We start from the raw sequence: 72,089 nt of genomic DNA, 5'->3' as shown, positions 1-72,089 counted from the left end.
GTCCGCAACCTCTCGTTTAATAAGTCAACAGTGAATGTTATTCCTCTGCCCATCCAGTATCTTATCTGCAAGTATTTATTCTTAGATAATACGTGTGGATTATTCCACATGATACTGCTATGCGGACAGAAATTAATCTTGGAAGCAGTCTTCTATGCATTTGTTTATGAAGATTTGAAAGCTTGACAGATAATGCATTTAACTGTAATTGCATAACAGTAGAAAACAAAGACTACCACATTGTTTAAATATTAGATTGGGGATCTAAATACAAGGGGCATTGTTCTTTGATACACATATTTTAATCCAGTTAACTTAAAAGATTTTAGTATTGCTTGTCTGAAAATCCAGTGCATTTAAACTGCGCTCAGAATAGCTTCTAGTTACAGTACTTTGTTTTCTTTATGTTTTCTATTTCCATATGAATTTAAACAAGAGTCGGTTGACTTCCTTGTTTTCTGTTCAATAAAGAGGCAGAGCAGAGTCAGCTAACCCAGAGATACCCATGGGAGTAGCACCCTCGCATGAACAGTTACATCTCTTTGTGACCAACAGATAAGAATAACTTGTACATTTTATATAGTGTTATAATTATTAGCAATTCTTTCTGAGGATGATTTATAAATATCTGATAAATGATGCACTGGTAAAATCTAAAAAATGTTTTAGTTAATAGTTAGTCCAGAGGCTTTAGATACCTTATTTCTTAAATAACGAGTTGTGTCATCTGCCAACTGACTGATAGCTGGCATGTTATCTCCAATTCTAATGCCCTTGATGTCTGTACAATGTGTCATATACAGTATAATGGCAACAATTCTGCAGCCAGAAGAAATTTGAACGGAGATGTAGATCAGCCTTGTCAAGTGCCTCTAGGTATATCAAGCCTACATTTAGGGGAAATCCCAGCTGGCAGAGAAACACGACTATTAATTCCATTATATACAATATTGATAACAGGTATGCATTTCTCTCCAAAGCCAAAATGAACCAGCACCTTTTAAATAAATAGGCTCTTGACAGTGTGTAAAGCATTGTAGAAGTGGAGAAAGAGTTTCTGCTGCTTCTTCAGTTAGTTCAGAATAATCCAAAATAGCCAACACTAATCTAATGTTGTTGGTAATCTCTCTGCCCTATAGAAATCATAATTGGGTAATGGAAATTACCTAGTTTAAACTGGGGTTTAATCTATTAGAATAAACCAAAGCCATTCATTTATAGTGAGTGAGGTTACAGGGCGATGGTTTTCTAAGTAATGACGTGTTTTTTGAGGTTTTAGAATGAATTAGCCCTTGCTTCATTGTGTCAGACAGGCGGAAAGAGACGGTAGTATCACCTACACATAATTTGAGAAAGAGTTGCAGTTGAACGGTCCCATTGCCACAAGGTCTGTGCTGGGATTGTCCAGACAAGCTCAAGGGCAGGTTGTGGCAGAGTGTCCCACCCCTTTGATTATTTTGTTATTATTATTATTATTATTATTATTATTATTATTATTATTATTATTATTATTATTATATTGTGTTTATGTGCGGGCGGTCGAGCACTGTCTGTCTTATTTACTGTTTGAGACCGGTGAAAAAAACGGTCTTTCTAATGTGTAGTCGGTAGGGATCGGGTTAAAACCCCTTCCCTAATACCCTTATGGGAATGTGGCTGGAGCTTTAAGCGAATTATTGTATCAAATTAGGTAATTAAGGCTCCAGCCACAAACTATAAAAAGCCGCAGTTCAGGCTCATTAGGTAGAGTGTCAGTGGAGAGACGTGAGTTTAAAGTAAAAGGAATATAACAATTGCTAGCGTGCTAGTTTATACACCAGCACAATACTTGTTTTGCTGCTGTTTATTATTTGTTTGGCCAACGCGCCTTTTGTTTTGTGTCTTTTGTTTGTTTACTAATAAATATACCCACTGGCGGGTGGGTATATTTATTAATAATCACCCGCCAGTCCTGGTTGTGGAGTGTGTTTCTGGTCTGATGTCACCCCTGCAAAGCCATCCTGTTTTGATGGCCAGGTGTTAAACCTGGACAAAGAAAATAAAACCGAATCAATATGGGTCAGAATAACAGACAAAAATTCAAAAGGCATAATAATAGGAGCATGCTATAGACCGCCAGATTCAGACGGTGAGCACAATAATCTGTTATACAATGACATTAGAAATGTGTGTAGCAAAGGAGAAGCCATACTAATGGGGGATTTCAACTTCCCCCAAATAAAATGGGAAAACCCGGTGGGTAGCGCGAAGGATGAAATAGAAATGGTGGAAATGACAAATGACTGCTTCCTAACACAATTTGTGAAGGCACCCACTAGAGGGGAGGCATGCCTTGATTTAGTCTTTTCAAATAACGAAGATAGAATAACTAAAACAGAGGTCAGAGAACCACTGGCAAACTCAGACCACAACATGGTCTCATTTGAAGTGTTTTTTAAATCCCCAAAAGTAAAGACTAAAGTTAAGGTTTACAATTTTAGAAAAGCAAACTATGAAGGCATGAAGCAGAGACTAACAGAAGTAGATTGGAGTAAAATAGAGAAAACACCCACAGAAGAAGGATGGTTGTTCTTCAAAAATGTAGTACTAGAGGCGTAAAACAATTACATCCCTAAAGTAGACAAATCTAAATGTAAAACTAAATTGCCAAAATGGTTTAATAGATCAATTAAAAAAAAATATTCAGCGAAAAAAGGCACTTTACAGAGCATTAAAAAAGGACCAAAAAGAAAGTACGCAGAAAGAGTACACGGAACTGCAAACGCAAGTCAAAAAGGAAGTTAGAAAGGCCAAGAGAGAAATAGAAATGAACATTGCTAAGGGAGCTAAAACCAACTCCAAAATGTTTTTCCAATATTACAACAGCAAGAGAACATTCAAAGAGGAGATTAAATGTTTAAGAGATACAAATGGCAAAATCGTAGAGGAAGAAAAAAAAATAGCAAATATGTTAAATGATTACTTTTCACAAGTTTTTACAAAGGAAGATACTGACAACATGCCCCACATGTCATCCAGTTCCTATCCAGTTTTAAATAACTTTAGCATAACTGAGGCAGAAGTGTTAAAGGGACTAGGAGCTCTTAAAATAAACAAATCCCCTGGGCCGGATGAGATCCTCCCAGTAGTACTCAAAGAAATGAAAGAAGTAATTTACAAACCGCTAACCAAGATCATGCAGCAGTCTCTTGACACAGGGGTGGTACCGACAGACTGGAAAATTGCAAACGTAATACCGATCCACAAAAAGGGAAACAAAACTGAACCAGGTAACTACAGACCAGTAAGCCTGACTTCTATTATATGCAAACTTATGGAAACTATAATAAGATCCAAAATGGAAAATTACCTATATGGTAACAGGGTACTGGGAGACAGTCAACATGGTTTTAGGAAAGGGAGATCGTGTCTAACTAACTTGCTTGATTTTTTTGAGGATGCAACATCGATAATGGATAATTGCAAAGCATATGACATGGTTTATTTAGATTTCCAGAAAGCTTTTGACAAAGTCCCGCACAAAAGATTAATTCTCAAACTGAACGCAGTTGGGATTCAAGGAAACACATGTACATGGATTAGGGAGTGGTTAACATGTAGAAAACAGAAAGTACTGATTAGAGGAAAAACCTCAGAATGGAGTGTGGTAACCAGCGGTGTACCACAGGGATCAGTATTAGGTCCTCTGCTATTCCTAATCTACATTAATGATTTAGATTCTGGTATAGTAAGCAAACTTGTTAAATTTGCAGACGACACAAAAGTAGGAGGAGTGGCAAACACTGTTGCAGCAGCAAAGGTCATTCAAAATGATCTAGACAAGATTCAGAACTGGGCAGACACATGGCAAATGACATTTAATAGAGAAAAGTGTAAGGTACTGCACGCAGGAAATAAAAATGTACATTATAAATATCATATGGGAGATATTGAAATTGGAGAAGGAATCTATGAAAAAGACCTAGGAGTTTTTGTTGACTCAGAAATGTCTTCATCTAGGCAATGTGGGGAAGCTATAAAAAAGGCTAACAAGATGCTCGGATACATTGTGAAAAGTGTTGAATTTAAATCAAGGGAAGTAATGTTAAAACTGTACAATGCACTTGTAAGACCTCATCTTGAATATTGTGTGCAGTTCTGGTCACCTCGCTATAAAAAAGATATTGCTGCTCTAGAAAGAGTGCAAAGAAGAGCGACCAGAATTATTCCGGGCTTAAAAGGCATGTCATATGCAGACAGGCTAAAAGAATTGAATCTGTTCAGTCTTGAACAAAGAAGACTACGTGGCGACCTAATTCAAGCATTCAAAATTCTAAAAGGTATTGACAGTGTCGACCCAAGGGACTTTTTCAGCCTGAAAAAAGAAACAAGGACCAGGGGTCACAAATGGAGTTTAGAAAAAGGGGCATTCAGAACAGAAAATAGGAGACACTTTTTTACACAGAGAATTGTGAGGGTCTGGAATCAACTCCCCAGTAATGTTGTTGAAGCTGACACCCTGGGATCCTTCAAGAAGCTGCTTGATGAGATTTTGGGATCAATAAGCTACTAACAACCAAACGAGCAAGATGGGCCGAATGGCCTCCTCTCGTTTGTAAACTTTCTTATGTTCTTATGTTCTGATGTTCTCACAGGTAAAGTCAGATATAGAGAAACATGATGATAACTTATACTGGAGACCAATGGAGATCTTCCTCCATAGAAGTCTCGTGAATATATGGTATGGCTTTCGCACTTGTTGCCATGTATTGAGAAGGCAATTTACCCACCCTTTTTAGCCATACCATATTTTGGCTGTGCATTTCCTATAGCGAGAGGACTATTCTCACACCAATGGGGAGAGAATAAACTGCCTGTAAACCAAGCCACAAAGAAATTGCATTTTTTCATTCTACCACCTTCAGAGGGCGCCAAATACCAACAAATCTACTCTGATGAGACATAACCTCTCCCTGTCCCTCTCCCTAGGTCACTCACAGAATACATTATTAACTTGGTTCATGTGCATTGTCCTTCCCTTATGAATGTCCTGGTAGCCATAGTACTGGACTGCTCTCAGTGTGCCTCTAATAGAATTTGGTACACGTCTTTTGCATGTGTGATGAGACAAAAGGGTTTCGGTTTTCAATTCAGCCTCCCGACAGTAAAATGCATTGGGTCAACCCAAGGCGCCCCTCACCAAGATCACGTGACAGTAAACTAAGTCACCTTTAGGAGAGGCGCCATCTTGGTGAGGGGCGGAAGCTTGAGTATATCAATTCCTGCCACACGAGTCCTGTAAAGATTTAAGAACAGCTGTCAGACAGGAATTGTGCTCCACTGGCTAAAGGGGACACGCTGCTGTGCTCAGGTAAAATTGACTAAACAGTGCAGAAAAGAAAGTATAAACAATGACACCTAACTCCCGCTGGTTGATCAGCAATCCAGTGCAATCTGTGGGAGATTCCTTTAAAGGTTACAACTGCATTCCTGACAGCTATTTAAGACAAAGGTTAGTCTTAACAGGGGTATCATTAGTAACACAAATATTTACTTTCGTTAATATTTGATAATCAAATTAAGTCAGCTGATCCATGTCTTCAACAATACAGGCACTCGAAGGTTCTCCTGCTGGCAAGGACAGATCCAGGTTCCGGGGTCTGCCTTTCTCACGTTCAGTGTACAAAACAAATGTCTTTGCAAAGAACAAAAGTCATTAACTATTTAGGTATTCCACTGAAACAGCAATTCCTCCAACAATATGTGCACTCTTCGTCCGGTTTTGTCTGGGATATTTCACCGCAAACTCCGCCACTGTTAGCTCAATAAATTGAATATATTTCAATTTATGTCAACTTCAAATTTCTTTCTCTGGTGATCAGTTGGGGCTAAGTTAGAGATTTGATTACAAGTACTTTAGGATTTTAGACGTCTTACACAGTGGACTCTAGCAAACACTAGAATAGTTATCTCATATTTGTCTGAAAATGGTATCTCTGTTCCAGCTGGTCACAGGCTGGATCTCCAGATTGTCACAGTTCAAAGACTGGTTTGTGTTTCAGAACCTTGGATTTTGTGTTTGGATCCCTGTTTGAGTGTCATGCTCATACTTTTGTAATTTTCTCTTTAACCCTGTGGTTGGTTAGTTTGTTTATTTTGGGCGGTGCCTGAGTCCACGTGGGGTGTTTCTCATTAGTTGTTCTCGTTCAGAGACGGCACCTTGTTCTCAATTGGTCTGCTGTTTCGCTCCCTGTCGGCTGGATTTATGAGATGGACTGTTTTCTCTCCTAGGTGTCAAAGATCTATTAAAAGGGCTGTGTTACTCAAACAATCAGTTGTAGACTGAACTGAAGAGAAGCTCCTGAACTCTAGTGAAAGCACTTTGACATAGATACATAAAAACAGTCACTGACTAACTGCAGTAAGAGCCCCTGTGTAAAATGTTAATAGGACAGTATAAAACATGACATACTCTAAAGCCTTTCCAGAAACCACTGATTCTGGCGCCAGGGCTGCTGCAATGACAGGTTCCTTCCACAAGAGGCCTCTACAGCCTAAATCATTGTTTTTCTTGGACAACTGGGGCAATCGATGCTTTCTTTTAACCTGTGCTAAGTCAAAGCCTGCTTCAGCTTATTAGTTTGTTTTGCTCAATACAGTCAAATGGACATCTACAGCTTATATACTTAACTCTCCCATTGTGCTGAGAATTTGGCTGCTGTTCTATTCAAAGACTTTATTCTAAGTTTTTACACATCTGTACCAGAAAAAGTCCCAGATTTTGCAAAAACTGTAAGCAGATCTATCAATTTTAATACAAAATCACACCTCCCATCGAGATGTATGTCAAAAAATCCAAGGCTTTAAATTTTGTATATACATGTATTTAAATAATGCCCTGATTATTAATCTCTGTTAAAAACTCATAACATAATAGTCCCTTTAAAAAAGAAGGTAGGTTTTATATATATGGTTTTATAGGTTTTATATTGATGTGTTGATGATTATATTATCACCACTGCAATCCCCCCGGTGATTCGGGAAACGGCGGCTGACACACGCATACCCCTGAAATTTGTCCCTGCCTAGCCATCTTTTTTCTCACTGTGGATCCACAGCAAAGTCATCAAACCTATAGTGCCGGAGGACAACACAGATCTGAATGGCTCCACTGCAGACCCGCAGGTGGCCTATCAGCCACAGGGGTCGCTGGTGAGCGGTGAAACATGGATTACCCTGCCCACCTAAGCTCGGCCAATTGTGCACCGCTCCCTGGGAACTCCTAGTCACGATCGGCAATGACATGGATGCTTGGATTCAAACCTGCTATCTCCAAGCTATAGGGTGCATCCTGCACTACATGCAGAGTGCTTTTACTGGATGCACCTCTCGGGAGCCTCCGCTTGTCCTGTGGTTGAAATAGAAACTCCAGTCCCACTTACAGCTAACTCACTCTGAATGTCTTCAGCAGTCAATCTCGGATTGTTATAAACCTTCCTCACAATTCTTCTACTTGTTCTTGGTGAAAGAACCATCCTTTTTCCAGAACGATGGAGCTTTGTGACAGTACCACAAGTCTTGTACTTCTTCATAATAGAAACAATACTTAAAATTGGGACTCACATGTATGGAAATCTTCTTGTATCCTTCTCCAGCTTTATGATAATAAATAATTGTTTGCCTAAGGTCTTCAAACAGCTCTTTACTTTTTCCCGTATTGACTTATTGGTAAATGACACCAATCATCCTATGCCTAACCCTTTTATAATTTCTAAGAATGTTACCTACAATCCAGCAATTTCTAGACTTTTCTAGAATTATGTTCTGCATTATCATATTGAAATTTCTAGCACCTTGCAGACAATATTATCATAGCATCAAAAGGTGTGAACACTTTTGAATTAACATTTTTGGAGTTTTGCAAAAAAATTAATGCAATAAATATCTATTTCTTGTAACTTTTTTTCCTCATACACAGAAGCAAAACTTTTGCTACCAAAGATTTCAGGAACAGTTTTTTATAAAATCCGGGTTGCCTCGTCCTGGGATACAGATAAATATAAATCTCCTTCAGTGAGAAATCCCATCGAAGGAGAAATTTGAACATTTCAATTAAGTCCAAAGCCCCAAGGAATTCTCAGTAAAAGCAATAGTCTTTATTTAAACATATTTAAAACCACAGCAAACATAATAATGGCTTATACGTTTCGACCTCAGGGTCTGTTGGTTTTTGTTTTACCCGAGTCTCTTAATGATTTAATTGACTCAATGATTGGGCTTAATTGGTCAGAATTACCATTTGCTCCAGGTATTCAGTAACTGATGATTAAGAGATATGTACATAACCTGCAGGATTGTGGCTCTCCAGGACCAGGGTTGCCTGCCCTTGACCTAGGCTATACCGTATAACGGGTGGATACTTTATTTGGGCTGTATTGGATGTTTTGATTGGATCGCCAATAATACTTCCACCAATCAAAGGGTTGCATACAGTAATCGTAGCGATCCCGCCCTCTATACAGAACAGATTAAAGAAGTGCTGGACAAGAGAAATAATGTGTCAGATATCAAAGTGGATAGAAGAATGGCAGTGATGAAGCCAGTTTGCTTGAAAACATTAAATGTAGCTGGACATTTCCATCAATGGATTTAAAAAATCTGTAATTGACGATGCGATTAGAAACCCAGAGGGTTTTTATATTTCCCAAATTAAATTGTCTAACAATAAACAGACAAAATTGTTTGTGTCAGACTTGTTGAAAGTCTGTAACAAAATGGTTGATTGTTATTCTCAATACGTTGTAGATGCAATTACTAATGCAGGCATCGTGCAGGTATCCAGAAACAAAACAAAACGTTAAACATTTTGCACCGTATAAAACTGAGCTGATTTTGCCAGTGCTTACTAGTCTATTAACCAGTTTGAAATGATTTTGACGCAAATAAAAGCATTTTCGTTTTGGCGTTATTGTTAAAGATTTCACACGTGGCACTACTGCCCTACAATTACTGTGTGGCAGTACTGTGATCGTTCCACTGTGTTATGTTGTGAACCATAGTTTTAAAACTGAGTGACAGCAAATGCTTATCATAACGGTTTACTGATTCTTAAAATTAAGGGCCATATAAGAATGATAAATATTTAACTGATTAGACGGCCGCCTTTGTTATCCAAGTTGCTGCAATTACATTGTAGATGCTATAACGAGTTACTTCTAAATAATGAGACATATTTAATTAAGTAAACAATAAAACTTTTCGGGGTGAGGCCCAAAACGTTTGAGTAGGTGACGATTCGAATAGAACAGCAGCAGTCGACCTCAGAAATGGATAGTCAACTGATCACCAGTCAGAACTGACAGGACGGTGAACCCATGAGATGTGAGAGCAAGGCAGCATCATTTTAGTTTCAGCATCTTCTCATTTAGGTTTATTTTAGAAAAGAAAAAAAAAAACTAAGCAAACAGCTGGGATGTGGCAACAGCACTGTAAGTTTCAAAGCAGCAGCATCTAAGAGTCTGTGTGTTCTCAGTTTAAATTAGTAGAGAACTAGCATTGCCCGTATTTCAATTGTATACAGTTGTTTGAACTGAAACAAAGTAATTGTGAAGCGTGCGATTTCAGATGGAGGGAAGTGAAGTTAATGTACATATAAATTACTTCTTACAATATGATTAATGAGGAAAAAAATGAATCAAAATGATAAACAGCAAAGTGTTACAAAACACAACATACAAAAACAGAGCACCAGGCATTCTGAAATACTGCATGAATTTCTAGTACATGCTTCTTTAAAGTTTCAACTAGTTGACAATTTTCCCCTTAACTATTAAACTATGTCGAATCACTAGCCATTCTATCCCTAGTTGACACAATCCAGGCTGCTTCCTCAGTGCTGGTAAATGCTGGAGTCCTGTAGTGGTAAATAGGTATGTATTTATATGTTCCAGTACAGTCATTTCTATAATCACTGCACCGTGACATTATACACCTCCAGCTGAGAATCAATAGCAAAGCGAGTACTTCTTAATGCACTCCATTGCAATTTCATATTGATCGCAGCCAGCTCTTGATGGAGCTGTGTAAGTGGTCGACCTAAAACGACTGTGACTTTTAAATACCCTTTAACGGTGCTGCAGCGAGCTGCAAGGCTGGCCCCACTCTTCCATGTGGAGCTGTCGGCAGCAACCAGCAGTATTGCTGTCTCATCACGCTGCACTTACAGACAGCAGAGAACAGTGTGCCCTGAGGCAATAAGAACCCTCAGCTATTATAATGCATAGTGTTTGAAATATGATATACTGGAGAACAAAAATGTTGCATGAACGTACTGCACTGAACACTGTGTAGTGTGCTTTACATTACAAGCTAATACCCACTCCATAAGATTCTTATAAATGAATACATTTGCACAGTCATTTTGCATTTTAGTTATAGTCATAGTTATAATATGCAATTACCATAGTTACTAATAATATATATATATATATATATATATATATATATATATATATATATATATATATATATATATATATATATATATATATATATATATATAATGTATTTTACTTGTGTAACAAACACAGGTTCATATCTTAACCCTTTCAACAGACTAGGCTACCGTTTACATTTACCCTATCCAAACAGCAATACATTGGCTCAATATAGATTGAACAATTTTGCTATTCCCGTAATGTGTGTGTTTGTTATAAAGCAAAAACAAAAAAAGAAGTGATATCTGAAACAAAAACACATTGAAAATGTGAAAAAACGCCAAGGTATCAAAAGTGCTCAGACATTTAAAGTGGAAATATCAAAAACACAAGCCAAGTGTCAAGAAACCACTGGGACAACCGTGCCCAGCACCAAGCAAATAGGCACAACTGTAAAACCGATAGGGACCAAGGTTGCCCCAGTTGTTTCTACTAACTTGGCTTGTGTTTTTCCGGCACAATAAAAGTGGATTGGATCGCTTGTTATTTTTTTGTCTGAGGTTAAGAATATATTTTTTTAAAATGTATTCAGGTTTTGGGGAGGTCTTTCTTTATCTTAGGAGGTTTTATTTATTTATTTGTAAGTTTAGTTGTCCATTATTCATATATTTATTTCGACATTAACTAATAAAAGTTTTCAATCGATTTATGTTTGCTTAGTAAAAATATTAATAGCCTAATAAAGGAGGGCATATTAAAATAACATTAATGTGTTCTCTGTACATATAAAAAATATCGATATGTACAATAGGCTTAAAGAGTACAGTAGTAAAATTAACTGAATACCTAGCAGGCTTTTTTGGGGTCTATCCTACATGTAAAACAAACCATGCTGATGCGTTGTAGGCTTCATATTGTTGTAGGAGGCATAGATAATAAAATTATTATTTTAAATTGAAACTAAATTATTTCAGCATATTCAATTTTTATCTTAGTCTATTTACAATTAGCCCAAAATAAATCATAGTGTCGCATTAACACTTTCGGCTATACGGGACCTTAAATATCTGCCATTTCAAATCGCTACACGGCTTGCAATGCCTGTATTTTAATTTAGATTTTTAAATTGTCAGATTTTTTTTTTTATTGTTGTCGGTTTTTCGTTAAATAAATGGAAAACTACAGCGCGGCATATAATTCGATAGGTTACGTAACATTATTTAGCAGGTTTCATTGAAGCATAAATGTATTAGTTATATAGAGTTATGCAAAACATTTGTCCTTAGCTGTGCAGTAAAATGCTTTGTCAATTAAATATATATATTATCTATATATATATAATATATATATATCTATATATATAGATATATATTATATATATATTATAGATATATAATATATATAATAAGTATATGATTATGTATTATCCCGATTGTATTGAAAGTTTTTATCTGATTTTGCAAACTATCATAATAAGCTTGATCTGTTCATTTAGTATATTGTAACGTTTTCATGTTTAGGTAATAGTACTCAGGGAGATGGTGTAGAATTCTCTAAATGTTTGTTTTATTTGAAACTTCAGAGAATTCCTGTCAGGGGCCAGAATTCACGGCACCAAAGTAATAACCATCTGTTTTAGTCTTGGCACTTTCATTGCATATTCTCTCCGGTCACAGCTCACACTTTCGCTCAGTCGCACCCGCAGTTTGCACCCCCTTATTATATAACCTCCCGTCGTTTCCCACTGCTGTCTGGCTCATCAGCCAGTCTCATCCATGCTCTGCAACCCCCGAAAACAACAACACACATTCTCCCCACTCATTCACTCACTCCCCCTTCCCATGCTAAGTAGCGGCGTGACCTGTTACCCTTACAATACATGTAACATGTAAAAGACAGGGAAGACAAACTTAACAGACATCAAGTCATGCAACAAACCAATTGTCCGGGTCGTTGCAATATATATTTTTTTAATTTGAAAGTAAAAATATTTGAAAGCATGATGACCTTTATGTACAAAAATATTCACTAATGTACAACTGAACAAGAACTGCTGAGTATTTATTTTCAAGGAGGAGGAGGAGGAGAAGATGAAGATAAAGATGAAGACGAAGACGAAGTAGAAGAAGAATAACTACTTTGTTGAAGTATTGATTTGGGAACTACACATTAAAAGTTAAATGGTGCTTTTGGCTGATTTACTTTTGCTGCACCAATACCCTGAAAACAAGTAAACTATCTTTGCTGTAAAGAGAGTCTGGCAGTTCTTGTGCTTCACTAATAACTTGTCACGAGGAGCTACTGTTCCTCTCAATTTTTATCCTTGCTGTCACCAGTAAGTAAGCTCCTTTACCTGTTGTCAATAGAATAAATACCGTGCGCAACTTCAGACCTGTTGCCATCCACAATGCGTATGCTAATTACAATTTTCCGATCGGTATTTTATCTCCTAATTAGTTCTAATTGATAGGGCGATATACTTTGGGAAATACAATGTGCCGTCATTTCAATTTTCCTCCTGCAATTCTGGCCAAAATACCAGCGCTTAGTAAATGAGGCCCTATACGTTGTAAATAAATGTAAATTAACTATGCATTTTCTGCTTAGGGACTGGTCATTTTATAGTAGTACCTATGTAGGGACTGGTCGTTTTACAGTTGTACAACTTAATTACAAGAGTAGCCAATCAATCAATTTCAGACATGTAATTAGCTTTAAAAAAAATCAAGAATAAGGAACATTGCAAATCATGACGGTGAGAGATTTTCTTCTATAGTGTAAATATAGATATGCTGAGTGCTGCCGACTTCTTGAGGCAGACAATACTGACCATGACACCATTCAGTTTGTATTAGCAATGTACACAATTGTTTTTTTTTTATTTTCTAATTATATTTATTTCAGTTTTACACTAAAATACTGAGTTACTATAGCTAATATTAGATTAAATGTCAGATATTTTAACATTACAATAACATATTAGGTACAGTAGGGTTACCACTGAATTAAAGCAATTTCTAAGGCTCTGAAACTGCTGTTTGATGCTCGTCTCAGAGGGTCTGGGTTTATCCATCTTTCATTAGACTTTACCCATTGCCAAGTCCATATACCACCATAAATTTGGCAGGAATGGCAGATGTAAGGTGACTTTTAACTGATAATTTATTACATATACTATTTTCTTTAATTTCATTGGTTCACATTTAATTTACAGCTATCTGATTGGCCAAATTAGTATGCTTAAGAATTAGAATTTCAATACATACTAAAGTCAAATGAGAACATGTGGTAAATGGTGCATTTTTGACCCGGATGGCCTTCTATAGCTGTACGCGTTACTTACTGCGTGTCAGACTCCACTAAGTGTAAACACACACTCATAATGCATTGCCTCCATTAAGAATTGGGGTTAGACATCAGTCTCCAAAAAGCCTAAACCTTAAAGGTGCAGAGCTAGGATATAGAGCTATAACCCTTAAAATCACCCCACCCCACCCTATCCCACCCCTCCCCATTCCAGGGTCTGTGGATCACGTTGAACTACTAGTTCAGTAAATTTGCCCGTGCTTTAAAACCTTTCACCATAAAGAGCAAGTGGCTTCAAATGTCACTGATTTTCAGCATTACTTTTTCATGATGTTTGCAATCATTCTGAGTGGTTTTGTGGTCAGTTTACTCAATATTTAGTTATCATCCAGATCTGCCTTTACCTACATTTGAGTTTGTCGGGAGAATCCTAAATGCCAGCACTGAACAGCCTTCTTCATTCAAAACACACGAATCAGCTAACTCTTTCAATCCCATCTACTCTACATTTACATAACAAGTCACATTGAATAAAGGCCTTTTACACAGGAATGTAAAAGGCCTTTTATTCCCAGCACTTAGGTTCTCCAGGAAAGCTGAAAGTACACTCAAAGCCTGGTAAAGGCAGAGCTAGTGAAAAATGATAACTCGAAGTAGGAGTAAGTTGTAACTTTTGAGTTAGTAAATGAAATATCTCTGTACAGAACCACTGTTTCCTAGAGAAGACATATTACAGCTGCACACCCCAAACGGTCTTTATATATATATATATATATATATATATATATATATATATATATATATATATATATATATATATATATCTATATTATCATCTCACTTATTCACATCGTTTAGGAGTCTTTCCAGAAGCAGACCAAGTGTCTAAAAAATTACATTTGCGCTAAAGAGAAAGAGAAACAACAATATACAATTATACAGAATTGTTATATAGCATATTAAATAACAGGTAAGAAATTAAATAATATTGAACAACAGATGCTATAAAGTATCCCTTTATTACAAGCAGAGGTAGTTCTGCCTTATATCAGTGCTCCGTTTTCAATTTACTAGAGGCAGGAAGGATGCCAATATTAAAATGATACGATTACAATAAGAATGATTTTTATCCTGCTCTGCTCCTGACAGAACAGATCCTGTTAGTGATTTGGTTGTTCATTTGTTACATCTGTGCACTGCACTCACTGGAGAGAAGATGCAGTAGTTTAATAGAGCAATGAATATGTTTAACAATTATAAAGCCTCAAATCATTGCTAAAAAGTTATTTTTATACTGTATCATTTTTGTTGCCTCTTGTAAACGTTAGCTTTTTGTTCAGCTGGAGATTTATGCTTCCTATTTTCAGGGTATGTACGTTCTTAATATTTAATATCGGGCCACCATTTACTGTGATCACAGCCTTAACACTATGTGGCACAGATGGGATGAGCACACTTAGTGTGCTAGAAGGGATGAGCCCTGATGGGCGGCGGCCTCTTCATGTTCCAAAGCTTTTCCTATGCTCTTATTCTGCCACATTACTGAAATTGCAATCCAGGTGATTGATTGTTTGCATTCCAGACTTCATTTTGTCTCCACCCTCTGTTGTTTCTCTCTTTTTTTTTTTTTTTTTTGGCTGATTGTGCAATTTACGAGCTGGGCATTAGGATTATTTATGTAGGTTAACACACACACACACACACACACACACACACACACACACACACACACACACACACACACACACACACACACACACTCACACTCATACACTGGAAACATTAAGGGAAAAACATTTCCATGCAGTTCTTGCTTTGGGTTTTGAGCCCAGGATAGCTCCCCTGCTTCTTAAAGCTTCTTAAATGGAAGTTTAAGAAATTTTAAAGTGATCTTTCCTAATAATCTCATACACTACCAACGCAGCTACTTCTTGAATTCCACAGTTCAAGCTGGGCAGGTTTGGTCTGACAATGGATTTTTTACAGTTATTTCTATCAGTTCACTTTCCTGTTTGTAATATTTTCAGTCGAGGTGGTCCCATATTTCCATATGGACTATTTGTAAAACTCAATCTCATCACGTTCCAAATTGTGCATGTTTACCACCTATTCTATTTCCAGCTGAAAAAGAAAAAGAAAACGCTTGGATGATAGGAACTCTGTAGCATTGGCATATGTAATAACTGCATGTGGCCACTGGGGACTGTGGAACATCTGGATCCAAAGTTTGAGCAAATATTTTGCAAACTTGGCCCCCACATTTTTAATTGATGTTGCTATTAGTTCCTACTGCAAAAAAAAAATCCCAAAAAACAGTGGGCCAAGTTTTCCCCAATTGTGTCTTGTTTAACTTCTAGAGTTTCACAGGGCTGATCCTTATTGAAAAACCGGGGGCCGTTATAGACCGACCGTGACTCCCGTCTGTCACACTATTGGGTGAACAAGATAACTGCCTTGATCTTCCCCAGACTTGTGTCACGCTGTCCTAGCCTCCTATAGACGCTGGGATAAACACAGACCCTTTTGTATATATCTCATCCATATGACTGGTCCCTTTACTTCCTAGAACACGTGAAATGTTTTTGGAAAGACAGCCGTTTATAAAGTTGAGCTAATGAAAGGTTAAAAAGCAAGTACTGTAGTTTCAAATTACATTTGTACCTTTTTTCAATCACTCAGGGCAGTTATGAGTACTCACAGTTGTATTGATTTTATTTTATTTTTGCATGACCTGGGATAGTGCTTTGAACATCAATTTATCACAGTTTCCAGAACGATAAAAACCCAACAGATTCTGACAGTTATTCCTGTTTTTGATCTAATAAGTGCAATTTGAACTGCACAGTAAATTAGATTCTATAGACATTACTTGAACAAGCCCCCAGTAAACATTGCAGAGGCTCCACATTTGAAATACAAAGCAGGTTCAGTGGGGGGTCAAACTAAAGAGACTCTACATTCAGGTAGCAGTAGAAATTCACGAACTGGAATACGGAAGTCCAAAAGAAGTGAAAAGCTCTTGAAACGTTTCTAAACAGCTGTAATCAGCCCATGGTTAAATGTGTAGGCAATTAAAAGTCAGTGTGCGTCCTCCGATCCCACGACCAAGGCAAGTGCCTCATGAGAGTGAATGTCGGTGAGCTAATGGCCACTAGAGGACATAGGCCACCCTGCAAGTGTCTGTTTGAGCTCACCAGCTTCCTGACCAGTAGGCCCCACTGTAGCACGATGAGGCAAAATAGTCCTTGCTGATTTTGTCTCCCTAACCCATGGGAGCGCCAACGCCAGTGCAACATTCATGTAGAATCCCCATCTTAGACTTTGCACAGCCAGGACCCTGACAGAATGATCCTTCTGCACACCACGTGGCCATGCCTTTACCTGGCGTGCTTCCCTGCAGCCCTTTTTCATAGTTAATAATTGGCTTGTTATAATTGAAGTAAGAAAGATAAAGGTAACAAATAAAGTGTCCCAAGTAACCAGTAAAAACAAGTGCTATTTATTAGGGACCGCTTACTATTTCTACAGCAATGGTACATAAAAAGTCTAAATTCCCTTGCTATTTTCTCACTTGGTGTAGAAATACACAACACCTTTCATAGGATATATGTGATTCGACAGCAAGACTTTAATCAGTAGGGTACAGTATCTAATTTGTAGTCCAATATGTTTTGGCTCCAAAAACCGTTGCCTTCTTTACTTGCTTTGATCTGAAAGCTGAATACAAGCTTAATACAAGTTTCATTAAAGCCTTCCATTTTGAAATGAAAATGTCATATCCCTCCCTTTCCTCATCTCAAACTTTTAAATTTGGACTGTATTCTGCATGCTAATTCTCAGCCAAATGTTATTGTTGGCGGCAGGTAGCCGAGAGACTGGCTGAGGTTTCATTGAACATGTGGCCTCTTTGAAGCTGGAAGGAGAGAGAGAGAGATCAAGGTCTGGGATTAGCGAAAGCTGCAGTGCCCAGGGATGGCTCATTAATCCCTAATGGATCTCATCTTTACGTTTAATTTTCTTCTCCATTTGCAGAATGAAAACACTACTCTCTAGGGTTCTCCACAGATATTTTCTCACAACCGGGGAAGACAGAGGGGGGTTAGGGAGGGAAGTTAACCATTCATTGTGTCCTGTCTTGGCATCTCAGCCCATTGAACTGAATGGAAAGTGTCACAGTTCAAAGACGAGCATCTTACCATTCAACTGGTAAGCTCTGTAGGGGTGTGCTGATACTCATATTTGGAATTGCCTTTACAAAGTATTTATCGGCAGGTATTAAATAAATCCATTTGTTAATGTGTTGATTTCAAAACAAGAAAAGCTGTCCTTCCTTCATCTTTACAACTGAGTGACAATCAATGGTAATTAACTTCTGCATAGTGTTTTAACACTAGAACTGCCGTGGTTATAGTCACACCTAAAACCTTCGACGGCAGTCATTATGACAGTTACATTTTATACAACATCAATATTAAAATGAAAGACACTATAGGGGGCAACTCAAAATATTTATTCAAGCACTTCATATCAAACATCTGCACAGCCGAAATGCCGTATTTAAAAGAACAATTAAACATAAAAGGGTTTGTTTTCTAACTTACCACATATAAAGCACCACTTCAAAAAATGAAAAGCAATAATAAAATAAACATTTAAAAAGAAACTAGTGTGTAAACAGGTATTTGTACATACAAAACTAAAAACAAAAGTAATTTTATATTTAAAACAAAAGTAGCATATATGTTTTCTCTTACATGTGCCACTCGGTGCAGCCTGCTGCTTTGAAGCGCTGTGGCTAGCTTCAAATGAAATCTCTTCTGCTGATATTTTCCCCGGTCATTCCTTGTACAAAACAAAATAATTGATGGCTGCAGGTCCAGTAGAGAGAACAGGTTTGTATATAAAAATAAAATAGAATATATTCAAAATAAAAACATGTATTATAAAAGGCAGTGAAAATGACTGCACTGGCAGTTAGGTAGAGGGGATTATAACTTTTTTATTTTTGCAATCCTGCCTTTCAGACGCCGTCAGGGTACTTAATACAGGTATTTAGGAAAAGTCAAGAACGGCAACTGCATATCATTCACAAACGCAGAGTAATTTACATTTTAAAAGTGAAAACCTTCAAAATGACTGTCGTGCCGGTTCTAATATTAAAAGCCAATTGGAAGCTAGTTTTCCTCTTTTTTTTCTGTGTGAAGCGCTTTTGGATCTTTGTGATGTGAATTGTTATTGTTGTTGAATTGGCATCTCAGCCTATTGAATTGAATGGAAAGGGAAAGGCTGGACGCGAACCAATAACCTCACAGTTACAAACTAACGTCTTAGCATTCAATAAAGAGCAGGATCAGCAGTCACGAGGTAAGAGGTAAGTACTTTTGATGTCAGTACTACTAACTCATAAGCAGTTTGGATGAGAGAGCAAATGTAATACAAACTCTCCCACCACATTGGAACTTTCATTTCTGGCAAAAACTCACAATCTAGATGAAGAAATAAGTAGGGTAAACAAACCACCTGAAATGCATGCTTGCTGATGCAGCCGTTACTGTTGACGTGACAAACAAAGAAAGGAAATGAGGAAATGAAACGCATGTTTTTTTTCCAAATGTATAATAGAAGACAGTAGGCATGATCCAATTCAGGACCTCTCTTTAAGGGAGTAGCACTTTAACAATCTCAACTGTTTATTTCCAGCTTCTAGATATCATCAGATTTCATTTAATAATAAAGCCTTAAGCTTCAGTAAACTATTTCAAGTTTCAGAGCCCATGTGTTTTTCGTCATCCTCCTCACACTGTAACAATATTCATATCCAAGATGGCTTAAAACCGTTTTATGGGAAGCGTATTTGTGTCTCAGCTGTTTGCACAACTGAGCACTCTTCATGGTGGTGGTTTTACCTTTATGCAGTTTTAAAGGTAGACAAAAGGGTGTACAAAATTAAACATTTCTGACCCATCATTCATGTTATTTGTTTTCCAATTCTTATATTGCTTCCATTTTTTATTACAAACTTGAAACTTATTTTTTCTTTGATCTCAGCATTTTGGAAGAAAGAACAATTTATAATATGTTGAAATATAAAAAGTTCTTCCTAATTTACCTATGCAAAGTTAGAATAGATTATTCTCCAACCAGAATGTGTAAAACAATCTTGTCAACCATTTCAAGTGACAAACTGCTTGTAGCCTATGGGGGTGATGTAAGGATACGTACAAAGTGATTTGCGGGCGCAAAACCCCCATAATGCTGCTGTAAATTATGTTTAGCAGCCATAAAGTCTGATTTTTACCAGTCGCAACACAGTGAGGCATATGTGAAGAATGGTGTTCTGCAACTGCTATCAAGTTTGCACTTTGCCATCATTAATCCATTAAAATTATATTGAAATGCAAATGAAGAAAAGAGCATGGAATTGGGCAAGATCTGGATACTAAGCGGGCTCAATTGCTGGCTCCAATAACTTTACACCTCTTATTACAAGGTGCAAAAGAAGCAAGTAACTAAGAGCTGTATAAAAGCAAACACCTGCAGAGACCTGTCATTGGCTTCAGGGTGGCTGCTTGGTACACTTCCTGATGCAGCGATACTTGACTCTCATTGAGGAGAGGCAGGAACATGTTCAGAGGAGAAGGACAATCCGTATAGATTGCAGTTAGGGTCCCAGTGGACGCTTGTTTGCGATAAGTCACGATTCAGTGCAAAGTGTTAGGTGTTCACTCCACAGGTGATTATAGACTTAATAGCTGACTTGAGGGGTCGCAGTAGACCCCAGCGTCAATAGGAGGGACGCTATCCCTGCACCTCAGTGCTAAAGCGTTATCGTTTCACTCCACAGGTCATCCTAGACCTAATAGCTGAATTGAGGGATGAACTAGACCCCAGCGTCAATCTAGGGACCGCTATCCCTGCATATGTGAAAGTGCTGTGTTCACTGCACGACTCCAGAGTGCTAGGCACATTTCTGGATGTCAAGCTCAAAAGGGCAGGCCAATACATAACATTTCCTAAGGATACTCACATAACTGATGTTGCCTGAGGCTTTTACAAACAACTTGTTTCATGGCGAGCAACCACAGCCATAAGAACTCTTAGCTTCTTCTCAGAAAACATTTCTTTTTTTCTCTGTGCTCCAAGAGGACTTTGTTTGCTTTGTATTTTTGAGCTCCACAAATGTCACACAGCGACTACTGTTCTTACTCCTAACTCTGCAGGTGCAGCAGCTAAATAGACCGATGTGCTCATTGAGATTATCATAACTGCAGAGCATTATTTGTTGAGTAATGTGCATTGCTCTTAAGCTTACATAGGGCGCTGTGCAAAATAATTGCCTGGCCGCAATGCAATTTGAATTTTGCATCTGCAATTATTTGCACTGCGCCTATACTTACATCACCTTATAACTCCCCACAGCTGTACTGTTTATTACCAAGCAAATGTTATGTCCCTTTGGAAGTTAATTCTTTTTATTTAGAAAGGTGATTTTGTCATTGAGAGGCTGGGCAAAAAGACAACTGAATTGCCAGGCCTGCCTTTTTTAAGATTAACCAATCATATGAGGATGTGGTAATAAGCCTGCCATAAAGGTCTGGTAGACTACGCCCTGTAATGCCTATCATAAGTGACATGGCTGTGGCTGTTCATTGGATGTGTGATTGGCTGTATTGAATTACCTTCCCATTTTCTCCTTGAGATTTAAACCTGTAATTCTAATTTTCTCTCACACTCTCTCCTGAGCAATTCACCATCCTGTCAGTATTATCACTTCAAGAAGGCATCGTGATACATGCAACTTCTAATTGAAAGCAAATTGGAGCTTACCTTTCCAAGGAAAAATAACTTTTCTACTACTAAACCAAGGACTTGTTATTGAAACTTGTGACAATGTCAGCTGCGTCTAATAGCAAGTCTGATGTAATTGTTTTGGTAAATGTAAAACTTAATGTTAGTAAAAATTGCATTTTAAAACTGTACTCACTGGAAACGGAAAAGGAATCCTGTATGTGCTTAAAAACAACACACTTTGAACTAAAAAGGTATATTTAATGTATTATTAAGTGAAAATGTCATATTTTAATTACATTTATTTATATTGAATTGGGATCCTTCAATACCACTTTATTAAGATACAATAAATAATTGAAATATTTATGCCTGTATTTGACTTAATTTTAAGTTGAATCTTAAAATATATCTCGTAGCATGGTTCATAGCAGTAATTTCTAAAGCCAATTTAAGCATGTGCCAACACTTTACATTAAGCGTCTCTAATTACTGTGGAAAAATAAAAAAAATATGTATTGAATATGTACAGGCAAATGCTTTTTTTAAACAAAAAGTAAAAAAAAAAAAAAAAACTATTCTGCTGTTTATAAAAATGATGCTTTAGATTAGTCAGCCTTCATATGTGCAAAACAAACAAACCTCTTACCGTACTTTTTTTTTACTGTGGTTTATTGAAGTCACTTATTTCAGACTGTGTCAAGCCTTTTTCAGGTTAAACAAATTGACCCATTCCATCAAGGTAAGCTATTTGTTTTTATCCATACAATGTCATCCATTACAATGTCCGGCCAGCAACGTCTGGCCTTAAGCTGCCGGCGACCCAGCGTGTGTGTGTGCTGGCAGTCACCATCCGCAGGCAGAATCTGGTGGATGCCCAGGATAGTGGGTCCAGTTCATTGATAGACTGGATCTGGCGAAGAGGGGAGTTGCTGAGCAGAAGATCAAAGAGATGGCAGCGACGGGGATCATTGAACCCTGGGACAGTCCATGGTCCACCCTGGCTGTCCTGGTCAAAAAGAAGGATGGTTCATGGAGGTTGTGCATCGATTACAGGGAGCTGAATGATGTAACCTGCAAGGACTCATACCCTTTTGCCATGCATTGACGATGCCCTGGAATACATTGTGGGTTCAGCTCATTGGATCTCCTTAGTGGCTACTGGCAAGTGGGGCTCGCTCCGGAGGCCAGTCCCGAAGACAGCCTTTTCCATTGGGCAAGGACTGTGGCAGTTCGTGGTCATGCCTTTTGGTCTCTGCAACGCGCCTCATGGAGCAAATGTTAGCTGCTGTACCCCATTCCGAGTGTGTGCTGTACCTAGATGACCTGTTAGTCCATGTTCAGAGTTTCAACGGTGCCCTGACAAACTTGCGCCAGGTCATGGACTGTGTACATAGTGCTGGGTTGAAACTGAATCCGAAGAAATGCTACCTACTGCGACATGAAGGCAAGTTCTTAGGGCACGTGGTGTAACCTAATGGCATGGCCACTGACCCAAGCAAGGTGGCGACAGTGCAGCAGTGGCCAGTTTCCTTGGCCTGGTCTCCTATTACCGTTGCTTTGTTCATGACATCGCCAGCATTGCCAGTATTAATAATTAATTTAAATTGGTGTGAAATGATGGAAAGGGTGTTTGAAATTGGGGTAGGACTGCAGAACAGGTTAATGGATTTAAAGGTTTTAGAAAAAACAGTGTAGCTTGTTATCCTTACTGTTTTTCTAATTTGCTTAAATAGGCATAACATGTTTTAAAGTACAAGCTAGTGCTGTGTTAAACTTAATTTATTTGGGTGCCTTATGTTGGAAAAAAAGCAATGTCAAATATATATGTAGCATCCCTGAGTGGTTTCGAGGTCTTTTTTGCGCTATACATTATTATACAGTACAAGTTCTCAAAAAAACGCAGAGGATGAATACAATTTACTGCTTTTATGTGTGTCCATCAGTCCGACTATTTTTCAAACTCAACACAGTAAATTAAACTTAGTATTCAGACTCACTAGTAACAGAGTATTAAAAAAAAAATGCAAGTCTGCTCCATAAACAATTTATGGTTATCGTTATCATTCCAGGTGTGACCGGTGACGTTTATGAAGCTGTCACTCCATAACGAAAAATCGTGATCATTTACAGACAGTAATCGATAGCTGAAAATGTCATTATCGTTCAACCCTACAAAATGTTTGTACAGCTCCTAATAAGCTCCTGCTTGCTGCCATGTATTAGAGCCCTGATCTTCTCCTTTCCAGTCTCCAGCTGATAAAGGACGTTGCAGTGTGGTTGAGAGTTCACCTATATAAATGTGCTGAATCCAATCTGTGCTCCTGGTGTTGAAAACAAAGGTTTCACCCTGTAGTATAATAGCTCATTGAAAAGATCCATGCGTAGATATAGATCGATTTTAAACCTGCTTTGGGACATGAAACAAGTTGGTTTGGTCAAGCATTCATTCAAGTGTACAAGCGTATAAAAAGAAAGGTAGTGTATAACCTTTTATATGTGTGAAAAACTGTGTGTTTTTGATTATTTGTTTTTGTTTAACAGGTAAACAGTTTAGCTGTCCTGTTTTATAGTTTAGGTTCCAGTGTGTGTCAATTAGTGCTCGTAAGAGAGAGGATTTTGTTTTGTTTATTTTGTATTATTAAAAAATAGCACATAAACGTTTTAAAACTCAAATGTTGTGTCCTGGGTCTGCATTTAAAGGGACAAATGAACGGCGGAGAGTGAGCCCGGTTTACACTAGCTACAGTAATTCATTACAAAATTGACCTAGTCATAGGTTACAAATAGTTACTTCTCAGGCACAGTTTGCATTTACAGTTTGGTCAGGCTGCCGATTTAAATATTCTTTGAAGATCCCTTTGCAGTGTTGTGCATTTATATTAATCTTACAAATCTCCACTGAGACTTTCCCTTTAACACAGATCAGGATGTATTAATTTGCTGACCTGTGAATCGGGACTCTGCAAGCATTACTGTATATGTGTTGTACTGGATTTCTCTGTCTGTTGTCATATGGGGCCCTCTTTAAAACAGAATGTAATTCAAAAACAGCACTTCACTGCTGCAAGCAGAATGCAGAACAACTCAACTGCAAGCAAGCAAGCTTCAGTCCAGGGGCCCTCGGGAATGGCATGAGTCAACATCCAGGGGTTTGCATAGTAAAATATTCGAATTAATACATTTTAACGACATGCTTTTTGTGTTCTCTCTGATTAGAAGGTTGTGAGTCTGCATATCAGCTAATGTTTCTGTACCATCTTAATATTGTATTAGCTTTCATTATCATAACAACATGCTGCACTCTGATGAAGACTTTAACTGAAACACTTGCCTACTTTGTTTTTCCACTTGAGCAGTTTGCAATACATGATGTTCTTTTCATTAAATATTTTCAGAGTGGGGTTTTCCAGTTCTCAATCCAGTCGAGCATTGCTGCTGGCTTGAATTGAAGAGGTGGTGAAAAGAATACATTGTTCAAGTATTGAAGAGCTGAAACTCATCTGACTGGCAAAAGATAAGATCTCATCCCGAATTGTGCTAACAAACTGGTGCATGCTGTGGCAAGTCGACTAGAAGTTGTGATTAACCCAAGAGAGGAAATCAACCAAATTTTAATAAAGATACATTGGTTATGATCATTATAAATCACATATGAGAAATCAACCAATCACCGTTAAGTGTTTATCAGTATAGCTTATTCTGTTTGTGGATGCCATTCCATGCAGAGAACACACGTCATAGTTCTAAATGGATTTCTTTTTTTTCTTCTCTTTTTTTTTATTTAATAGTAGCAACAGGATTTATAACAAGTTAATTTGTTGTGTGTACAGTAGGGTCTCTTTTTATAATAGAAATAATTTCACACAGTTTGAGCAGCATATGTATTAGAAAACCTTAAGATTTGTCATATATACCTTTTATATACCTACTTGCATGAGAATTTCAATTTTTGGTCGGTAATATAGAAACAATAGGCATGTGTGAAAATGTTAGACCACTTCAAGTAGGAAACAACAAGTCTTAAACAACTTTTAAACAGTTGCATGCATTTGACCATTTGTGGCTATGTGTTCCTTTTCTCTTACTATTTTAAATTAATTGTATGTTTGCCTGTTTTGACAATTTTTCTGGAATTTAAATTACTGTGGTTTGATTTCATATGCACAACAACTCAAAACAGCAGGAGCAATGTGACGTTCTAATAAATATTCAGTTACATACCCGAGCAGTACTGTATAGGGCAACTTACATTTTCTCTGTAAATTATGTAGATTTTACTATTCATTTCTCAATTGACCTTAATACTCATTTTAAGGGAAAAATAACAGATTCCCCCCCTTAATTTCCTTTTACATTCCTTGCATGTTTTAAGGGTTTACCCCTAAATTCCACCCATTAACTCTCTTACTTGAGGTTTATTAGAGGGTATATTTCTCTTACCTCTAAATCTTACACATGGTAGCGTGTCACCAGTGAAAGAACACATTGGGAGGCCTATCAGTATAACACACTCAAAACGATGGATTTCTTTTTCAAGAGCAGATGAATGGAACTATGAGGAGAATGAAAGGATGTTCATCTCATACAGCATGCAAACTGAAAACAACACCAAGGAAAAAGGCCAAGTGGCAATTTTTATCCTCCACAGGATTAGAATAATTACCTGGATCTGCCATGTTACACTGAAGTCACTGTTCAAAGGATCTAGGAGCTTACTCACAGTTTAGCACATTCATGTCTGTCTTTGCCAGAGGTAATTCTAAGAGCCAGATGAACATGTGTTTAACTTTATGTCAGGAATTTTCGGAGTCAGTATGGGAATTTTACTCTCTGGCTCGCTGCAAGACCAAGACCCAATCCTAAGGCATCTCAGTGTGTTTTTAATCTTTCCCCATGAATGATAATAATAATAAAAAAAGAAATGGCAGATATTGTTTCTGTTACAGAAATCAGACTTTTTTTTTTTTTTTTAAGAGTTGTTTCTCAACAAGTCTGCAAATGTAGGTATCGCAGACTAAATTGTATAATAACTTTGGATTCAAATATTATCTTTGTGGGCAGAACTAGTGGGTTTGAGTAGCTCATTGGTTAGAGAGTGCTGGGCTGCAGTGTGGAAGGCAATGGGTTTGAGTAGCTCATTGGTTAGAGAAAGCACTGGGTTGCAATGGAGAAGGTAGTAGGTTTGAATAGCTCAGTTGTTAGAGAATCACTGGGTTGCAATATAGAAGGTAGTGGGTTTGAGTAGTTCAGTTGTTAGAGAAAGCATTGGGTTGCAGTGTAGAAGGTAGTAGCTTTGAGCAGATCAGTTGTTAATGCTGGTCTTCGATATGGAAGTTTGTGGTTATTGCTGTTCTATATTTGATTTGGCTCTTACTACTGACTTTATAACTGCTCTTATCTGTAATGTGATATTTTGCAATGTAATATTTTGTAACAACTGTAATAAGGGCATGGATAAGGGTGTCTGCTACTAAATACCAGTAAATACATAATAATATGAATAATCAGATTGTACAACATTTAAGCCTGTATTGTTATTGTGGTACAGTTACAGCACTATTCAGCTCCCCTGTGCTCCCATGTAGGGTATTTTAGGAGTAATTTTAAATCACGTATAGCAATGATTTGTTAAGATTCTGTCAAAGTCCCAGCAAATCCTATGTGCACAACATAGTTATAAAAATGACAACACTTTTTAATGGTTTTAATAGTAATTCCTCAGTATAATTATTATTATTATTTTTTTTTTGTGTGATTTAAAATAAGTTGTTACATCATGTGTAGGGTGTGTCTTATAACAGAAATGATTTTGCACCGTTTGAGCAGCCAGTCTGTTGTTCTCACCCAAACAACACAAGTTGACTTTAACTGGTAAGAAACATCCTTCATGTATTAACTTATTATAAGGACCATATAGAACAGGGCAACTGATGCACAGTCTGGCTTAGATTATTCAAACACATATTATTTAGAGGAAGATAAGCTTATTTTTCAAGATACTAATTTTTGTGTTTGTATTTGTTTTGTGATGAAGAAATGCCAGACTCTAATAACATAATCAACAGTTATACTAGTTTTAACAATGCATATCCAGGTTGTATATTACTATGTATATTGTAGCATTGAGCTGCGAGGTTTTGAAATCATACTCCCGCAGCTGCTCCAGCCATTCAAGGGAGGCATGGCCAATTTTCAACATGAACTGCCTCCCACACAGGTACAGTCGAAATTGTTTCAATGCAACCACCACAGCGAGCAGCTCCCTGCGAGTGATGCAATATCGCTGCTTGGTTTTGCTGAAAGCCCGACAGTAGTAAGCAATAACTTGCTCTTCCCCTGCCATCTGCTGGAACAGCACAGCTTCCATCTGCTGGAACAGCACGGCTTCCAGATCCTGGTCTCTCACATCGGTGTCCCGGAGAAAGGGCAATCCGGTTGCAGACGGCATCAAGAGATTGGAAGGCACTCTCGCACAGCTCGTCCAAACAAAAGGCTGTTTTTTGCTGAAGCGGGGCAGCGATGGTGGCGAACTGGGGGACGAAGCCAGCCCAATGAAGCCTAGTTGAAGAAGTTTTTTAAGTTTGTGAGTAGTTGTTTCTTGATGTGAATTAGATGCAAAAGAAATTTTCTTCAGATATTAGTTTGGTTTATTCAAAATATACAGGGAATCGTTTACTCAGTTTACAGCAAGCCAATTCTGGGAAACAGAAAGAATGCTCAAAGCAAATCAGTGCAGAGCACACTTTAATATGCAAACTGCACGAAGCAAAACTTAAGTTCAAATCAAAACCGAATGGAACAAAAGAATATAATGCAATACTTTAGGTTTGATCCTCCAGGACCCCTCGATCAACATGTCTACAATACTAGTCTGAATGAAAGAGAGAAGTGAGCTGAGCTGAGCGCAACTTGATTATGTAGCCATTGACCTCAACCCCCCTCCTTCCTTCTCTTTGTGGGTTCAATCACCCCGGGCACCCTGTGGAGGGTTTTGTGTAGGTGTTGTAAAGAAAACTGGATCTGGCTCACACTGCCGAAGATGGAGTTATCTTGGTGTGGCCCTTTGTTCTTTTGTGCTTAACCTATGCTATCTCTTGAGCGCATCGGTTCCTGCAGCAATGTGCGATTGTTTTTATTCCAGCGGTCAGACGGTTGTCGTCAGTGCAATGAATGAATCTTGCAATCTCACATTTACCAGTTACTATACCTCCTCTGATAATCTCCTTTAAAACTAACAGAGTGTACAAACCTGTAAACATGTGTCTCCTGTTTCAAGCTACAAAAATAATAAAATAAACTTTATGTGCAATTCCCCCTATCTCTCGCCTTCTACTCCTTTGCTCCTTCTGTGAGGATGTCAGCAGCATACACTTAATCATTCTCTGTCTCTACACATGTTTCAGTTCCGATCTGTAGCCCTTAATCAGGGATTTCAAATAACAAAACATTAACAATGTCGACAACATAACCAATATACATGGCTATTTATAAAACAGTAATAAGTATCACCTTAATATAAAGTTTTTTTTTTTCCTTTTGTTTGTAAAGATTTTTTGGAATTACTTGTCAATTAATTGATAAGTTGATTGATTGACCAGTTATACATGCAGGTCTGAATATTTTAAAAACCTTAACTAATTACACAAATAATCACTATATGTTAAACAAATTTAAACATATTCAACATTACAGTAAATCATTCAAATGTCATATTATTCACACAGAAAAAATAAACATGTCCAAAGTAGATGACAATCTTGTTGTCAGACATTCATTCTTCATCAGGAAAGCAGTTTCCAATGGTCCCGTTCTCTATTCCAAGTACTGCTCAGCTCTGTTGCCAGCTGGTGTCCCACTTGACAGCACTCTTCCATTGTTTCTTCTGGTTCCCTTCTGAATCACCATCAACGATCAACAACCTCTTCATTTCAAAAACCATCTGGAATAAATCAAGGGCAGTATCAATTTTTCTCAATGACATCTGATACCTTTTCAACATTCAGCGTGGTCATTCTCCCTTGAATTTGTTTTCCTCTGAGAATGCATACCCTACCCAATGCAGTCTGTATGAGAGAAATAATGTGTGCTGCTTTTATCTCACTGATCTGTTTAGCTACTCTCAAGATCTCTACTGAGAAATATTAAGTGCAGATCTTCCCTTTGTCTGCACACAAACAAATATCTCTGTTATATATTTAGTACATCCCCCAGACTTGAAAAAGAAAACTCAAGTTAATATATTTTATACTTTATACAATTTGCATTGATTTGCAAATGTTTATTTCCCCCTTAAATCTATATATATATATATATATATATATATATATATATATATATATATATATATATATATATATATATATATATATATATACCTGGATATGCCAGTTCTCAGTAGGACTTCTTTTTATAGTTTTATTGTTATATCTTTGCCACTGTGCAATTGATTTCTGCAGATATTTGTGTGGTTTTCCATGTAAGTAATTAAGCTATATTGCTGACTAATTTTGATTCTTTGTATGGGTAGTAGCCTGTAGATCCCATTAGTATTGCAGCAAAGAGAATGATTTAGTGTTTGGTAACTAAATACACTGTTTCTTTCTTTCTTTCTTTGAGGAAGACTGTTATGTTGAATATTTACTCTACATTCTGAGATGTCAAGCACACTGTATCCAGTAGAAGTGGTGTTTGTTTGACTCCTGCTAGATGCTGTTGTGAGAACCGCTGCCACCTTAAAGAAGAGTGTCCAGCTGACTTTAAGGAAGCATAAGGACGAGAATAAGAAATGACTCGAGTTTCTAGTCTCTAAGCTTGGGCTCGGTGGTGGAGTGATTCCCCCTGCTGAGGGCAGTTAGATTGGTGACGCCAAATTGGGGAGCAGGAGAACTGGAGCCATATCCCCCACTGACGACCCAGCAAGAGCAAGCAAAAATATCCTCAACTGTACCATTCTGGTGGTTAATTATATTAGTCTAAGATTTATTGTTTTACCTGTCTTGCATATTTTAACTGAATGTTGTAATAGAAATTGTCTTAATACTTAACATGGTGTTGTCTTGATGTGGTGTGGTTGGGTGCTGTTCCCCTCTGTGGATGCCTCGAACCTGTGTGTTGAAACAAAGAGAGAAAATCATAATAAAATGTTTCTGTGTTTATAGCCCAGAACTGCTGTAGTTGGGACTGTTTTGTGCCTGGGTAAATCTGGCACTATCTTAAGAGCTGCTGAAACAGTTACAGTGTATTACAGAAAGCAGGGCACAGTTATTCATGCAGGATTGTGTCAGGATGTGAGTGGTGCATTAAGGTTACAGTATCCACAACAGAGGGTGGACATTGTATCCTTAAGCAAACTGGAAACAAACTAACCTGGCTGCCAGGTATATTTACACTATTCTTTCAGAAATGTGTATTTTCACGGGGAACTACATGTTACATGTCAACAGGTACATTTCAATAAAACACGTTTCTACATCCCTTTTATCTCAGGGTCTTTTAAGTCCTGTCTATGAAGATAAGTGTCCAGAATTAAACTCAGGGTTAAATGTGAATCCATTGTTTCATGCTTGTTTGTTTTGATGAGCCATGCTTCAACTCAACACTGTTTAATGTATATGCTTGATTGTCTATTTCTATCCCCCCTGGAGTCTTTCTAAGTGTCTAAATATGAGTTACAGATGCCTGTAAGAGCTCTCGCTTATTGAGTGTCTTTCTTTTTGCTGTTAAAGATCCTGCTTTACAAGATGAATGTGTGAGGATAGAGTTTCCTACAGCTGGGATGAATCTTCAGCTGTTTATAAACTGTCCGTATATTTTGAGATATTTTAGAACTTTGTAATTGGATCATCAAAATCGGGCTGGGTCATTAAAATGTTAACATGATGTACCTGATGTGCTGTTAATTTGTCAGATATTTTTAAGCACTAATGCCTGATATGGGCACTAGCACTAGAAAACTGAGCTTCTTCACTCCTTCTGTCTGAATGTTTCAGTACCCCTTTCCAATTTTCGCTCTACTGAATGGTACAACGGTTGCAATAAAAGGCAGAGTACCAGATTCATTTGTTCCCCTGTTTATTTCAGATATTATTTATTTCACAAGAGTTTGGAACTGACAAACTGGTTATGACAGACTACTAAACAGTAATTCTTAAAACTTTTAATTACAAGTCCTTAAATGTACAGAATAAAAAGTCAGTATTTGGTAATTTGCTGGGTATAGTTATTATAAATAATTCAAAATAGTCACTGTAACACTAATTGTTTGTCACGTTACCATTTACTTCCCATCTTAGGATATTATGTATGTGTGACAGAGAGCGAATGAATCCTAGTCAACAATCTCCCTCCTGATCTGTGAGGGCGCTGTATAACAGAAACTGATTGGTCTGGCAGTTCATTCCAGGGTCAGTTGGAAGTCAGCCATCCAGGAAGGGGGCGGAGTCCCAAAATCATCACCCAGAAGTGGTACGCGATGTGTCAGTGATGGACTGGAGGAGATGTGACTGATCTAGCTATCACAGTGGACATGACTAAGGGTATAATTGGGGATGTGACGATGTAATCTGTTCCTTTGATGTGGTTGTGAGAATGATCGAGAAAGGAAATGGACTGTGATAAGCATATCGTGAGTGTCAAGTGTTTTGTTTGTTGCTAACTGTCTGTGCTTGTCATTGTAGAAGGCTAACCTCTGGGAGCTGTAGCTAAACCATCAGTAATTAACCCGGACTCCACTTCACCATTGTACACGAATAAACCTGTGAATCCCCACTTTCACCAAGAGCACTTATGCTGGGCTTGTGACCGTGTTGTGTTTGTGTGGGTCTTGTTTAGTGCATTATTATTTTGGGATTGAACCTTGTGGTTTGTATGAGCGATACACATTGTTGTGTAGAGCCAGGTATTATTATTATTTGTCAGCAAATAAAGAGCTGCTTTTTCACCGTGAACTGTCTTGTGTCTATCATTCCTGAGCACCGCATCACCACTGCACCTGTGCACTACAAACCACTTTGCCACAGTATGCCATTAAAGTATTTACAATATCAAATCCATTTTACTTAAGATAAAACAATAACTGACAATGATAAACATTTTATTAAAGCCGACATAACAATGATCAAAAGAGACTTTGTCGCTTTGCACTTTCTGTAACTCTTTTGTGTTTTCTTCCTTTGTTTTTCTTTTGCGAGTAAGAAATATAATCATTTTTGACTCAAGAAATGATACACAGGATAATCTGGAGCACACAAGGTGATCCTCTTACAGCACTTAGCACACAGGGTGATCCTCTTACAGCACCTAGCACACAGGGTGATCCTCTTGCAGCACCTAGCACATAGGATGATCCTCTTACAGCATCTATCACACAGGGTGATCCTCTTACAGCATCTATCACACAGGGTGATCCTCTTATAGCACCTAGCACACAGGGTGATCCTCTTACAGCACCTAGCACACAGGGTGATCCTCTTACAGCACCTAGCACACAGGGTGATCCTCTTACAGCACCTAGCACACAGGGTGATCCTCTTACAGCACCTAGCACACAGGGTGATCCTCTTACAGCACCTAGCACACAGGGTGATCCTCTTACAGCACCTAGCACACACGGTGATCATCTTACAGCACCTAGCACATAGGGTGATCCTCTGACAGCACCTAGCACACAGAGTGATCATCTTACAGCACCTAGCACACAGGGTGATCATCTTACAGCACCTAGCACATAGGGTGATCCTCTGACAACACCTAGCACACGGTGATCATCTTACAGCACCTAGCACACAGGGTGATAATCTTACAGCACCTAGCACATAGGGTGATCATCTTACAGCACCTAGCACACAGGGTGATCCTCTTACAGTATCTATCACATAGGGTGATCCTTTGACAGCACCTAGCACACAGGGTGATCCTCTGACAGAACCAAGCACACAGGGCGATCCTCTGCAGCTATAGCTGGTATTTACAGGAGCATGGGGAAGGTACTGTAAGGTCATCTTGAGGGTGGTTAAATACACATCTGTCCAATACTGGTAAACTGTATGTATTTCTTTATTTGTTTCATTGCAGCTCTGGGGTTGCTCTCTTCCTAGTGAAGTATCTGCAGTGCTCTGTGAAAAACAAGGCAGAATGTTACATGACAGGCTGTATGGGACCTACAGTACAGACCTCTGACCTCTGCCAACATGCCTCATGCTTCTAATACACTGTGTTCAGTAAATATATAGACAATTAAATAATTAACAGGCAAGTCAAGGCACACTTTAGATTTATACCATACTGACACATCTATAGCCTTAGATCTCCTAACCAGATCTCAATCTGTTTGATTAATAGCAGGTGGTCTGTGTAAATAGAAAAGCAAGTTTTATACCATATGCTACACATCCAGTGGTTAAAAAGTTAAATGCACAATTACTGAAGAGAGCCATGCTGCTTGTTTTACATCGCTCAGTCCCCTTGCTTGTGAAATATCTTGGCTTCCCTTAATATTGTTCATGACAGATGTCAGATCTATTTTAGTAATATGTTTAATGACAATCGATTTTTAAATACTTAGTAAACCAAATGTATTTATCCACTGTGCAAAACAAAGGGTTGATTTATGATACATTCAAAATAATGCTGATCATTATATGCTCAAATCAATCTCATGTTCTTGGTTCAATCAAATGATTTAATGAGTATGGGCAGATTCAAGAGCAGGATTTAAATGAGTAATGACTTTATTGACTAGGTTCTAAAATTAACTCGTACTACTCTTCAGTAGTTTACTGCAGAGATTTTTCAGCTATAACGGATAGATGTTCTGGAGATGAAGTGCTGCTGATAGCAGACACTGTAAATCCAAATATTTGGATGGGGCTTTATCCAATTAGAAAAGGTGGATTGTAAACTAACCAACAGTTTCACAGTGTGATGCAGCATTCTTATTGTTTACAATTGCATGTCACCTGAATTAGCATGTCAGGAATGTAAGGGATCTCAGTCTGGGCTCTGAGAGGTCTGGCAAGTTCTGAGGGGAGCTTCCTGGATATGGATACAACAGGACAACCAGAGCGCTCTCTTGATATGCTTGGACAGTGCATCTGTGATTGCCTAATGGCAGTTATGCTGCCAATGTTAAAAAAACATTAAAGTAAAATACAGCATGTTTCCTCCACACAGGGTAACACTCAGCACTGGCTCTTATATGCTGAAATCCAATTAATACACACTGTCATGCCAAAAAAAAAAAAAGTGCCCCTCCCCTAGAACAAGGCCTCATTGAATGTCAGAGAATTGTAAATTGTAAAAAAATAAGCACTAGAGGGCTGGGATTGCCATAGATTGTACCTCAAGGTACTTTCAAGACGATAACGCACCCATCCACCATGCCATGATCGTGCACAAATGTTTTGAGGAGCAGGACAGAGACTACAGGCATCTTTCTGGCCACCCGGATCATAAAAAGATGCAATCGCCATCATGGCCCTCCGCCTACCTCTCTGCAAAACCTGCGTGAAACGCAGCTGTTATGACTGAACGGGTTCCCTTGAGACCTTCCAGCAGCTTGAGGAGTCAATGCCATGTCATGTCAAGGCTGTGATCAGGGTAAATGGTGGCCCACCCTGATATGAAGTACAGATCTTGATAAAGTGGGCAGACAGTGTATACAGTGAATGGAAATACACAACATATGAGATGTTTGCAGTTACTCTGTTAGCAACAACCCCTTTAAGTCTTATTATCTTGTGTGTGGAGTGACATTACTTTATTTGTTGACCTGAAGGAAAAACCTCAGACAGGCTAGGACACAGGACACATTCATTTAATTAGGTATAAAGCACTCTAGTGCCACCCAAGTGTCTACTCCCAGCACCACACATGTAAATTATTTTATAAAACTATCAAGAACCATTACAAGGAAGTTCAAGAATTTTGCAGTTTGAGCATAATGCCCCAAGATGAAATTCTTTATTGTAAATCAGTCACTAAATAAGATATACTTACTCCAGTAAAGCAACCTAATTAAATCAAAACTGTCAGCAGATTATATATCACAAATCTTCTAGAAACTGAGTGTAACCATTTTAATCATTAGAAAGGAACATTGAAGTTAAATGTAGCCTTTGTTTTTATGCAGGGCAATCTCTTTCACTCAGATGTCACCCGTTGTAGTCCATATATTGTATTGTTGGTTTGCTGACGCCATTCAGAAATCAAGGCTCATCTTGGGTCCATGTGAAAGGTGTTGGTTACTGGCGATCTAATATATTATGAAACAGCTGGGACTAATTTCAGGTTACAATAAATAAATAAATACATGAACATCAATAAAACACAAGCAAAGGCACCCCCACAACAGTTGCAAATATCTTAAACAGATAAGCAAAGGTACTTTAGACTGTTCTCATTCCAACAGAAACCAAGCAGATCCAATAGAATTGTTTAGATCCTGTAGATTTGAGCATTCATTTCCCAATGTGTCTAGCGTGTACAGCATCCATAGTACACAGTCAAAAGCTAATCACTCTCTATACCTGATATGACAGTAACCTGCAAAATTGTTTGCTGGTAGAATCACTCTAATCAATTAGAAGTCAGCTATAAAGAAGATTCAGTTTTACCCATTTCAGTTCGTAGCCCAGTGCTAATCATTTTTTTGAAAAAGTATTTTATATTGGGCAGCATCAGCTGAAATCCAAGCAACATATACTATCCCGGCAACCCCCCTACTACCCCCCCCCCCACCCCCCCACAATATTCTCATTTATCGTTTCAAAACTTTTACAAGTCAGTTTCTTTATAAAACAAACAAAAAACCAAACGAAAACAAAAACCCCACTTTGGTCCTTTATTTTGCTTTCAAATTGTCAATAACATGTTGTACAGTTTACTAAGAAATGAAGATTGGCTTGTGTTGAGAAGATGAAATCTCATGAGAAGTGGAAGCAGGTTAAAATATATAGGGTGGTTTATAATTCTTTATCTTCAATTCCACTGAAACGCAGACGTCTTCCTTCCTCCCCCCACCCTCTCGGTGCTCAGATAATGTTGCACAAACTACTAATCACCCTAGAGATACTCCCTATAGCTGCACATATACGTATATCAGAGGCGTGCAGTGACATCTACACTAAAGCATGCAACAACTTAAGATGACAAAAAAAAAATCATGTGCACATAGCAATTAAATAAATAAAATCTATTCATTTTGGCAAATACTAGTCCGATATTATGAAAGCTGTTAGCTGAGAATATAACACATGTGCTAAACTACATTTATATGGAGCGCTGGAGGCAACCGGGCTTCTCCCACTGTTCCTTTCTCCTCCTCCTCATCCTGGAGGATGCTGCAGTCATCCACGTAGTACTTACCCCTGCAAAAAGGGGTACAACCATGGTGGCTGAAAGCAGGGATACAAGGGGCAGTCCATTATGGAATGTATGGGCTCAGCACAGGTGAAGCACCCAGTATACTCTTCCTCCAGCTGCTGCTGCAGGGTCTCTGGCGCTAGCACTGGCACTGGCTTCTTCCCCTTCTTCCAGGGATGGCTACCCCTCCTCTTCCTCTTGGGGGGGTCAGCATACCAGCCTGTGCTCGTACATGCCACATGCCAGGCACCCTTGCTCCTCAAAGCCACTGATGGGGTCCTCCAGCTTTAAAACTGCTGGTGGCTGTTTTAGGTATGAGTATAATCACGGCAGTTCCAGTGTTAATTGTGGGGTTTGTACTGTACAATAAGTGTTATCTGCCATGGTGGTTGAAATGGTTAAAAAGAGCAAACTAAAACTTCCAAGAAATACAATTGCACCACAGCGCTGAGTGTGGCCTGAGGAACTGAGCCGAGCCTTCTCGCACCCCACCCCACCCCACCCCCCACACACTGGGGATTGTGAGAAGAATCAAAAGCCAAACAACTGGATGTTAAGTGGAAGCAGCGAGGGAGGGAGGGAGAAAGGAAAAGTGTGGGAAAAAGACAGGCCTAATCACTAGGGTCTAGCATTTCAGTTGAAACAAGTTGTTCAAAGTTACCATTGAAACTATAACAAATTATTAAAAAATTGATTGTGATTGTGCAGTTGAAATGACCTCATTAACTGATTATCCAGCTGTGTAAAGAGGCCTGTTTGTGTCAACTTGGGTTGGAGTGGAGGGAGAGGTCAACAAACAGTATTTGTTTGTGGGAAAACTGTATCAAAGAAAAGGACACCTGAGGCTACATTTCGTCACTGTACTGGTGTTTTGTGTTTTTTTTTTTGTCAGGGAAACATCTTACCTGTCCTGACCTTAGTTAGGGAAACAAAGAAAGTGTGTATTGTTAGGATCTCCATGAGGAGGTTTTTGTTTGTCTTTTTGTTTCTGTTTAAAAGTTATAAATAAACACAACTGTGTTGTTGGAAGGGAAAAACAAGTCTCTGAACTGGGTTCTATAAACACTATATACTAAATGTGAAGGTGACCATGACCTTGAACCTCAGCCTACCTAATACGGCTGCAACATTGAGGAACATTTGTTATACAGCTGTATTCTGTGGTTTTCTCTGTTGCTCTCCAGTAAAAATTAACCATTTCACTGCCACCTTGTTTTACCTTTCACAATATCAAACTATATTCCAAGCTCTATTTTAATGATCTAAAAAGTGGCGGATCTTAACACTGCCACCCTAAAAGGGATAGTTAGTTAAGTGGGGCTCTGTCACCCCAGTGTCTTTACGTGGTGCTGCGGGATGGAACATTTGCTGTCTGTTTTGCCCCACTCATGTTTCTTACCAAATATCTTGTTTTATCTTCTAATATAATGATAATACAGTTCTTCCAAACAATGGCATTCTATGAATAACAAACAACTGCACCTTTCTTTCCCATTAAGCACACTCTTATTGTTTATTTTGAAGAACAAATATCCAGATAATACTGAACTGCTGTACACTGTCTGACCATTATCCTGAAAATGCTGTTGGAGATATTAAAGATTGAAAGATGAAAGATTTGCCTACATTGAGGTTTGAATGTAGGTAAGGTAGTGATGGATCCAAAAATAATTCCTCTAGTATTTTGGAATTCAAGTGTCTGATTTGTGATATTCCTAGCATTACCTTACCTAACCAGCTGAGAAAACGTACACATGTTTAGTCTTTACGTGATTTTTTTTTCATTTAGATTCTAAACAGGTTATTTTACAAGATGCTTTGAAAAACACACGATTCCAAATTCTTTTTGCAATTGTTTTCATTGATTTAACATTCATTTATGCTAATGTGGATGCATTTTGAATATCATTATTCACTCCATTATGAATACAGTTTGATTGAAAAAAATCTTGACTGAATGCTATTTTGATCCAAACAGTTTTGAAACTTTGCCTTTTTTTATTAAAAAGTGGAGCATACTTTAACTCTGTGGGAGACTCACAGGTCTGGGAACACAGTGGGGACATCTGATGATGTTTTAGAAACATGATTTGTGATGGTGGTCCCTGAGACAGGACAGCATCACTGGCAAGCTGTTTCCACCAGGAAGTTTCAACCATGCTAATGCAGACTTTAATTATAAATAAACAAAACACTAACAAAATAAAACGGCATGGTGGCCAAAATAAACAGGGTTAGAAAAACACAATAATACTAGACGGACAGCACAGCACGAACATGGAACACGGAATACGGAACATAGAACACAGAACATGGAACACGGAACACAGACGTTCACCTTCCCGAACTTTAACCATTCTCTCTAACACCCGTGATCACCTGTGGGTGGAGCCTTAATTATTTAATCACTTATTCAATTCAAGGCACCAGCCACATTCCCACGTGTTTTGACAAGGAGAAATTTAACCCCCTCACTGCCAACCAATTATTCCCCACACCAACACATACACCTGTGCCTTGGCAGGGCTTTCAGTGCCACAGAACTATACCCACAAGCTTTATTCTGAGGTCAAACACAACAGTGAAAAACTGACAACACTCTGCTGTGTGATATCTGTACCGCTGCTGTTTTTACTATTCCAAATATACTTCAAAATACTTACAGGGGCAATGTTTTCTTCCTGGAACACATTTGCTTGTTTTCACTCCCCATGCCAGCTCCAGGAGAAGCACATTCGATCTGGGGTCGAATGTAGACAGGACGCCAAAGCTTTGCTAAATTTTTAAATGTATTTATTTATTTAGAAATCGCACATTCACAGTCCAGGTCGAGGGCTGTGAAATGTTTGCTTATTTGAAGTGAGGAGCTGCATGATCAAATGTCAAGTGCCCTGCCCTCATCCACTGTATCGCAGTGATATATTTTAAAACATAATTGTCTTATCTAAACAATATCAAAGCACTCAGTCTATTGTATAAAAATACATTTCTGGGATACCACACAGGACACAGCCAATGTAAAGTAATGCGTTTCTTATAAACACTGTAGGGTGTTCTGTAACTATAATATTAACAGCTCTTCTCTACTACAGTTCTATCTAATCCAGATAGAAATCCTGTCACAAGGAAGAAACACATCTGTGGAGACCACAGCTGACCAACGGGTGGCTCTGGAGATCTATGGCAAACACAGAGCTGCTCCATGTGGCTCTTATGATTTAGAATTTCTTACGATTTCTGAAAGCATAATTAACTTTATTAATTGTTTAAATGCCAATTTACTTATATACATGAAGCTGCACTCTCTGACTGTCTAACTCACCCTGCACACCAGGGTTAATAACGAGTGATTTAAAAACTTGTCTTACTTCTCATCAGCAGAAGAACTTTTTTGGAAGTCCATCATAATTTTTCTCTACATTGTTTAGTTTTCCTGACCTTAATTTACACTTTGATTTAGGTGAAGCCCATTTAGCCTGTTATCACACTGTAGATTCACAACGTTTGCAGCAAGTCTTACGATTCCAACTGGCACCACTTCAATTATTACGTGCAGCAAAGGGAGTTTCATGTTGCACAGTGTGATAACAGATTGAATGGACTTCACCAGATTCAAAGTAAAAATAAGCCTGGAAGGGCAAAAGCACTGCCGCTCGGCGTGAAGGGTGAGTCACACAACCACAGATCACAAGTTCGAATCCTGGTTGTGCGAGGCAGCCGGTCTTCAATGGGGAATCTGGGGGTGCACCACATTGGCTTTGACGCTTCCAGGGTGGGGGAGGTGGGATCTAGCTTAGACTGTTTCTCCTCACCAGTCTATGGCGACCTCTCCAAGTCAGGGGTGGAGATTTGCTGGGATGGTCTTTGTCCTCCAGAGGTCGGTAGCTTGCATGTAAAAAGTTCCTGACTATAAAAAGATGATGATTTTTGCTCGTGGGATCGGTGGACGCCCACTTAACCTTGGGTCCCTGAGCTGTCTGGGGAATTGCCGCGGTGAAAGGGAAAAACAATAATTGGGCTTTCCAAATTGGGAGAAAAAAATAAGTAAATATGAGAGTCTAAAAAAAAAAAAAAAGAATGAGACTTCAAAGAAATCAGTAATGCTAACAAGGAGGGACTCTGTTATTAGTGTCAGCAGCAATTCCATTTTTGTTTCCTTGAATTTACTTTGATTCTCTAATGATCTAGCCACAATTAGGCCCTGTGGTCTACACCACAGTATGGCAGGGCACAGCCCTGCTTGTAAATAGAGCTTTGTTTGTGTGGTGGTGGTGGTGTGTGAGAATGTGGCTGTTCCCAAATTAGATAATTGGTGCTAATTGGGAACCTTCATATCTGGACCTATGGTCGCAGGGCTTGACCCCCAGGTCGCTGCATCACCAGGCACAGTTGGCCACCAGGTCTCCTGCACCAAGGATTTTCTTTTGATTTTGTGGTGTATGATTGTTTTGTTTAAACGTTTATTTTGCTCTGTGAGCTTTATTTTGTATTATTTGAATAAATACGGACTCTGGCAGATAAAACAGCAACTTACCATCTCTGACCTGCTTGTTTACCTTCCACCACAGGCACCATCTTGTCACAGCAGGAAGCTGGGAGCAGCAGTATATGTGTTTATTTCTATAGTGTTGTCTGCACTTGACCGAGTTTAAGCTCAGGATGGTTCACTGGAATATTTTCTCTCCTGAAGACTACTAGACGATGCTTCCAGGTTAGCTCCTTGCTTTGAACAACATCAATGTGAGTCATCATCAGTCACTCTGATTATTAATCTTGACTTCAGCACCTGTGCAAGCGGCTAACAGGAAATGACTCTGATTTGTATTTTCATTACAGGGAAAGCTCACACAGGTGTTGAAGAAAGCTCTCAAAGGTGTTGACTCATAATCAAACCAGTCTCACCTTTATTTTCACATTGATAATGCAAAAAAAATAAATCAGACTTATTACTGGCAGCTTCAAAAAATCAGTCTAATTAGAAGCATACATTACTAGAACTAACTAGAACCTTCTAGTAATGAAGCAAAGAAATATTGAACCATGCTGAGCTCAAACCTTAAAAATAAGTCATGAAAAACAAGAATTGAAAGCCAAATTACATGAATGATATATAGGTGAGAGAATTATTTCATTTTACGCATCCTTTAAAAAGAATATATTGTAGCGATCTCGGTTAACGCATGTAGGCTCATCACACAGGGTGAGAAAGAAGCCATCAGTTGCAGGTTACTGTACATTTACTGTTTGTTTTGTATTTTTTTTTTTTTTAAAGCTTTGCGTGGAGATGACTTATAGCAAACCGCATAGCAACACTGTGTATTGGTAGCCTAATTAATCTCGTTTAAGTCTGCTTACTTTTAAAGCCATTAGCGTGTGTTTTTTGTTCACTAACCTATTTATGGATGTGTAAATGCTTTGTCTATAGACGTTTGCAAATTCAACTTTTTCATATATCTGCCTATATCCCAGCCCACAGGGGGTTGGATATTCGACGTTGTACTGAACTGAACCCACTGTGAGACACACAATAAGTGCTGAAAAACTGAAACAAACCAGCCTCCTTATGTGAGTCTTTGAAAACAGAAGACATAGCCTCTTGTTTCCTTCTGGTCTTTGATATGAGATTAAACCAAATTAGGTTGAATGATCAAACCACTTCTCCTTAAAGCCTCAATTAAAACAATCTAATTTAATATTTAAGGTCTTAATTGAACACAAATGACACAAGTAAACAGCCCTCCCCTATTATCTGCTTTGATTAAAGAAAGCCATGAGTCTGTGGAGGCTAATCCTGTTATAGTATTGATCCGGCATGGAAAATTAAACAGGGAAAACACTGTGCATGGTCCTAACTCTGAGTTAATCCCTCAGTATAAGAGCTGGAGCTTTTAGAACTTTGTCAGGACATGATATGAGAGCTGTGCTTGCAGTAGGAAGCAGGGTCAGGAGCTGACCTCTCTCGTAACTGCACAAAATGACATAGCTTATAAAAATAAGATACACCTGACACCCAAGTATAATATAGCCTGTTTGTACTACATTCAGAGGTTAGGGTTTCTAATTTTAATGTAATGTGCACTGCCCCCAGCCTGACTGTTAGACTATTGGAGTGAATCTCACTAACAGCACAGGAAGTTAATAGGTACCGCAAAGCCACTACAAATGAAAAGAATGTATGCTTCACAATTAAAAAAAAAGACCCCTTGGCAATAACGCCAGTGCTAACAATAGGTCCATGCCTCTTTAGTGCATAGATGGCGACGTCTCATTCAAATATTCACAGTTTTTTTTTTTTTTTTATTTGAATACCAATTCAGAAGAAGCTATATGTGGGAGCAGCTGATCTAATCAATAGACTGTGATTGACTCTGTGCCACAATCCATTGGTACTGCAGTTAGAATCATACTAATACCGGGGGGGGGGGATTTGTAAATGAGCGTCTCTGTGAACCCAGCATGCTCGGAAGTGATAGGGAACTGCACGTGAAGAACGGTCTGCTATTCCTCACAAACTGAAAACACCAGAGAAAAAAACAACATTGCAGAAAAGAACAGCTAGTTCTCCCACCTCTTACGCATGTATTATTTTAAGAGTATATATTTTGAAGAATAGTACTAGACATTGTGTAAAGGAAAGCATGATTTGTTTCCCAGTTTATTGATGAATCTCATATCTTAATTTGTGTCCTTGACATAAATAATAAAACAGTTGTTATTTGCCCACACTCCTACTGTCTTGCTGCAGCACTGCAGGCCTCAGTAATCTTTGATAATGTGGGCCCTGACCAGCTATTTCAACTGCATGAAATGAAAACAACCCTGGATTTAAAGGTCATTGTTTATATCCCAGAGGTAAATGGTAACAAATGCGCTTGTTGAACACTTATTAGAGCTAGAGTTGCTGAAACACCTGCTGTCCATCATGAATATGAATGTGGCCGCACTTGTTTTTCTCTCCCATAATTGGTACAATCTGGTACCCATAACCAGCAGAGTCCAGCTACTTATATGTATCGTGATTGCAACCTTTTCATGTATCTGCCATTTCACTGTTATGCAATATAATGCAGATTTTAACTGAATGTCAGTCTCCGTACTTTAAGTTAACTCTTTTCTAGCCAATCCGTCCAGCCCAACCTACTCTGCTGTTTACAGCTCAGTCCTGGAGGTGGGCATGGATATTCAGATGTTTACAGTGCTTCAGGCAGCTGATTGGATGATTATTTAAGAATGAAAAGGTCATTTTGAAATGCCAAACAACCATCCTGCCCACCGGAAAAGTAGTTCTACTAACTTTGCGTGTATCTAAAAAATGTCCAAAAAATAAATAAAAATGAAGTCAAGTGGACACTTTCCAGGAATAGATCAGACAGCAGCTTTGTGCATCAGTCCTTGTCTGTGACTTATTTTTGTTCTTGCAAAAGTGCATTGAAATCTTTTGCTAAATCTAGAAAATGGAACTTTGCTTGCTATACTGAAGGCAGTTGTTAAAAGTAAAGCAGAGTGTTGCTTTAAAAATAAGACCTTGCGTCACATGAGTTGTTTTTCATATTTTGTTTGAAAGCAATATTGTTTCTTTAACCTGAAGAATCAAGCCTGTGCATCAGCAGATCAAATAACTACTAGCATGCAATGGATCTGGTTGCCATTTGTACCAGGAGAGGTAGTGTTCAATTTACTGTGACAGCGGAAAGTTTAATGTCGTTAATCCTTCCGAAAATGTTATAAAAACGAAACTTAATGAAGACAGGTTACCACTCTATAAAATATGTACTTCATTTCTCGAAAGAAGAGATACGCATTTATTTACATATAGAAAGTGCTTATCCAGGCTTAATAGCCCTGAATATTGTTTTCCAACAGTCCGAAACTCGCTGTCTCCATCTGTTTTAACCCCCACTCTTGTCCCGAATGTTGTTTCCTTCATAAAATGAAACCCTTTCTGCTATTTTCCGACAGGTGGAGTGCTTGCAATTTACATAAAGGTGACTGAATAAATATTCAGTACTTAAATGAGAAATCTACATGTTAATGACGCAAATGACAGTTTTTACGTCATTTCAGGATTTCAATCAATGAACAGGTGGGATTGAAAGGTACTAAAGGTGGAGAAAAACAAAACAAATGTATGTTTCAGGAGATACAGAGAAACAAGAGGAGATGCATTTCATAGAACATAAGAATAAAGCAAGTAAGTCAGGACAGAGAGAAAAAAGTGAGAGAGCTCATTTTGATGTAGCCTAGTTTTGTAAATGTACAGTATGTTCTGTATTAATTACATTTTGTTTCATGTACCCTGCTATGGTGATTATTGTATGCAAAAATGAATAAATAAACAAACACAAACAATATAGAAATACATAAATAAATATATAGGCATTTATTTTTCATTTTGGCATAAAATATCCTCCATACCCGGTTGCACTTTATGAAAATGAATAACACCTGAGTGTATAACAGGATATCATACAAACACCAGGTGGCAAAGAATGACAGGGCTGTGAGTGACACTGGCAATGCAGGACCCCTCAGGGACTCTAAATCCTCTTTAAGTTTGTCACATAAATACAATATCATAGCTTTATTCACTCGATATCTCTGTAGCACATGCTCTTCTGTAAGATCCAAACAGGTGGCCCTTTGACGATACACCCCTGGGGAATACCGTCATCTGTGATTCCATACTGGGAGGGCAGCTACATTATCCTTTTCATCCTCTAAAATCGCGGTAATCCCTAGCAGCACATTGGGCACCATCACAATTAGTATAGTAAAAGAGTCACTCCACCCACAGAATACTTTTTTTTTATTATTATTATTTTAGCACACAGCCTGTTTGAAATAGCTTCCCACCTCCATTAGGACTCGTTGAAACAGGTAGAACCACTTTAGGCGGAAAATACTTAACCCAACCAGACCAACCCTTTTGATTTTTGCACGGGTATGTTAATTTGGTACCCAAAATCATTTGCATAACATTCTTCATAGTGTCGGAATTGAGGTTTTGCATTCTCATCCTTCCTGGCCATTTTTGATTTTTACTCAGAACACGAAAAACAGTCGGAAAGTTAAAACACCGCCACAAAGCCCTTCCGTGACAGTCAGAAAAGCGGAAGCAGAAACCTAAAGGAAAACCCCTTCTCATGGTATTCAGAGTCAAGGCTCCTTTTTCTGCCTGTGTTTGGCTGAGAGTGCTGTTTCCTTTCAGGTTAGCATGTTAAGCAGATGAAGCCATGCTAAGGGTTTTAGGAGTATGCATGCGGCTAATAAGATACAGAAACACTCAAAGCATGAATAATTAGTAATTATAGCTGATTATATGTTACAACAGGGCAACAAGTATCACTGAAATGATAAACCATGGTTCTATAAGGGACAATGGTAGCACACAGGCAGCTACATTGGTGCCACTGAGGGATATATATATGCAAAATTATGCAAATTATATGCAAATATTTTTGCAAGATACATGTAAGTGCACAATTGTAAAGGGTTAGGGAGTGAGCCTAACATGCACCATGCATCTAAATTTACTAACAGAGAATGCATAAATTTACGTGCACACTGTAATTTACATACCATAGCGTGCACACTTACATGTACGGTGGGCAATAAATAACGTGTTTGATAATGTATGAGACTTACCCTTGACCACTGTGAAAAGCCCCAGCAGTCCAGGCGTATCTTTTGGTCAGTAGCTTATTGTGAAGGTGGAGGTGGCTTACATTGACTGAAAATGAGCGAACAGACACAGCACTCAGCAGGGGACAAGCAGAGGAGTTAGAAATAATAGTGGAGGAGTTTGTTTTAAATGAGAATACCTCCAGTGTTTTATTTAACCACTCTATTATTTCTATCAATGTAATGAACTATAAAATAAGATCTAAAAAATGATAACATTCATTCACATTTATCCACGCTTAATATAACCTGTTCTTTTCACCTCTCTATATGAACACTTTAATACAAGTAATGCCTCCATGATGTCAGATAGATTTTAACCCAGAGCAATAGGTTTAAATAGTGTGCCTATCAGTGGTTAAAGCCTGGTTTCCAAACAAGCTAATTATCACTCACTTTAAGTGCACGATTATCTCCCTTTAGTAAATACAGTGTGAATAACGCTCATCTCATTATTCAGAGCAGGGTGCCTCATTTAAATACAGTTTCATGCATTACCATACAAATCACATATTCAAGCAAAAGCGAAAGCAGTAGAGGGTATTGCACAGCATCTATGTGTGCTCACTTGGCATTGAGACAGTGTGGCACTGAGGGCTACAGTGGTAAGGTCAGACCAAGAAATGAAACCAAAATACAAAGGGCAAGCGGCGCTGCTGTGCTCGTACTTTAATTAAATGTAAAATAATTATTTGAACAAAAATAAATATACACAGCATATTAAATAGACTCCTTCTCTCGCTCTCGTTCTCTCCACTACTCTCCACCCAGAGCGCAGGAAACTGCAGATTTTTATGCAGGTGACCATCTCCCGATTAGCAGCAATTAATCAATGAATTAACTCAGGAGATGGTCACCTTCTTCACAAGGTTTTTATGATGGGGCTTTTAACCCCATCCATGCTGCCAAACAAGAACAAAACACACACAGCTATTCACTGTCATTTATAAACAATAATAATAATAATAATAATAATAATAATAATAATAATAATAATAATGAAAAATACACATTTTATAGCAGGGCTTTGCCTTGCCCCTTTTATAATGCGCAGGGCTCTCTCCTACTGCCCTGCCACAGACAGACACCCCTACAGCAAATTCGGAAAGTGAATCCCTCCTAGGGCAGTGGCTTGCCGTACCCTAGAATGCCCATACAGTGCCACTCAGCCACAAGCTCTTGGACCTGCCTCACTGCCCAGCTAGCTGCACCAGTAGTCAGACCACCTGCATGATGAAACTGCTTCCTGGGATTCCTGTTCTGGCCCCTTCCCTAATTTCTAATAGATTGATATAGAAATACATTGATTTATAGACAGAGAGATGGATAGAAAAAGATAGAATAGACACTGCAGTGGAGAGAGGGAAATAGATTGATAAATAGAAAGACAGAAAGGTAGATGCATGTAAACAAAAATGCTGTGATATTGACAGCAGCACACACTTTGTGTATATGGTGACCTACACTTGACTGATTCAATTGAGATGCATTATGTATTCTGTAATATGTAAAAGGTGCAGCTCTCTGTTTCAGTCCAGATGAGCAAGCCAAAAAATCTGACAAACTTGGATAGAGGGCTAATAGAAAATATAGAACAGTTTTTGCAGTTTTTTCAAATTATTAATGTCTCACCAAGTCTCAAAAGTGAGGTAAATTAGCGCTGTCCTGGCAGTCCATACTATTGACAGTATTATGGCAGGTATTTGTAATTTGGTGTCATAAAAACAAATGGCAAACCTTTTAAAATACATACAATTCAGCCTCAATATGTTTCCTAAATAATTGGAAATGGAAAACAGCAAAAAGGAAAAAAAAAGCCCCACCAAAATCCATTGTGTATGCCAAGTTGCACAGCACAGTAGTATTTGAAATGGTTATTGTTTGCCCAGCAATCAAATGCACAAATGAGTATTGAACAACTGCTTACTGCATTATCTCCCAGACAACCACAGTGGAGACAAGCAACACACCACTGTGTATGAAAATCCCAAACCCAAGCCATTTCTAAAACCCCAGAACTGTAGCAGAACCTGGGAGTGCTTTTTATTGTATGACCAGTGATTGGCAGTGTTTGTGCTATTGTACTGTAGGTAGCAAGGCGCTGCGTCAACATCTGTATTGTTTAAAACCAGGGCTGTACACAACCTCCTGTGATTTCTCTATTGAAGGCATCTGTCTCTCTGTATGTTTCTTTCTGTTTAAAAGCCCCAAAGAAAAATCTAACCTGGTAAAGACATGACTGCATGGTGCGCACAGTCAGGCAGATTCACATCCTGGTGATGAGCAGTAACTAGTCTTTGAAGGGGATTCCACAGGGAGCGTTGTATTGGCCATGGTGCTCCTGCGAGTTAGGGAGACAAAGTCTAGGTTCTACTCATTGCTCTACAGTGGACCCTATTGGCTAGGGGCCTCTGACACCCACTGATTTAGCATTTGTAGTTTTGAATAAATGGATAATTTCAATAGAAATCAAAAGGACAGATGTCTGTTTGTGGGGTCTTTGATCATGTCTGTCTGTTCATCTCCCACACTCCGTGGTCAACGAGGCTTGAGCTGGTCCCATCTTAAACATACTTTATCATGCTCTCTTCTAATCCCATAAACCCTCCTTTTTATACAAGTATTTTTAACCTTTCAGACACTGTGCGATTATTACGTGATTATGAGGACCTGCTGTACAACACGTGCATGCTGCTTAAAAATCCCTGTTGTGCCAGGGGACATGAAAATAAGACATGAGTACCCTGAGCACCTGCATTGAGAAACACTCGGATCGGATCGCACAGGAACCTCAGTACAGGACAGCTGAAGAGAGACTCACAGACCATCAGAGTGGAACTGACTCTCCCCAGACTCCTTGACCCCATTTCCTGTATTTTTCCGGCCCTTGCTGCCCTCCCTGTTCACAAAAGACTGGTCTGTTTGTCAGCGAGTTCGAAACACAGCAGCTGTCACCACTCAACACTGCCCCTTCCAGTACCAGACACCCAAGCGCTGTGTTTTGATGCCCAATCAGCCTAGCTGGATGGTGTAATTGCTCTCATTACAGAGCCTCAGGGCAGCAGGATTTGTGCCATTGTTCCCTGTTAGTGGAACAGAGGCTGGGTGGGGAGCTCCCGCCATTCAGAGCCCATCTTTGATCCATGCCTACTCTGATAGGGGATATGCCTGTTGAACCTGAGACTCACCACAGTCTGGTGCATAGTGGATCTCATGATAGCACCTTCTGTAGAGGATTAGTGATGACGAATACGGGGTTGCAAGCAGGGTTTTCTCTTTCAGCAATGGGTGTATTTCATCATACATCACTCTAAATACTCATTAACTTATATGCAAGTGTTTTTTGTCAGATTTTTTTCATCAGAGCTGTAAATATATTATTTTTGTACCAAAGTACATATCTCACCCCATGAGACACATCCAGGGGGCTGGAAGTCCACTGACATCCACAGCAGAGCTCTTCCGTTGTGGGAGTTTGCTGCAGTTTCAAATGAAAAAGTAATTAATGTCTAGACCATGTAGCTAATATGGCACACTGACTGTTTTATGTGCTACCTCAGTTTCCTAAATACCCCAACACTGATCACAGTTGATGACAATAGAGGTGCAACACCGTAATAATAGATGGCCTTCATCTAAATTAAAAAGGGGAAATAGGGAACATTGACTTGTTTGTGGAGCTTTATTTTATTGGCATGTTGTTGTTGTTGTTTTGTATTTGTGTAATTAATATGGGGGTGTATGGAGGATTTATGTCCTTCTAAGGATGTGTATGTTAAACTAAACTTTTTAAAATGTATATATAAAGCTGCTTATCCAGTTGTGATGAAACTTGAGAGGTATCAGAATCTGGAGGTAAATGGACATGCCTATTTGTTAAACTTAAATAATGCATTCCTATCCAGGATATTTAAAAACTTTCAAATTGCCTGTAAGAATCCTTAATGCATGTCGGGTTAGTGCATCGCTACCACCCCCCACAATGCAGAAAGAATTACGACGGCGTCAATATTGGTAACGGTCTATTTGACTCTGTTGGTCTCTGAATCAACTATCTGGATAGAGTCTCCAGAACAAACAAATATCTTGATTGAAAGTACCTTTATACATGTTGCTTTCATCAGTCGCTTGGCAGGACCTTTGGCACCCACTCCGTCTTTCTGTTATGCATCGCTGCAGGCAGTGACCCCGCTAGACCTCCTGGACACTAGGACTTTACACCGGTGTAGCCACAATGTCACCTTGGGCCAGCACTACCCGGAACAACACTACACCACAATCACTGTTAAATTGTTATTACCCACCACAAGCACTACAGCACACACCTGGACTGGTGACCATGTATTGTATTATTGTGGTGTAGACAACATGTATTATTATTTGGTCTCTAAACCATTTATTATCGTTTCCTTCTGTGCTTTACACATTGGTGTGTATTGACGGAGGTTTATTGTTTATACAGACCAGGAGTTTACAAATACTGTACAGATTACAGTTTCCTTCTGTGTGATTATTTCTGCACTGCATCACCTCTGCACCTGTTTCTAATCAGCAGTCCCTTTCCCATAGTCTTCAATTCCAGTTTTATTCATGAAATATCTAATGGCACCCATAAAGTTTAGTGCAATATGAAAGCCACCCATGAGAAGTATCATTTTGTTGTACTTCTCTGGTTTCTTTTTTTGTAAACCAAGAGCAATGTCATAGATGGCCTGATAACATATCACAATGGTGAATTCTTGGTCCATTTTTCTGGTGACATGAATGCAGTACTGAATAGACCTTTCAACAACATCAGGATTGGCAGGTGACTGGGAGAAGAAAGGCCCATATCCTATCTCAGTTGCTTGAATATTCTCCATTCAACCATGAATTCACATTCTGTTACATCCAGAAGAAGGGTGGGACAGATCTGCACCAGGTTCCACAGACAGCTAAGATGATCCAGTCACTCACATGTTTTCCCGGGCTGCTTAGCCTCTGTTGCTACATCAGCCAGTGATCAACTCTTTTGGCGATCCCTCAGGGTTAAGTGGCTGCTTGCAGTCTGGAATGCTTTTAGATTTTTGATAGAGGTCTCACAGGTTTTGAGCAGAGGTATGCTAGCCACATATTGGATCTCTTCATCTTTGTTCAAGTACTGATAGATTATACGTGTAGTACAATGCATTAATCTGCCATCTTTTGTGCACACATTTCTTGGTATGAAGAACCCATCTTGAGAGACTTGGTCATCAAATCTATTCAGGAGTGTGATTGTTTATGCTGTTTGGGATTTAAATTTACTCTCCCATCTTCAACAATATCTGGAGACTCATCTGTCAGCAACCATGCCACACGATTATACAGACTGTTGCTCACACACTGAGATGCAGTGACATAAGAAATGCCCATTGTGGGAAGCTGAGACTGAGCCCTCTCTGTTGTGACCTGTGGCTCAGGATGATTTTTAGCTTCCACATGTTCATCATGCTCAGAAGCTGAATTGTGTGCATTTCCACTACAGGAAGGAGAAGAATCAGCTGGGCTAATTGGATCGGATGTGTTGCACTGAAATTTTCTAATGGGTGGTTTCTGTTGTCTGTCGGTTTTATGAAGCTCTTTTAGTTCTGACCTAATGCTCTTTGCTGAGTGATAGGACATGACCTTAAGTTGTGCTGGAGTGTCACTAGGCATTTCCCTCTCACTTTCTTCACAGTATTCAGACTCATTTAGATTTTTCTTCAGCTTTTGCACTTCATAAAGCAACCTGCCTGCAATGAGGTCTGTTGAACACAAGAGGCTTGATGTTCCTTTTTGTGGTACAATCGTTGCTCTGCAACCAACAGGGCCTTGATGGTAAACCTGGAGGTGTTTTATTCAGACTAAATGACCTGTAAGAATGGCCATTTTCTATATTATGATCAACTAACCAATGACGATACTGATCAAGAGGTTTTGTGATTGAAAGACACATATCCTTAAACAATCGAGGTGATCGGCCAAGAAAAGCCATTGTCATACAGATTTTCACCACTGACTTTAGCCACATTTTTTACCATGTAAGCACTCAGAAAGTCATTTGCTATCATATCAATGCACTGGTTATCATAACCTTGTTATGTATGTATCACGATTTAATCTCCCAGCTCTTTTGCTTTTTCCCACACTGAATTTTGTGGCAATTAACAAAAGCTGCTTCTCTCCCTTCTTATTACGTGTTTTTCCACAAACAAAACATTGTTTCTTATAGTTAACAGCATGCTCCGTTGAAGACGTTTGAATCTGAGCCAACAGTAGCTGTTAGTGCACTATCTTTGTGTATCTTTGTGTTTTGTAAATATGCAGTTTTTTTGTTCGACAGTTTTTCTATTTGTGTAACTGTTTCTGCACACTTTGCATGATACAGAGGAAGTTCGGCCAGAAATTCATCTTTTGAAATCAAGTCATCATTAAGTCGATCAGAGACATCATCATGCTGGGTTTGAATGGCGCTTAACATTGCAGTATATCCTTGCTCAGTCAGTCTCTGCAGTGAACCAACCTCACTGCCCAGTTGACAGATGAGGTATTTCGGATAATCAGTATCTAGTTGTGGCTTCTTTGAACACACTGAAAGGCTGTCTCCATTTTTCATCAGTCCACTTGTGATAATATATAAAATTTAAAATAAATACAAAATAAATACATATATATATATATATATATATATATATATATATATATATATATATATATATATATATATATATATATACTTTGACTGAGTCAAAAATTTGCACGTAATGTTTATACAATAAGTCGTATTCAGCATTTATTAACTTCAGTATATATATATATATATATATATATTATATATATATATATATAATATATAAATTTCACACACCGTTTAAGATACACTTCAGATTTTAGGTACTAGAAACTATCCCCATGACAAGGTTATTAAAGTTATGTTCTTTAAGAAACTTTTTTTTTTAAGTTTTCATATTTAAACGGTATATGTTTTAAGTAACAAAATACCGGCAATTCTCGATTCTTTATACAGAATACTGTATAATGATTTTCTAGGAAGAGGAGAATTCTCTGTCTGTGTCTTCACTCAGTCACCACTGCCACTCAGTCAGATTTGGCAAATGTGTGATTCCTAAAGAATTTTTAGCAGTTGATTCGGTATAATAAATAAGTAACTTAGTGATTCTCTTAACTGTTTACATTGTGTACCACAGCTGTATCAAGGCTTGCCATGATGTGTTGTTGTTTGTCTATTTTATCCCCCCACTGGAAATTTGACAAATCACACCCTGCTTATTGTCATGTACCTTTGTGTGTCTTCTATTTTTAAGTTAAGATAACATGTTTTTACAAGTCTACACTAAACAATGACATGGGAACAGCATTAAAAGGTACAAGCCTCACAAGGTATAATCCAGTTCTCTTACATTGACAGTATAATCATTATTCTCTTTTGAGTGATTACTCACATAGCACTGCCCCCTCAGGGTTCACCACCACACAACATTCTGGGATCACTCTAATCACATGAAAATCTGCCCAATAGACTGATATTACAGCTTACAAGCTTTTGAATGGCAAGTAATTGAATCACAAGAACTCCCCTTAGTGTTTGTACTATTCTTCAAATTATTTCACAGGCCATCTGTAAAATTATCCACTACAATGGATTTTGGTAACAAATAAATAAAAACAAACAAAACAAATAAATAAATAATAATACTAGAAAAACAGGATTCGTCCATGATTACTAATGTTGGTACTCCTCGATTCAACATTGATGCCAAATGATTATTCTGTCATTCAAAATGCATTGCCCATGAAGTCAAAATGAAAATTAATTAATGTTAAAGGAATGCATTTATATCTACCAATTTCTGTTTTACTGAAAAATAATGAACAGTTTATTTTCATTCTAATAGGAATCCTTAAATACATAAATCTAAAACTACATTTGTACATGTGGCAGATGTACAGCTATAGCCAAAAGTTTTGCACCACCCTACAGAATTAATTAATTTTCCTTCATAAAGTCAACTGAAACCTGTTGAATAATGTTACGTTAACACATTGAATTACATAACGCTTTGTAGTTTACTAACAAAAAAACACCAAAAATTGAAAAATGTAACATTTCGTAATCTAACATGTAATACTGTACTGCTATTATTCTTTGATTACATGATGTTAAATAAAAGATAACAATTATGTTGAATTATTATTTTTTTATATCTCAATCCTAAAATTCTAGGTGATATAAAACGTTTGGCCATAGCTGTAGATCTACTGTGGACTATCTTACCTGAGATAATATTAGATAGTCCAAGACTAATGCTAATCGGGGTAGGGGTAACCAGCTGTAGTTCTAATTTGATTGACTGCTGTGTGGAAGGTGATATAGTGTTTAAAATGTATCCCATGCTTGTTTAAGAATGCAAGAACAGTCACCCCTGGTAAAGGCACAGCCGTGTGGTGTGCAAGGTGAGTCATACAGTCAGGGGAGCGCAGGGGAGGCAAAGCAGTACTGGACTGTTTCTACTCACAGCGCTACAGCTGACCCCACTGGCCAGGTGCCTAGCGAGTTCAAGGAGGCAATTGTCTTGGTGGTGGGATCAGAGGACTCCCACTGACAGTCAGTTCTCCATTCTAACAGGAATCCAGAAATATATGCCTAAAACATTTGTACATACAGCGCAAATAGATTTCCTTTGTCATGCAACTGATAGCTCTAAATATTGTATTTACAAGTTTGGTGGGGGGGGAGACGTTAGTTGCATATCATACTTTTTTAAGAATGTTAAAACATAAATTGTATTTGGTGTGGCGAAGGGTTACGCAGCTCAAGGTAAGCATGACTCAAACGTCGCAGCTTTTATTTCAAATCTTAGATTTGGGAGGGCTTAAATGTACCAGGCTGTTTGGAATGGAAACAGTCAAACAAGTTGCAGGCTTTGACCTTGTGAGGGGTTAAACACAATGAATTACCTCCAACCTCATCTGCTTGACAAATACTCCGGAGCTGGTTTGTGTTAAACCTGAGACACTCCCCCCACCCCAGGGCAATGCCTGAGGAGAGGGCTGCCTTTGGAATGCTGCTGTGTTGCAGAACAGGCATGTTGTGATTACTGGGGGCTCAGCCCATTATCGGAAACACAATCCCCTGCATGAGCCCAGCTCTAAAGGTTTGAGCATTCATCTTCAAAGAGAGATGAGAATGTCCAACTGTGTGGTACCTGCATTATGGCAGCTTATAATGCAGGCATTCCAATATATACAAAAGCGAGACATGGCATATAGAAAGCATAGTGCACACTATAATTATGATTATGGCATTAACTATTCAGTGTTTATTTTTAATTAGAGGTCAAAATACCAGAAATAACTCAACTATATTTTTAACTGACTTTTTCATTTAACTTCTTCTAATTCATTCTAGACCAGAGTCAGAAACTTTAAGTAGCTTTTTATGTTATAAGATTAGTTGTAGATTAGAATGTTAAGGGAAAAAGCTGGTATTTATAGATTGATTTAAAATTGAATTCACAGTTAAGCACTTCAACAGATCTGTGCAAAATAGAAGCCCACTAGATCTGGAAGCTGATCGGCTGTTCGCACTCAATCGTTTTCTAATATTTATTTTAGACCTGCAAAATGACATTTAAACATGCATTCTCTAGTCTAGCGCCAACACTCGAATTTTATGAAAACATTCATTCATCTAAATAAGGGCATTTGGCACGAGGATGTTTGAGGTTGCTCACCTTGTACAGACTGCAGTGTGTAAGTGATTTCTTGCAGATGAGACAGTGTTTACACTGTTTCCAGCAAAAGCAAACTCTTTCTCCCAGCCTGGTTTAAAGCCTCATACACTCGTTTAGTACTCATGAATGGTTTGCTCAATGCCATTGTCTCCACAAAATGAACGAACACTTAATTCAAAATTATGAAATTTACTTTTAACTTTACATTCGGCTTTCACTTGGTGATCGAAATATGCATGTGTCAGCGAGCAGTGTCGAAAGTCAACAAGTGACAAAATATCCTTGCACTGAACATGCAGACTCAAAGAAACTGAATAGATCAAAGAGAGGAAAGAATAATAAACACAAATGAATACAGAGGGGGAAAAAAAAATAATAAACTTGTGTTTATTTGGACTTTTTCTCTTTTTTTTTTGTTTATTATTCTTTCTTCAGTTCGTTTGAGCCGCCGAGTATGTGTCACCCAACATTTCATCAGGGGCTGCACTTGAACTGCCCAGAAGCCGCGGTTTGACCACCTCTGGCATATATAATATAAAAAAGGTAAAACCATGGAAAAAAAAACATGGGGAAAACTGCAAATTTACTGTGATAAACTTTATAAAGGACCATTCCTCGATGACTGAGAGCTCTATTTCCTTTAGGGAAGTTGTATTGGGGGTGGCATCACAAATGAATCAGTGTAAGTTACACAAGTCAGTTCAGCACATTGTTAAGGGGGAAAAAAATACTTTGCACTCATCTTTTTATGAATGGGCTTACGAAGAAGCTTGTTAAGAGCTGGATTGAGTTGCACGCTGCTTGTACAGAGAAGCCACGTTAGGGTACTGCTCAAGGGTAATTGAGTTTGGCAGAGTGACAGCAACTTTTTCACTTTCTCCCTGGCTTTCTTTGGTAGGCAGTAGCCGCAGGCTGGTTTCACTTTGCGTGAGACATTTGTTTTGCACTCACCTCTTTTTGTCACAAGGGCTTCCATCTCTGTGACTTTTTCATTTCCCTTTCAATTTTGAAATGGATAACTGCTACCATATGCTATTTCTAAAAACCCAAATGCACTTTGTTAACCCTAATATTTCATTTTTCATATTTTCCATTTGACATATTTTAAGCAAAACCTGGTCTTCTGCCCTTCTGATAGGGATTTTTAAATTCAGATTTGTGTCAGTTATTGCAGAATGCATTTGGTATTGTATAAGAATAACTGTGTTATCTTATAAGGTTGGAACTATAATACATATTTTGTAATATAATCAATAATTTGTTTAGACTTGACTCTATATTGTACTGAAATAACTCTATTATCAACGATAATCATGTTTCTGACAGTCATAAAAGGCTAAAAAGGATCAATGAGATATTTTGTTCACTTCCTTCTGACAACTGATTTGTGCATAAAGAGAAGCTGGGGAGGCAGGATGCCACGTAAAACACAGGAGAATTATTAGCATTTCAAATCCTTAACAATTTTACTGTTATAATAACCTGAGATATCCTGATAATTGCTAGCCGTTAATTGCTAATTGAATATTTAATTATTCTCCAGCCCTGGTTTGAAGACAGACAGACAGCAGGCCTCATCCACCCTTTTACACTCATAGAATTCATTCCAGACAGTCAGAGGGATTCAGGATTCAGTCTCCAGTGCTGGAAGTTTCTCATCTTTCACAGGTAATACATCCTTCCACTCTTCACTGAGAGACTCCATTGAAAGCAGCAGTGCAGCAGGATGTTATTTCCCCTGAGAAGCCAGTGCAATGAACCAGGCCTGCGGGCTCCCAGAGGGGCTCTTTCAAAGCTTTTCATACTCTCAGGGATGGATCGAATGAGACCTGCTTCTTTCCATTGTAGAGCTTTTAAATCATAGCGGTGAGTAAGCAGCAGGGACAGCAGGCCAGTTCAGTAACACATAGAAATTGCATACTGTACATGGGATTGAAAACAGACTGCAACACTTTAGCTCCTTAATTCATCTGCAGTATAAATGGCTCACACATTCTGGAGTATCTAAACACGCTTTTGTGTAAATTGACCCTTCCTTTCCTGTATTGCTTACGCACATGTAATATAAACCTTAATGTGCACATTTATTTGAACACTCAAGATTTGTCATTTATATCATTTATATACCTACTCGCAGGAAAACCTCTGGGGGTGAGAATTGTAATTCCTGGTCAGTAATCAGTGATATAGAAACAACAGGCACTCAGGTCTGAAAACGTTAGACCACTTTGTGCTTTAATTAGACACTTTTTAAAATGTCTCATTCATTTTATCATTTGAGGCTATGTGTTCTTTTTCTCTTACTATTTTAAAGGAATTGCATGTGCAGTCTTTTCAAATCATCAATACAACTAAACATTCACGAATATGCTGAATATTTTGACACAGGTCACATTGTTCCTGGTCTGAGTCTCTAGGAGCACTGGCAATGGTTGTTGTTTACCAGTAAGGGAGACTCAGACACAGAAGGTACAGTAAAATATTTAGCCTATTTGTAAAGAGGAGACGATTATCTATTTAGAGATACCAGGGTATTTAGTAAGTAAAGGATGTGAGTGAGGAAAAATGTTCAATACAATCCCTGCCCCTAGTCTTGCTGTAAATTATGTGTTGTTTCCATAATTTGCGAACTCTGTTGAGGTGCTGTAAAGTTTTTTACAAAGTCTCCAAGATCTGCTGACTGAAACAGAAAGTGACACAAAGTGAATCTAAACAGCAAGGAGAATGCATTTGTTAGGAGACAAGTCGTATTTCCCAATGATGCCACATTGTTCTTTAAGGTACATTGCATGTCAAGATGGTTGCTTTTGCTGACATGAAACAATGTTTGAAATGCATCACATGCAAAGCACTTTACAACATTTTGTTTTGTGATTAATCCAGTTGCATTTCATTCTTCATGTAGGATACAATTAAAGATACTACTGCAAATAATGAATCAGTAGCTTTAAACCTTCCTCTTGTTTTTTTGAAGTTTGCACGTATGTTCAGATTTGTTATCCTAAATCTGTCTCCATGCATGTCTGTGCACTAGCCTAGGACTAAACAAACATTCCAGTCAAATCATGTGAGAGAGCGACCTTTTAACTTGACTGTCCCACCCATGAGTTTTACACATTGATTTCATGGTGCAGATGGAAACACCACATAGGATACTGAACCTCGGGAGGCAAACAAACAAGGGTCCTATTGACCTGTTGTAAGGGTTTCTGCTAGATTAACGTTGTTTGGAATAATATTTCACTGAATAAGGTCCAGGCATGTGGTTTTCTGAAAAGGCCTTGGTTTATTTTTTGTCATGCATTTCATTGACCTGTCCTCACAATCGGTTAGACAAACCACGGATAGTCAGATATATGCACAGTAGAGTAAGAGTTTCATGGCCGGTATTTCGCACCAGCTCTGAAATACATTCAGATTACATTTGCTTTTGATAAGTTTCTGAAACTGATAACTGCCATGGGCTTCACTTACTGAGCATCCAGCTCCATTCCCTGTAATCACACTCCCTCAATGCTTCTCCTCCATTGGGGCGGTGAGGGTTAGATGTCAGTCTCCAAAAAGCTCAAATCAAAAAGGTGCAGTGATACAATATACATATAAGGGATCAATACTCTTGTGTATTGGGATTGATCTGCGCAGGCTGTTGCTTCATGTTGGCTCCCATTACAGTAACTCAAACTTGCAGTATCATGAGTTGTCGTTCCACGTGGATAACTGACCTAAAAAGACTCGGTCTGCATTGCATTTGTTCCACAGTCGGTGGTCAGCGACCAACACCCGTCCCGTTGGCTTTACCTCATATGGAAAAGATTTGTTTCAGAGTCAAAATTTTCTTCACTTTCAACAGTTGCTTTTGGTGTAGGTGATCGCCAGGCAACCATCGATCTTGAATATAAGGCCAGTGCTTGTTTACGGCGCTCATTAGCTTTAAAACCAAGCAGCAAACAAATCACTAAATGTTTCTGAACAGATTTATGGAAAGTGAAAAGGAAATGGGAGTGTGTCACACCAGCACTTGGTTTGGACAGTAATTGAATGATTGGTTGAAGGACTTATCGCATGAATGACTTCTATCAATGTGCTGCAGTACGTGCTTTTAGTTGAATGGTAATATGTCCTGTGTGCGACTTAAACATGTCCCTAAGTGGGTAAAAATGTCTGGAACACCATTCTGTGTCCTTTACTGCATTCTTTAAGCTTCTTTCCTTTTTAAATTGGCTGTTTTGTAAATTTAGTGCTGGTCAAATGTACTAATAGCACTACCTATATTTAACTTTCTTTTTTTTTTCAAGGCATAGACTGCCATGTGTTTTTAATTGTTCTGTGCGGTAGTATATTTATATTCTATATTTCACTACATATTTAAAAAACTCAATATACTGTGATACAGGGCTCAAAACTAACGGTGGTCATGCGGCAATTGCCGTGAGTGCCCTTGTCAGTTGCCGCAATGCCCCTCAAAATATGTCTATTCATAGCCATTATAGCCGCAGTGCCTTTTCAGCTACAGCAGAGACTCCTGTAGTGTTCCAAACAATAAAACGATAATGTGATTTGCGTGGTTAAGTTACTTCAGCGGAAAACAAACAAACAAACAACGAACACAACCCTTTCAGGCATATGGATTTCTACCGTGCGTCTCAGAAGAGTCCAAAAAAAAGACGCCTTGCTTAATCTGCAAAACCAAACTGGTTGCTCCTAAACTAAAATAAATTAATCCATTAAGTATTTTTAATGGGGGGGGGGGGGTACTGTATATGTAGATATTCTATAGTGTATATTTAATAAAGTATTGAAAAATTAAATATCAACTTTGAATAGTTCTTAAAAACTTTTTCACTTCAGTATCCAATTTCAAAAATCTTGTCTACATAACGTATAAAAAAACCCTTGCTGAATCATTTGCACTTTTCCTAATCCACGTGTACAGCCATTACAACCCATTCCTCTCTGAATTTGCACAGATGCTTACTTTTTTTTGGTGGAATCGGCCTCATAGGGTACCCCTTCCTTTACCGATGTATCACTACCAGTGTCACTTTAACTTTTAGAGTCATCCATTTCGCACAAACAAAGAAAACACTGAAATTTAAATATTCAAAGAATTGCATTTTGTTTGCTGTCACCAAAGCAGATCAGTGTCGGGCTGTTGGGTAACGTGATGTGAGAGTAAAAAGTCACATGATAGTGGGATTATATAGGTTTATCTCTTAGATTGGCTATCTAACATGTCAGTCATTCTGGGGTTGTGTAAGGCATTCCAAAATGATGTGGCAGGGGCAGGACTTTGCTCCAAACAGATATGCTATGGATTGACTGTGGCGCTAAACTGTAAGATTGCACTGTGTCTAGGAATCCAGGACAAATTCTATCCCAGAGGCATTTAGTCCAGGACCTGGACTTAATCTATATATTTAGGGACTGCCCTGTCCAAATAGGGACGGATGGTCACCTGAAACGACTGAGGAATGCCTGTGTAACTGAAAACCTGAAAGCAAGCTTTCTTTAAAGAAGCATAGTAACTTAGTATAATAGAGGTTCAAATGCACATTTGATGTGACTGTCCAATTATTGTAGCCCTGTTTTTCAATGCTTTGTTCCCTCACTGCAGTACTCCACACAACAGACCAGGAGAGTTGAAGGCCGTGGGCGTCCTCCGATCCCACGACCAACCAAATTGCATCTCTACACCCAGGATTTCTACAGCTGCTGCTAACAAGCTACCGGCCCTGAAGTATAAAGGCCAGCCCTGCAACTGCGGTTTAGTAAATCTCAATACAAAGTGACAGTTTCAGGGGGCAAAGACATTACTAGTGCACACCCCACAAGCAGCCCTAGTGGCCAAATTAATAATGGCTTTGTTAAAGAGTGCTGAAACAGTAATTAAGGAGGATTTAAAAAGCATTGTTATGCTAATTAAGATGCTTGTGGTGAAAACACAATTTATTGTGAACAAGTGCAGGGTTGTCCAGGTTTTGTGCTGGCCTGTAGCAACAGCTCAGGATTGTGTTAGCCATCTAATAACAACAAACAAGTAGATTTTAGACAAGACAAAACAAACAAAACAATCACTATAACAATTACGTTTTACTTCCGGTTCAGCATTAACCATAGAAAGGAACAGATCACATTGCTACATCCTCTTATGTATTGTCAATCACGCCCCCATTGGTTAATGATTGCAACCACTCCTCCAATCTGTGGCTGCCACATTATTTCCCTTCCGGGTCAATGACTTGGTGTACTGTAGCTCTGCCCCCTTTCTAGATTGCCAACTTCCACCTAACCCTGGGAATTAATTGTCTGGCTATCAAGTCCGGGCACTCTGTTCCTTATACAGTGCCTTCACAGGTCAGGAGAGAGATTTATCACCAAGAATCATTCCGTCTCTGTCACACACAGTTTTCCTCATGTTCCAGACATCTGCCAATATTTTAAAAAATATGTAATAAGCAGATGTGTTGGGCCTAGCAGTGGGCACAAATGGGAAACTTACAAGGCTGGCTTTTGTCCTCCAGAGGTCACTATCTCACTGACATCTGCTCTCAAGCTCCTGGGTTTAAAGAGGAAGCTGACTCGTTGGTGGGTCAGTAAAAGTCAGTACATTAAAGCTAGAACCCATTTGTCATTTAGGTTTTTTTTTGTTTTTTTTTAAAGAGCAAGTAGCTTCAAATGACTTTTGTATTACTTTATTATTCTATTTTATTATATTAAGTTTGATTTTTTTTTCCATACAGCCTTGTGAAGTGCTTTGAACCGTCGTTATCAAAGTTGGAATTTTCACTTTCTCTGGTACTTCCACTTTCTGGTAATGCTATCACAATGGCAATAGGAAATAAAGCCTCTGCAATATTTTGCAGGTTTATTTCAGTAACACTTGTACGTGTCAATTGAATCAGTGTTATCATAACACTATGATCTATACAATCTACATTATCCCCAGTCTCCATTGTTATGGCTGTATTCCAAATACAGGAATAACTGTCATGGAGATAGCAAGTCACAAATGGAGTTTAGACAAAGGGGCATTCAGAACAGAAAATAGGAGGCACTTTTTTACACAGAGAATTGTGAGGGTCTGGAATCAACTCCCCAGTAATGCTGTTGAAGCTGACACCCTGGGATCCTTCAAGAAGCTGCTTGATGAGATTCTGGGATCAATAAGCTACTAACAACCAAACGAGCAAGATGGGCCGAATGGCCTCCTCTCGTTTGTAAACTTTCTTATGTTCTTATGTTCTTAAGTTCCTTCAACTTCTAGCTGGGCTTTTCAGAGCAATTCAAAACACATCTGGATTTCATAAAACATTGCTAAAGTCCATTAAAGAAGTAATGCCATTCTTGGCAGTCAACACTGCAGAAAACCATTTTTTAATCTATACAAAGCAATCCCGGCAACTGTGACCCTAGAGGTTAAGGCATTTTCCCATTTTGGCTGTCTTTTCCATTGACATTAGACAGGAATTCTGGATTTTAAATAAGTGCTTCTCTGTGATGAAGTGGAGCTGGAGGCCAGGATTTCAAATCCAGTAAATTTGAGTCCAGGTATGCATTAGAACCGCACATGTAAACCAAAGTGAAACCCATAGAACCTAAAGACCAAGTGAAAAGACACGTAGTGTAAGCTGTTACTGAAATCTGGGGACTGTGTCGGCCAAAAACAGCATGGAGAAATATTATACTGAATCTAACAGCAGGTTCACTCAAAGAGGACAGTATTGCCAAGTATGGAAATTAAAAAGAACAATTATCCTTCATAATTCCAAAAATGGAAAAAAAATATTGAGTTGAGTTTCAATGTTTGCAGATTCCTTGTTTCTGCATTAATACGCACTGGGTTAAAAGGATCAGATCAGACCTGATGGTTCTTTTTTTTTATAACCTGGGGACCCTCGTCTCTCACCACTGATTCAAAGCTCTTGCATGTCCTCCTATTGTCTCGCACTGGGGTTGAAATCCCTTGCGAACGGAATATAGTCGGGGTGGTTGTACTCATGCTGCATTTCACATTTTATAATATCATCCAATTGTCCAACTTGACATTAACATTATTTAACTTAAATTATTGTATCAGATTCTGGAAATACATAGAGGTATGTTTATCTGCACATCCATCTGTATGTCACATTTCAATTTATAATCTCAGAGCCAGGTAAAGGCATATTTAGAGAAAAAAGCATAAGAACTCAATATTGGAGCAACAGAAGCCAGAACCAAGATTTCAAACACCATAATACAGGGGTATATGAAAAGGTAATACAAGGGACATTTGAAGCTACATAATCTTTTCACTCATTTGAATTGCTTGAGAGACGACCAGGACTAAATGACAGTGGCTCAGGTCAGTATTGAGGTGTGTTTTTTTACTTGTAGCAGTGAATAATGAACAGTGGATAATGACACCCATTCAGTGTATCCTGATTTAGAAGAAAGTAGCTTTGATTTTTACTTTTTCTTTTACCTTCCCTTCTTTTTTATGACAGTTGCAATCATTCTGTGTGGTTCTGAAATTAGTAGTCTGAGTCTGATAAGTTGCTAGGCTTTTGAGAAATTGCACTCACAACTTCTTAGAGCAATTGTAAATATCATGAAGAAACAGACAGGGATACTGATTCATCACTTCTTCAAGACGATGTTCAAAAAACCATCTCAATCAGCAGTTCCAATCTCGTTTCACCAACCTCTCAACTTGATCCAACAATGCTCAGCTGGGTTGCAGACCAAAGCCCTACCCACCCCAGTGTTGTAATATAATCAACATTTACTATATAGTTCTCTGAGTGGAATAACACCAGCAGTATTGTTTGCAATCAGTAGGTCACGTTCATTGAGATTACAATCCTTTCCATAAAAACAATAGACGAGTCTCTTTCACAAACCAGGAAAATGAAAACATTGAGATCCCAGGCTATTGTTTTGCACTTATCCTACGCCTTGCTCTCCACCACAGGGAACTGTTCAGAATTGTGGTTTGTGGGCTTTTTTTTTATTTAAAGCTTATTTTTCATTTTATTTTTCCCAAGGAAAATGAAACGCTGCAGTAAAACTACAATCTTTAGAAATGATATTGTGGTAACAGAACCCCATTGGTTTCAACAGAAATCAAGCAGTGAATTACTGTAATGACTGTATTAAAATGATTTACACTGGTTTATATTTTATTACACCACAGTGCAGTGTGTTATGCCATAAAATCATAAACCCTGATTTGTAATAGTTGGTACTTGGGAGATGCAATGCTTACTGATTTTCAAAGATTATGTATTCAGGGTCAGTAAGATATTTTGAAAGTAAGAGATTTGATTGGGTAAAAGGCAGCACATGTCCCATTCTACTTGTATTCACCTGTCTGTTGATGGGGAGTGCTGAGGCAGTAATGAGGCAGCTGTAAAATGTGTAACTTTAGTCAGTTATTCTTCTAGAGTGAAAGCACATCACTGGCTGCAAAGCATGCCAATCATTAGGGGAAACAGCTGAATGGTTAATGACAGGAAAAACTACGTTGATGGGGTGACCCATCTGAGGTAAAATGACCTGGGACTACCTACAACTAATACATGCATTCTGAGAGCGCTCTTTAACCTTGGTTAATGGTACCAGAAACTGCTCTACTTCTGTCAAGATTGGATCTTCTAGACCTACACAGCCAATGGAAGCACAGAACAGGTATGATTGATAATTTAACTGTCTAGAACCCCTTTACATATGTGGCTACTGCATCTTTAATAGTTTTTAGGGAACGTACAGTGATACCATGTTCCCCATTGCAGCTTCTACAAAATATATCAAATAATTAATTTAAAAAGCTCAGTTGTTCCAGGCAGAAAACCTTTTGCAGAACACTGAACTTATCACCTTCTGAGCAGAATCATGAATAACCTGCCAGTCGTAATTTTGCAAACCTTGGCTCTGGTTTTACGAGCCTGCCTATCTGCCTCTCCATCACTTAAAACGGCCAATGAAAACTTGAAACCTTTATGGAAAGGAAGTGAGGAGCAAGCAGATCATTGAGACAGTGTGGCCATGGGGGACTGTGTTAGTGTCAGTCCAGGAGACTGGGAACATCCACCTCAGACTAATGGTCCAACCGAGAGATAGGAGTGAGTTGTGTTTAAGTGAATCCTTGAGCTTCGACTAGGGAATAAGCTATTTAAAGTTCAGGACAAATGCCTCAAAGCTGTGTTCTGAAATGACAAAGGGCAAGAAAACAAAGAAAGCGCTCATGTTAGGATGTTGTCCCTTTGCTATCTTAACACATTATTTATAACTTGCATGCTCTTCTTTAAAAAAATAAAATAAAATTCACACTTGCCACTAACAAACATGCAGACCACGAATGATTTTCAGCACAAAATAACTGGCAAAAGCAGAGTAAAGTTTTTAATAGAACTAGTAATACTAAAAGAAACTTTTAAAATTCACTGATACATGTTTTGACTGTATCTTTTCGTCAAGTACATTATGGTACATAAGGGTAAAAACATAGGAAGATGCTAAAAATACTGTTCAAAGGAATGGTGTATAGACTGGAAGCAGGGTCTGTAGTTTTTCGCGACTTGTCTGCTTCTACAGCCAAAAGATGTCAGTTTAGACTCAACAGCTTACAGTACTTTATTGTCACCATTCGGAAATTGATCATCTCTTTACTACAAATTATATAGTAGCAGATTATTAGATTGGTACTTGCATTTAACTAAACTTCCTTTAACTGTACATTTCTCTGAATACATATAGATTGATTAATTAAAAAAAAAAATGTAACCTATTTCAGAGAATTCACAAGGAGATGGCTGGAGCCGATATTAGGACATAGGACTGAATTGCAGGTGTGTTGATTCTGACAAATTCTGACTACAGGCCCTACAGGTACTATATATATACAAATCTCACTGAAGGTAAACACACTTTTTGCCAAATTTGGCTAAGCTGATTCAGATAGCTGGTAATTATGTCCTCAGGTAATGGCCATGTTGTGTTTATTTTATTATGCATGCCAACGATGTGTGCGAAATATTTGATTAAGATAAAGTCTCTAAGATTTATTATCAATAACTGTACATCACTTAAAGGGTTGAAGCGAATTATTTTGACTCAAATTTGTATCAAAAAGTCAATTCTCACCTATTTCTAGAAACTTCATACACTATGCTGTCCTTCCTTTCCTCGCCTGTCATTGAGTCCATCACTGTGCTCAACACATAGATAAGATTGATTGTTGATTTCAGACCCCTGGCTTTCTTGAGTAGTGAGATTAGCCAGTGCCTGTCCTGCTATTAAAGCTCAATTGAACTTTAAGATGTAACTATAAATGCACATTACCTTTTACACATTACTCATCCTCGTGCTACAGTAGTACTCAGAAGTGAGAGTGACTTCATACAGGGAGTGCTGTATTTAGTATTTCCTGCAATCAAAGGAACAGGCAGTGCTTTAAGTGCATAGATTGGTAATGATTACAAGCATCTTGCTTGAACAATAAGGACACAGAATTTGCTGGTCTTGAAGTCTTAAAAAAATTGATAAAACCGTGAGTGCCCTAAAACACATATATGAGTAATAAGCTTTGTATTCCTGTATTACTTGTACTGAGAAAAAAACAGCATATACTCACTATGGATACTTGTTTATACTCATTACTCACCCCTATTACAAGGGGACGATTTTCATTCTCTGCTTTAGACAGGACCAGGTCTGAATAGTGAAAGCACTCATTAGCACGAAAAAAAAAAATGTCAAAAAAATTAAAAAATAGTAATCTACAGAATCAGTTTAGGAGAACAATGTCAGACACTGATATGTAATCTCCGGTTTCATGAGCGATCACAGTAAAATGATTATGAAATAAAACCTGTCAGCCTATTTCTTTTAACAGAAGATGATTGATAATCATTTTATGTATAGTTGATTGTACTAACCATTGCTTTGCTTGCACTTCAAAATATAGACTTTTACAATAAGTGACAGGGTCAATTCGACATATTAACCTACAGCTAAAATCTATGTTTGAGGCTGTCCTTTGAAAGTACATCATCATTTTTCAAGCATCCTACTCCACATGCTTAAGAAAACATGCTGTTCTTGTAATAGAATTGAATGATTTTACGACAGATGTAATTTATAATACCACCCAAGGATGAAACGGTTTAGTGTCTCGTATCATAAAGCCAGCGAGATTTGTGGCAGAGTGTAGTCATCCTAGCTTTCTCCTAATTGTCTTTTATATGGTAAATTAATCTGGTAAGCACTTCAGTTCTGTAAAATGTATCACCTATTGATCCTATTTTCTAAGTGTTCCTATAAATGTTCTTCTCATTAGCTAAACAGCATTGAGTCACATAAGTCTCCAGGTTACGGAATGTCTTGACGTGATGGATGCAACACAGACCGCTGTCTCTCTGAATTAGGCAATGTTTTATGTCCGATACACTTTTCTGGATATTGTATGCACTTGTGTCTGTTTTGATTCTGTTTGATTATTTGTAATGATTGTTGTTTTAAACAAAATTCACGGATTGTAACTAAAACTATAATTACATTAATCTTCTCTGCTGTGTATTTCTGTTTGTTTTATAGGTCTGTTTCTGGGCCCTTCTGTTACAGTGTCAGTATTCACTCAGGCCTCCAGGTTTTATTAAATCACAGGCAGTCAGATGTAGTGGTTGGTGGCTGCCACTAGGGTACCAGCAATGGTATCCCTAGTGCGGAAGGAAAATCACACAGCTAATAAAACAAAAGCTGGTCAAACACAGGCCTAGCACTGCTCCCACTAAAAGGGAGGCCCCGCTCCAGGAACCTTCTTCCTACACAAACTAAATAAACTGGGGCAGGATTAAAATCCCCTAAATAAATCCCTGCCCTAAAGTTTGAAAGATCCTGGTTAAACATGCGGTGGTTTGGTTCATTGGTTGCCTCTCCTTAGTTATCCACCCTGGCATGAAAACTAAGAATTTTACGAGGTCCATTGTAGAAGCAGATGATATCAATGATATATATATATTAGCTATAACACATGTTTCTTTCAAAACTGCACATAAGATAGTTGGTTTTGACAGTGATGTTTTTGTAACTGAAGATACAACACAGACAACATCTTACACTCTTCAGAAACTACCATTTCTAATATCCTATATAAAGCTATAATTCTTTCTTTGAGATCATAGTTGTCAAATGGTTACTTTTTAATTGGGAAACTTGCCAATTTTACACATCAGGGGGTGTAGTATACATCCAAGGTGAAAATGTTTCTCATTTTGTTTTAGATTTGTTAACAAGTTAGACTTTCTCGATTACAGACCATTTACCATGTCACCAACACTATAAATGTACTGTCTTTCTGTGCAGCAGGTATTAGTGCGATGGAGACAAAAGTCAAAAAGAAAGAAAAGTCTGGAATACATTAGCAATAGGATGAAGGACATTTGAGAATGTATGTTTACCTCAAGTGTTAAAGAAAGTGGCTGCAGGTTTAAGGTCAAAAACACATTCAGTGCACCCTTGTGAGGCTTTATGTGTATTCAGAACTTCTTATCTGTGGGCTTGGAAGAGGTGTTCAGTGACTCACAGACTGGCAATGATCCAGGCTGGGTCATGCAAATAATGGCCCCAAACTTAGCTGACGTAGTTCCCTTACCAATAAAACAAGCACGTCAATGACTCCTGCCAAGGCACTAAGTTCAAGATTAGAGCCTTTAAAACAAGATAGCTTCCATACATCCTGAGACTATGATACATTCAATAATTTGAGCTGAAGAAGGTCCTTACCAAGTTCCATCAATTAGACAAGCAGTTATTTCTATAGATGCACAATTCTGAAATTACACATTATATACATTGTGTAACCTTTCCTTTGGACCTGATTGAGTTGGAAAGCAGAAGCCATTAACACTAGAACTGCCACGCAGGTCACTTTGACCCATACATTTTTAAACTGCTTTGTTTTGAAAATGAAAGACATATTATTGGATACAACTGAAAAGTTGTATTCATGAACATCATATCTAATATTTGCATCGCAGAAACACTGTATTTAAATGGAAAATTAAACATAAAATGCTTTATTTTTATAATGAGCGCATATACAGCATGACTAAAAACAGTGAAAAAATATAACAAAATACACATTTCAAAAGAAACAGGTATGTACATATACCTGTGTACAGGTGTAAATGGGTATATACACACAAAACTATAAAACCAATATCATTGTTTCTAATGCGACATAAAAATAAAATATAACACTACTTCCAGTCTGACAGCTGCATTGTGTACGCATCTGCCAGCTGACTGTGCCTGCATCCAGGAGCTGTGTTGTAAACACAGACACAGTTCCATTGAACACTATTATGTAAACTTGTGTAAGCTGGTACATACAAACCTGTAAAAACTAAATGTTTTTTTTTTCTAAAAACAATATAAAAAAAGAATATATAAAATATACGTGTCATTTCAGTTTGCTGTATGCATCTGAGTGCAGATTGCCATATTCCAATCAAAATGACTACTTTCAAGATGAAATATTTCCTTCTGATATATTCCCAGTTGCATCTGTGGAACAAAACAAAGGATTGTTATCTCCCAGTTACATTGAAAAGTAAGCAATTAGGCTTTCATTGAGTTGACATCTTAACAAATCCACAATCATAGCAATATCTGTCTCATAGTCAGTCTAAAAACAAAGGCTTGAAATAAAATTTAAAAAGGAAGGTGTGCGTACTTTTTACTGCATTTACAAAAATAATTGAATATCTTACATTATATTTAAAAAAAAGTACTGTATTGTAATGCATGGGTCACATTGACCCACGTGGCAGTTCTAGGTAGAATTGTTTATAACTTTATCATTTTTTGCGATTCCGGCTATCAAACGCTGTTAGGATATTTAATTCATATATTTAGTTAAAGTCAAAAAAGGACATACACATTCGATAACATTTTAAGTCCAAAATGGGTCACAATGACCCGCATGGCAGTTCTAGTATTACAAGAGAAATTTTAAAATGTTGTCGCGTTGTGGGTTTACTATGGAAATGATGTCTGAAGTGTTTGTTGGTTTTTGAGGTGACAGTGCTAACGTTATATTGGGAGTCAAAGCTGGTGTGGGAAAACAGCTGCAGAAGGACTTCCCTTACCTGATCTTATAGTGTTGTCTCAATCATAGCCGTTGATGAAGCTCTAGAAGTCACTGGAGGTACAAATGATTTTAAGGTTTTTTTTCGTTTTTTAGTTTATATTCATGGTACAGTCAATCACCAAAAACCTCCAATGAGCTGAGTGCACATGCCAATTAATTGCACATTCTACTTTGGAAAATTGGCAAAGTCTTTAATATGGGATGGGTGGCTTCAACATGGAGAGCTGTTAATGCAGTATGGCAAACATATCCTGTTTTGGAAAAACACTTCTCAAGGCATGGCATGAGAACATGAAAAGCTACAAGATCAGTTCTAAATTAAAAGGTTAGTTACTGTTTTTGATTCCATTCCAACCTAACTAAATGTTTTTAAATCAAACTAAAATGGACTAATTTTATTTTCTATTGTAGCTTCTATTGTTAACTCTTTGCAGTCCATTTATTCAGTGCTTGTCTGGTGCGTCAGGTCCAATTTATTTTCACATGCGCTGTTTATTTTACACGCGCTGTATAATAAAGCATTATAGATGGTTTATAACCATTCAACAGCCATAGATGGAATTACGTGTAAACATCCCAGAGTAGAATAGGTGGTTAAAAAGTGTCCCCTTTATAAAAACATAATTCCATCTATGGCTATTGCATGGT

This window comes from Polyodon spathula, chromosome 12, assembly GCF_017654505.1.
Source record: "Polyodon spathula isolate WHYD16114869_AA chromosome 12, ASM1765450v1, whole genome shotgun sequence".
NCBI lineage: Eukaryota > Metazoa > Chordata > Actinopteri > Acipenseriformes > Polyodontidae > Polyodon > Polyodon spathula.
The sequence above is the reverse complement of the archived record's forward strand: the minus strand, read 5'-3'. Positions refer to the sequence as shown.